The sequence below is a fragment of the Lycium ferocissimum genome, chromosome 10 (assembly GCF_029784015.1).
Source record: "Lycium ferocissimum isolate CSIRO_LF1 chromosome 10, AGI_CSIRO_Lferr_CH_V1, whole genome shotgun sequence".
NCBI classification, from domain to species: Eukaryota; Viridiplantae; Streptophyta; class Magnoliopsida; order Solanales; family Solanaceae; genus Lycium; species Lycium ferocissimum.
This window is the reverse complement of record NC_081351.1, coordinates 61,116,323-61,188,411: the sequence shown is the minus strand read 5'-3', so window position 1 is coordinate 61,188,411 and position 72,089 is coordinate 61,116,323. Positions and strand designations below refer to the sequence as shown.

The 72,089-nt window shown below is 39.7% G+C and overlaps 1 pseudogene; it reads right to left on the bottom strand.

The window, feature by feature from the left end:
• Positions 1-39,630: 39,630 nt before the first annotated feature.
• LOC132035691 (5S ribosomal RNA) lies at positions 39,631-39,750 on the bottom strand (annotated as a pseudogene).
• Positions 39,751-72,089: the final 32,339 nt, after the last annotated feature.

Sequence of the window (72,089 nt, the reverse complement as noted above, 5' to 3'; positions counted from 1 at the left end):
GTTAATGTGTGTGAGGGGACAAACCCACATTAAACCTAGATTGTAACAAACCTTATATATGTATAAGATATTATGAATGTTTTCTCAGAGATGCTTAATAATGATGGTTAAGAGTTGGTAATGACATTCTTATTGATGAATTGAGGCATGGAAATCTTTTGGTAAAGGAGTTATACGTTTTCAAAACATTGATTAGAATGACTTATTCTTTCGATATGGCATAATGAACTTTAATGTTATTGATGGTGTGACTACTTTGAGATAAATTGTGAATCGGCTTCTATGCCATGGACCTTGTTGTTGTATTTGCCTTGCTTATTCGGGAGGAAGAGTAGCCCTTTATGGATCCTAGTGTATTAATGCCTAGCCATTCGGGAGGAAGAGTGGCCACCGCTGGGTTCGCTACCCGGGGTGTGATTTATACCTAGTTATTCGGGAGGAAGGATAGCCACCGCGTACTACATAGTTCGGCGTGATTTATGCCTAGCTATTCGGGAGGAAGGATAGCCACCGAGAATTATATGTTCCGGTGTGGTGTGCTATGCGCGGTATGCTTGATTCTTGGGCCTGTATTGGCATGTGTGACATTCTTATTCTCTTATGGAATTGTTGATGACTATCTTAATTGATTTAAAAGGCATATTTGAAGGTGTAACTTGACAAGAGGCTTTATAATTGGTTTTGATACTTATTATTGAGATACGTAAAATTTGAATAACTATTCTTACATTGGGTTCACATCATTTTCGGGACTAATTTCTTATGTATTATGTATTCTATTTTTCTTATTACTTATTGTTCCCGAGGCACTCGAGCGAAGTACTCGATATATTGTTTTTTTGATGGTATGTTAGATAACGGAGAAGAACGAGGTTCTTAATACTCAGAGGCGTTTAGGAAGGACTTGTTGTTCTTTGATTTGGTGAGCCACACATTCATTCGTGGGACACTCTATTTATTTAATTCCCTTTATTTATTCTAGTTTTCGGCTGCGTCCCGATGGGTTAGACATTTATTCCTTATTCTTAGAAGCTCCTTAGTATACATTCGAATGTGGGTAAAAGAAGTGTTGTCGTTTAATTCTTTCGGGCACACTATCATGTTTCGGGTGAATTATTTAAATTATAAAGGCTTCCGCTGATTTGATTAATATATTCATGATTTGTTACATTTATTTTATAAACTGTTGGAGGCGAATATTGAACCTGGCGGGTTCAAGTATTATCATCGTGTTGTTTAGGTTCTCTCGATGTTGTTCATGACGTCGGATGCCGGTCACGTCTAGGGTGGGTTTTGGGGCCTGACAAGTGTAGTGATAAAAGGTATTTTAGATCATAAGTTCAAATAACAACTGCGACTTTTAGACTTTCGAATCCTGTCGTATAAGGCGGAAAGATTTCATCGGCCGTCATCAAAATAAAAGTAAAGTCACTATTCTAATTTTTGTCACTTAAACATCATCAAATTAAATCCGATTAGCTCATAAATTAATAGACCAAAATTTATATATTTTGTACCGATGTGGTTACAGGTATATTATCAGTGTCTTCTCATGATGTATATGCATTGATTGATCCGCGTTCTACATTATCGTATGTTACTCCTTTTATTGCTAGTTGGTTTGGGGTGAAATTCGAGTTGATTAAACCTTTTGAGGTGTCTACGCCCGTTGGTGATCCGGTGATAGCTAAATGGGTATATAGAAATTGTGTGGTTATAGTCTGTGATCGTTGATATGCTCAAATTACACTAGTTAATAGTATAAAGCGGACGCTGTCAAATATAGTAACCCAACTAGGTTGGGGTCGAATCCCACAGGGAATATGGTATGAAAAGTTTACTAAACGAGTATTATACTAATCTTGCGGTCTTGGTGTATTCCAGAAAAAGAGTTTTATAAGAGTTTTGGTTTGTGGACTAATTTATAGTGACTAGTAATTGAGTTGTAAATATATAGGTAAAAAGAATCAAGGTTGTGTCCCTGTCAGATAAAGTGTATGATCATGGGTCCTGATCTTGATATACTTCTAATGGATCGTTGTATGAATGCACTTAACCTCTATGTGAATCTACACTATTTCCCAATAAGAAAAGATTATTTCTTTCTATGCTTTTCCCAAAGATAAGAAAGTATGCATGAAGAAGTTAATTATGCCAAGTAAATTCCTCTTAGTCCTAAGTGAATTTAAGAAACAAGGGTTAAAGCCTTTAGTTCTTGTTATTTGTTCTTACCAAACCCTATTTTCCCAAATAAACCAAAGTTTATGGCGTTAGCTAATGTTTGCAACCACTAACTATATGATTTAAAACGAAGAACAAATAAACCCTAACAATCCATTATGCATATATCAATCACAATTCGCAATCACAAAACACCCATCTTTGGATTCATAACCTTAATAAAGGTGTTTAGCTACTCATGACAAAGAACAAGAAATAAAAGATGGAAGAATTCATAATTGCTTACTTTTGATGAAAAGAGAAATTAATAATACTTGAATTGATGTTTGAAAGCTCCAAAAATAAAGGAATATTCAATGCTCTAAGTCAAGAGTCAAAATATAATAGCTGATAATAAATAAAACCCTACATTGGACTATTTATAGGTTTCAAAAATGTAAAATTACAAAATTTGCACTTAAGTCCCAGGCGGCAACTTATACGGTCCGTATAACATTACACGGACCGTATAAAAATTATACGACCTTCAGTCTTCACTTCTTCAGAGAAAAACACGAACTGGTATTACATGGTTCGTATAAAATTACACGGCTCGTATAACTCGCTAGTGAAACTCCTTCTTCAAGCACAGCTTTCTCTCTCGTCTTAAATCCTTCAACACATGCAACTATACGGCCCGTATAATATTATATGGTCCGTGTAAGTTGCTCATATCTCAGCATCTTCCAACTTTGACATTCTGTTGCCTTGTCCTCTTTTATACCACCACAAACATGGTCCGTATAATATTATATGGATCGTGAAAGTCAATCTTCTGTGCAATTTTCTGCAACTTTTAGTTTCTGAACCTGAACTCTATGATTTACCTGAAACATAACAAAAACACATCAAAACAACATATACTTGCCTAAAAACAAGTAAAACTTCTCATAAAAAGGTATCGAATGTACCACAATTTCCCGGCACATCAACAACCCTAACTTAAAGTCTTTGCTTGTCCTCAAGCAAGCATTACAACACAACGATGACTCAACTATCACCTAGATATCACAAAGTAATAATGTCTACAATGGTTTTGACTCCGAACTATAGGCATGCATGTTTTACTATCAAGGACCACCTCACTTTCACTCTCAAAATAAGATGCACAACTCAAGAATGCTACGACTCACAATAAAGCTTCAATTTATGACATTACATTATCGAACATATCATGATGCACACAAACGTCACTTTAGGCGGTCACTTTCTTTTGCACCAATTTCCATCCTTATGTCGTCACATAGACCAAAGAACGTCCCCAAACACACATATATACAATGAAAAAGGGAAAAGAGAGTAAAGAGAAAAGAAGACACTTAAACTCACAAAGAATTTCATATCTACACATGCGAATACCATAGGCTTGCCCTTATTTTCTATGCTTTCATCCTTGGTCTGTTTAGTTGTGATCACGCTAGGACTTGTTTTGGCTTGTAATGTAGGCTTAGGGATGGATACTTTTTGGGTATTAGTGACTCACTCTCCTAGAACACTACATTTTTTTTGTCTTCACCTTTATTTACCTTTTCTTTTCTCCCTTTTGTTTTCTTTTCCAATCTTCGACCTCGATGTGGTTTATTTCTAATCCAACTTAAACTTATTTTTGCGTGATAATTTCCTGATTTTCTTTTTTTTTTTTAGATATGTACAGCCACCACATCGAGTCTCAACTAACACAACATACACCAACCCCAAAATAGGTTCTCAACCTCTACTCCACACTTATCCCACCCCCAACTTAGGCTTTTAGCCTCTTTTATCTCGTAGTATCAAGGAGGGAACAAGTACGAAGCTGGAATACTTTCACAAAGGGTACGGGTTTGTTAACGGCTAGCCAAGAAAAAGATCAAAGGCTCAAAGAGGGAAAACTAGGGATATTTACATCATATGGTCAGGCTTATTTAGGCAAAGTGACTATTCATACAAAGAAAGTCTAAGATCATCTCACAACCAAACCAACTGTCGAATTCAAACATGACTAATCGGGCAAGTTCTAGATTACACATGTATAGACTGAACAAAACTAACAACTCACTCACACATTGGCATAAGGATGATTATTTTTACAACTGTGACCTCCTAAGCAATCATTCATCACACACAATACCCCAATAACCATAATGTCATACAAAGAATCAATCACGTCAATCAGTAGCTATTTCTAAGTATGCATTTTTTGTTGTTTTCGAGGGGTCCACAATTTCCAACAAAATCACAAAATCACAAAACATGCCATAAGTTTTAGAACACTACCAAATAAGTCAAAACTACTCTATTCTATCTAAGCAACATGTTACACATGCCAGTTTCAACAGAATAAAACCCTTCGGGAAAAGAACTCTGGCAAAGAAAAAAGGTTCCTAAACACATATTTACACTATCAACATAATCAAGTACTCCCCGCCCCCAACTGAAAATCATGCAGTGTCCCCAATGCATCAAATGTAAGTACAAAAGGGTAAGGGATACTCGAGCGCCCTAGGCGCGGTGCTCATCAGCTCGGGACCATGCTGCCTCAGTCGCAGCAACATTAGAACTCTCCTCTCGGGGCTAGCTGCCTGACGCACCCATGGGATCTGGATAATTCTCACACAGAGAGTTCAGTGATGCAGCAACTTGAATCATCTCCGCCTCCTCACGTCGCAGCCTCTTGTTTCTCTCCCTTGGATCCTCAACTACGACATCTAGTGGCCGTTTTCCCCGAGCCTTCTCTCTTTCTTCCTCTTTCTCCTCAGAGTCGAGCAAGTTCTCAACAGGGATCTCAATATCCAAGTTGGCTTGTGGTGCCGAAACAGGTTCCTCCACTCACTCTTGCGCCTTCGGCGCTTCAAATTCAGCCTTCAACTTTGCAAATTTCATCAATGTTGCTAACCCACCACCGGGTGTTGTCTGCTCTAAAGCAACTAATCTCATCTCAAACCCATCTAATCGTGCCTGTAAGACCTGGTGAGACTACTGATATTCATCTCGAATCTCTCTTTTGGCCATGTTGATCTTCTTGGTTATCCGGGGCTTAAGTCGAGCCATGATCACCCGATTTTCTTCTCACCTTTAATGTTCTTTAATATTTTCGTAGCTTACTCTAGAGAGAAGGCTATTTCAACCGTAGCTTGTTGGTGGTGGAATGTAAAAGATCAACCCTGCATCGTGCTGTCGGTGGAAACGGATGAAGTCGTAGCACCCGCATAAGTAGCTGGCTTAGCAAAGAGGGTGGTGGCGGTGGTACAAAAAAAGAGCAAAGAATAGCAACAACAACAAGTCTTAGGTTAGTGGCAGTACGGCTCCGCTAAGCTATAGCATCAGTACTACCAGCTTCAGGAATAGCAGGATCAGTAGTAGTAGCATCTCCCGTTGCCCAAAAATTCGACTCGTGCTGAGTCTCCGCATCTCCAGTGGGTGGTGCCACAAATATCTCTCCCGAACCCTCATTCTTACCCTTTCACCAATCCCCAACTGAGTGGCCTTAGTGCAGTGGTCCCGATCTGGAATGTCAATGACCTGGTCTCTTCTACACAACTCCATGATAAGACACGGGAATGCCAACAAGGTCTGAGACTGGGGTGCTCTCTGTTGAATCTCATCAGCTATCAGTCGCCCCATATTCATTGGATACTGACTCATCATTGAGGCAAGAGCTATTGCCTGAGCAACCGTGATGGTGTTGTCATTCTGAGTCACCAGTAGCCTATATCTCATCAGGTGCCACCAGAATCGGGCCTCCCTATTGAGTGTATCCTTGACTATCTTTGGGTTTGGACTACTCGCCCATTCTACCTCTAGGTGGGCAAGTATCGCAGCTGCCCATCTAATCACCGTCCTCTGATTTCGGCGCTCCAATTTGTCTAAATACTCTTTCTTATTTTCTGGTGCCCGAAAATCATCCTCGAAATAAATTTTGTTGATAGCAGTGGCGGAGATGTCAACTTTTACATTCCTCACTTTGATTTCATCAAGTATCGGGAGTTGAGGATTTGTTTGGCTGGGCTTCTTCATTTTCAACAATTCGGCCCCATATTTGGCATAAAATTCCCGCACAATGACCGGGCAATACTCTCCAGGAGGCTTAGCGAACACCCCTAGCCTATAGAATCGGAGGGTCTCGACAGTGTTGGAAAAGCCTCGAAACCCTCAAACATAAGTCGCCGCTCTTCCCATATACTCTTTTTCAGCTTTCCTCCTTGCTTGGTGAGAGAAATTCCATCCTCATATAGCTTTTTGGACCATTCAACCCCAAACCGCAAAGCATCCTCCGGCCGTGTTTTACTCCTCAGAACCAACCTGCGCCTGCCTTGCATCGATTCCGGGGAAGCATCAGAATTTGGAGCCAGGGTATCCGTGGGCTCAGATGAGCTGCTCACATTCGTACCTGCCTCACTTATCGAGAGTTCTCTAACCGATCCGCTACTCATAGCCCTCCGAGGACTTTCCTTCTCCCTCTTCTCTCCAGAGGTGGCGAGTCAGGTCTCGGGTGGAGGTTTTGAATCCCCCCGGACCTTCTTTGTCGGCATAACCGCATCATCGGAGGTCTCATCCCTCAGCCCATGATCAATCTCTGGTTTATCTTAGGCTCGGCCTCGGCCCCTACCAACTCGGGTCCCCGCACCCCTTCGGACACTATGTTTTTGAACCTTATACCTGCAAAAGAGCTTTTGTTAGTAATGGGTCTTAGAAATGAAAGTTAAAAGAAAATAGAAAAATCTTTTTGGATTTTTTTTGGAGGTCGTATAAGTCTTTCACGGACCGTATAATATTATACAGTCCATATAAGTTGATGACTGTTGGAGACATAAACTTCAAAAGATATATGGCGAAATACGAACGATTTTCACGGACCGTATAATATTATATGGTCTATATAATAGCTTCTACTTATGAAATAGAACCTCTGCTATCTAGCCAATCTTATACGACCTTAAGTTTTATGAATTTGCTTCAGTAGCAGCCAATCATCACACACACATTTCTTCCATGGTTTCAATTCCTACCGGGGTTGGGGAGGACTTCACCCATTTTTCAAATTTTTACAGTTCATTAGCATTCAATTTTGAGCAATTTTTGCGGGCATAACAATATTGGAATCCAAAATTCAAATTCGTCAATTGAAATGCCCTCCAACCTATTAGGGTGTTGATTTCTCAATCCCATGAATTCACAATAGCCCATTATACTCATCCCCATGGAAATTTTCACTAAAACCCTAGGTAAATCAACACCCAACAATTAAATTACACCCATATGAGCAAAATTAAAGAGTGAAGCATCAACATACCTGTGTATTGATGATATTGAGAAGTATCCTTGAGGAAAAATTAGTGAAAACAAAGAAAAAAAACTAGTGAAATTTTGAACAGAGGGTTTTCGATTATGGTGAAGAATTGAAATGGGTTTTGGTGACAAACTTGGATGTATTTATGGAGATTTAAGGTGGAATTGTAGTGGGTTAATGATCTATGGTCGTGGGTAGTAATGGAGAGGAGTGGGAGTTAACGGAGGAAGTGGGGAGAAGAAAAGGCGGGCAGCGTTTTTATTTTAAAACCCTCTATTCGTCTCTTTTTTTTCTTTTAGAAGTTATACGGGCCGTATAAAATTACACGGTCCGTGTAACTTCAAGTTTTTCCACTAACTACTCTTACCTTCCACGATCAAATAACACAATCACTTATACGGTTGATATAAATTTATACGGTCCGTGAAAATGATTGTGTATGAATAATGTCTTCAAACAATGTTCGTATGATTCCCTACCTTCCACGAATGGATTATACGGTCCGTACGTATGTATAACCGTATAAGTCCAGTTTCCTCCAGTTTTTCTGCACTTTTCATCCTGCACCAAAACAAACGTTACCCTATACACACACTATCTAAGTTACAAAAAAACAAAAAACAAAAAGATCAAAACCAACGAAAATTAAACATGGGTTGCCTCCCAAGAAGCGCTTGATTTAACGTCGCTGCACGACGGTGGTACCCATTTTTACTCTGGGTCAGGAGTGTAGCCATGTTTCAGCCTGTGTCGGTCCACAATTCTATCACCATCAATGCAACCATGGTAATGCTTCACCCTCTGCCCGTTCACTTTAAATGTCCGAGTTCCATCTCCGGACTTCAACTCAATTGCACCATGGAGTGAAACACTCACCACTTCGAATGGACAGGACCACTTTGATTTCAACTTACCAGACAATAGCTTTCTCGAATTATACAGCAGCACCTGATCCCCTTTTTGAAAATCTCTCTTGAGGATCTTTTTATCATGGTAATGTTTCATCCTCTCTTTATACAGTGCTACACTTTCGTAGGCCTGGTATCAGAATTCATCCATCTCGTTGAGTTGAAACAACCTGAGTTTGGTCGCTTCTTCCCAATTCATGTTCAATTTCTTCAAGGCCCACATGGCCTTATGTTCAAGTTCAACTAGCAGGTGACATGCTTTACCAAAAACTAGCTTGAAAGGCGAAGTCCCAATCGGAGTCTTGAAAGCAGTCCGATAAGCCCATAGAGCATCATCGAGCTTGCGGGCCCAATCAGTTCTGTTTGCATTCACCGTTTTAGCCAAAATACTTTTTATCTCCCAATTAGTGACTTCAACTTGCCCACTTGTCTGAGGATGATAAGGGGTTGCCACCCCATGCTTAACTCCATATTTTTCCATCAATTCCACAAAGGCTTTATTGCAAAAGTGAGAACCACCATCACTAATTATCACCCTTGGGGCACCAAAACGAGTAAATATGTTATTTTTCAAGAATCCCATGACACTCTTAGCTTCGTTATTAGGAAAAGCCACTGCTTCTACCCATTTAGAAACATAGTCAACCACCAAGATGTATTTCATGCCACAAGAGCTCACAAAGGGCCCCATAAAATCAATCCCCCAGACATCGAACACCTCAACTTCCATCACAAAGTTCATAGGCATCTCTTGCCTCCTACCAATACTCCCTTGCCATTGGCACTGATCACAAGACCGCACCATCAAATTAGCATCATGAAAGAGAGTAGGCCAATAGTAACCACATTCGAGAACCTTTGCAGCAGTCCTCGTACCACTATGATGTCCCCCAACTGGAGAGTCATGGCAAGCCTTCAGAATCTCCAACACCTCACTCTCTGGAACACAACGCCGAATAATGTTATCAGCGCATGTTCTGAATAAGTATGGCTCATCCCAATAGTACTGACGAGAATCGCGCAAAAACTTTTTTTTCTAATAAGCTTTGATCTTGTCATGAATGATACCAGTCACCAAGTAATTAGCCAAATCCGCATACCAAGGTGCCACTTGCATAGACATCACCAAAACTTAATCATCCGAAAAAGCATCATCAATATCAAGTTACTCTGCTGGCACCCCAGTTTCCTCAAGCCTAGAGAGATGGTCAGCTACCTGATTTTCGGACCCCTTTCGATCTTTCATCTCAAAATCAAACTCTTTCACCAAAAAAGGACCTGCAACAAAATCTAATGAATTAGTGCGGCTTAGCTTCTTTCTTTGCCATAAGATACCTCAACGCAGCATGATCAGTGTACACCACAACCTTGGACCCCAACAAATAGGACCTAAACTTCTCAAAAGCATACACTATAGCAAGCAGCTCTTGCTCAGTCACCGTGTAGTTCATCTGCGCCACATTAATAGTACTACTAGTATAATAGATCGAGTGCGTAATTTTATTGTGCCTCTGGCCAAGCACAACACCAATCGCGAAACCACTCGCATCACACATCAACTCAAAAGGTAGGGACCAATCAGGAGTAACAATAACAGGAGCAGAAGTGAGACGCTCCTTCAATTCATTAAATGCCTTTTGGCACTTGTCATCAAACACAAACTTAGCCTCTTTTTCAAGAAGCTTGCACATCGAGTTAGCAATCTTGGAGAAATCTTTGATGAAGCGCCTGTAAAACCCAACATGTCCCAAGAAACTCCAGACACCTTTGACTGAGATGGGTGGAGGAAGCTTTGCAATCACATCTATCTTCGCTTGATCGACCTCAACCTCCTTTTTAGATATTTTGTGACCGAGGAAAATTCCTTCCTTTACCATAAAATGGCATTTCTCCTAATTCAACACAAGATTTGTCTCTTCACATCTCTTCAGTATTCAACCCAGATGGTCAAGTCTATCATCAAACGAATCGCCCACAATAGAAAAATCATCCATAAATAGCTTTAAGAAGTCTTCTACCATGTCAAAAAAAATTGACATCATGCACCTCTGAAAAGTTGATGGTGCATTACATAACCCAAAGGGCATTCTGTTGAACACAAACATCCCATAAGGACAGGTGAAAGTCGTCTTCTCTTGGTCTTTTAAGGCAATGTTGATCTGATTATAGCCCGAGTACCCATCGAAGAAAAAATAGTAAGACCTCCTAGCAACCCTATCAAGCATCTGATCAATGAAAGGCATGGGAAAATGGTCTTTACAAGTGGCTGAGTTCAGCTTCCTATAGTCCATGCAAACACGCCATCCAGTAACTGTACGAGTGGGAATCAGCTCATTCTTTGCATTAGGCACAATAGTGATACCTTCCTTCTCTGGAACACATTGAACCGGACTCACCCACTTGCTATCTGCAATCAGATACACTACCCCAGTATCTAACCACTTGATGATCTCCTTTTTTCAACCTTTTATATGTTTTAGTTCAATCTCCGTTGATGTTCAACACTGGCTTCTTTGTCCTCCTTTAGATGAATTTTATGCTCACAAATACCAGAAGGAATACCCCGAATGTCTGCTATGGTCCAACCAATAGCACATCTATACTCGCGCAAAATCTATAATAATTGCTCAATTTGTTCCTCAGTCAGTAATGCTCAAACAATCACCGGAAATGTCTTATTCAGACTAAGAAACTCATACCTCAAGTGTGACGGGGTCGATTAAGCTCAAGCTTTGGTGGCTCAATAATAGAAGGCTTAGCTGGTGGAGTGGTTCTATTTGCAAGGTCAAGATCAAGCTTTCTTGGGTGGTAAGTGTAAGAACCCAAACCCTCAAGCGCATTAACAGTTTCCACGTAGCCCTCCATATCATCAGCATCAAAGTTCACTAGAATAGCAGCAAGAGCTTCTCCCAAACTTTCTTCTTCCATTTTATGTTCGACAGCATCATCAATCCCATCAAACGAATCAATAACCAAGATATTCTCATAAGCACTTGGCAAATTCATCCCCTTACTTGCTTGGAAAGTCACCTCTTCATCATTCACTCAAAACTTGATTTCGTTCTTTTCAAAGTCCATAAGCACTCTGCCCGTAGTAAGGAAGGGTCTCCCCAAGATTATGGGAATATCTTTATCAACCGCACAATCCAGAATAACAAAATCACCAGGCAACATGAACTTACCCACTTGTACCAACACATCATCTACAACCCCAACTGGCCTCTTGATGGATCTGTCCGCCATTTGTAATCGCATAGAAGTCGGTCTAGGCATTCCCAATCCGGATTTCTTGTAAATAGCAAGAGGCATTAAATTGATACTCGCCCCATTATCACACAAAGCACGAGCGAAAGCATGATGCCCAATATTACACGGAATGGTAAAAGCCCTTGGATCTCCCTCTTTCTGAACCGTGGTGGAAGCAATAATCGAACTCACGCGGTGAGTCAAATTCATTGTCTCATGTTGAACATATCTCTTCTTCGTAAGCAGGTCTTTCATGAACTTAGCACATCCAGGCATCTCTTTCACAACATCTAAGAGTGGAAAATTTAGCACTAATTGCTGCAACTGATCATAGAACTTTTGACACTTAGCATCATCATTCTTCTTTGATAACATTTGAGGAAAGGGAGGTTTTCCTTGTACATCTAAGTCAATGGGCGAAGAGCCCTTTTTCTCGTATGTTTCTTAGTATCAGCAACAATATCCAGAATATCAACTACTTTTTCTTTAACATGGACCTCATAATCCATATTAGGCACATCAGACTGCACTACTTCTTCCTCATTAACCGGATCTAGATCAACCACCTTCTTGTCAGCACTTTGAAGTATTTTACCGCTTCTCGTGCTAATAGCAAAAGAATGCTCCAAACCACCACCTTCATTCTTAGGGTTTGGAATAGTATCACTAGGAAGTCCTCCCTTTTTAGCAATATGTTGCTCTCTAGAAAGATCACGCATCTGCTGTTCAAGGTTTTGAATAGCCGCTGAGTGAGAAACCACTGTCTTTGATAGCCTAGATAATGTCTTTTCAGTATTCGTCTGACTTGCCAACACTTTTTCAAGCATTGACTCCAACCTCGAACTACCTTGATCATTAGACTGCCCTTTTGGTGGAATGTAAGGGTTGGAACTTCTGTTTTCGAAGTTACCATTATTATTGTTGTATCTACCTTGGTTCGATCCACCATAGTTGTTATTGTAGTTCCCTTGGTTGTTGTTGTATGCACCTTGCCCTTGTTGAGGTCTCCAGTATCTTTGAATTGGCCCAGGAATATCCCCTTTTGCTATGTAGTCTGCATAATGAACATTTTCAACTGGCGGAGGGGGACCCTCTTGGACTTGGTTTCCTGAGATATCTTCACATATGTTTACCTTCTTCACCTCCCTCTCATTAAACCTCTTCGTTAGTAAAGAGATATTAGTGGCCAGTTATGCCAATGTCTGCTGCGTCTCCTGGCTATCCTTCACAATATTTTGGATCAATGGTGTCCCAAGTGATAAACCATCAGAATTACTCGAATGCCATGCTTGACTGTGTGTAGTCAATCGATCAAGTATATCAGTAATACTAGCATAGGACTTATTCATGAAACACCCACCAACAACATTATTGGTCATAAGATCCAACCCTCTCGTAGAACTTCTCCTTAGAATATGATCTGGGAGACCATGGTTGGGACTCCCATCCAAATATTCTTTGTACTTCTCCCAAGCTTCAAAAAGTTGCTCCCCATGACGTTATTTGAACTCATAAATTCGATCACGAATCTCAACTCTTTTACTCGGGGGATACCATTTCCTAAGAAACACCTTGACCATCTCTTCCCATGTAGCAATAGAGTTTCGGGGCAGCTTTGTGAACCATTTTCTCACATCTACGGCTAATGAATATTCGAAGAGTTTCAACCAAACAGCTTCTTGAGGCACACCCCTTTGGATATGATGAGAACATACCTCTAAAAGTTCATTATATGTTGGTGAGGATCATCATCGACTGCATTCCGAAAGTATCCCTCTTGTTTGAACATATGATAAAGAGACTGGTCAAACTTAATGGTAGCAGCAGTTACCCTAGGATGAACTATTGTAGAAGCAAAGTCTTCCTCTATATCTGACTCATCACCAAAAACGTTCTCGATAGGAAGTCCGTCGTCTGCCATGATCACCTGGTTTACAAGGTAACAAACAAGGTGTGTTGGAATGGGAAAAAGACTTTAAGAAGAGTAAACACTATTTAGTAATTTCAAAACCGTAATCCTCGACAACGTGCCAAAATTTGATACGCTCAAATTACACATTTTAATAGCGTAAAGCAGATGATGTCAAATATAGTAACCCAACAAGGTCAGGGTCGAATCCCACAGAGAATATGGTGTGAAAAGTTAACTAAACGAGTATTATACTAATCTTGCAGTCCTAGTGTATTCCAGAAAAAAAAAAACGTTTTATAAGAGTTTTAGTTTGTGGACTAATTTAGATTGACTAGTAATAAAGTTGTAAAAATATGGGAAAAAAGAATCAAGGTTGTGTCCTTGTTAGATAAAGTGTATGATCATGGGTCTTGATCTTGATATACTTCTAATGGATCATTGTATGAATGCACTTAACCTCTATGTGAATCTAGACTATTTCCCAATAAGAAAAGATTATCTCTTTCTATGCTTTTCCCAAAGATAAGAAAGTATGCATGAAGAACGATTTATTATTCCAAGTTAATTCCTCTTATTCCTAAGTGAATTTATTAAACAAGATTTAAAGCCTTGAGTTCTTGTTATTTGTTCTTACCAAACCCTAGTTATTTTCCCAAATAAATCAAAGTTTATGGTGTTAGCTAATGTTTGCAACCACTAACTATATGATTAAAACGAAGAACAAATAAACCCTAACAATCCGTTATACGTCTATCAATCATAATCCCCAATCACAAAACACCATCTTTGGGTTCACAACCTTAGTAAAGGTGTTTAGCTACTCATGACAAAGAAGAAGAAATAAAAGATGGAAGAATTCATAATTGCTTACTTTTGATGAAAAGAGAAATTAATAACACTCTAATTGATGTTTGAAAGCTCCAAAACTAAGGAATATTCAATGCTCTAAGTCAAGAGTCGAAATATAACAACTGATAATAAATAAAATCCTACATTGGACTATTTATAGGTTTCAAAAACGTAAAATTATAAAATTTGCACTTAAGTCCCAGGCAGCAACTTATACGGTCTATATAATATTACGCGGACCGTATAAAAATTATACGACCTTCAGTCTTCACTTCTTCAGAGAAAAACACGAACTGGTATTACACGGTTCGTATAAAATTACACTGCTTGTATAACTCACTCGTGAAACTCCATCTTCAAACGCAACTTTCTGTCTCATTTTAAATCCTTCAACACGTCCAACTATACGGCCCGTATAATATTATACGGTCCGTATAAGTTGCTTGTATGTCAGCATCTCTCAACTTTGACATTGTGTTGCCTTGTCCTCTTTATACGAATTACGTACACCGTCCGTATATTCAGACGTACCGTGAAAGTCAATCTTCAGGTGCAATTTTCTCGCAACTTTTAGTTTCTGAACTCTATGATTTACCTGAAACACAACAAAAACACACCAAAACACACAAACCTACACGAGTTACGTACGGGTATTGACTATGTGCACTCGAAAAAAGGTAACGATCAAGTATAAGTATCCTCTTCCGAGAATTAATGATTTATTTGATTAGTTGCAGGGTACTAAATGGTTCTCGAAGATAGATTTGAGGTCAGGCTATCATTAGGTGAGGGTTAGAGAGAAAGACATTCTAAAGGCGGCTTTCAGAACTAGATATGGTCACTTTGAGTTTGTGTAATGTCGTTTGGGTTGACTAATGCACCGGCGGTATTTATGGATAGTCTGAACAATGTATGTGCCCTTCCTAGATCTGTTCGTGATTGTGTTTATTGATGATATTCTTGTATACCCCTGATCAGAGGCAGAGCATGTGGATCATTTACGCGCTGTCCTTAAAGTTCTTATGGCTCGGAAGCTATATGCGAAGTTCTTTAAATATGAGTTCTAGTTGAATTCTGTGATTTTTCTAGGGCACATTATTTCAGCTGATGGTATTCAGGTGGATAATAGAAGATTGAAGCTGTGAAGACTTGGTCGAGACCCATAACACCCACGGAGGTTCGCAAATTTTGGGTTTGGCCGGCTATTACAGGAGATTCATAGATGGTTTTTCTTCTCTTTCTACACCGCTGATGAAGTCGACCTGTAAATCGCTAAGTTCTAGCGACAAAGTGCCAGAGCGTAGTTTTCGTGGAGTTGAAAAACAACTGACTTCTACCCAATTTTTGACACTTCCGTAAAGATCGTAGGGTTATGTTATTTATCGGATATCGAAGGCTGGCCGGGGTTGGGGATTGCTGCGTGTCGATGCGCATGGCAAAGAGTTGCTTACGCTTCAAGACAGTTGAGGAAGCATGAGAAGAACTATCCAATACATGATCTAGAGTTAGGTGCGGTGATTCATGTATTGAATATGTGAAGGCATTACTTGTATGGTGTTATAAGATGTATCATGATATTAAGGAAGTCTATTGGTGGGATGGAATGAAGAAAGACATAGTAGAGTTCATGGCCTAGTGTCCTAATTTCCAATTGGTGAAGATTGAACATCAGAAGCCCGGTGGGTTATTGTAAGCTATCAAAATTCCAATGTCGAAGTGGGAGGCAATTAATATGAATTTTATTACAGGCTTGACTCGTTCTCAGTGTAAGTTTGATTCCATATGGGTGATTGTTGATAGACTTACAAAATCAGCCTATTTCTGCAAGTCAGGACTACTTACTCAGCCGAGGATTATGCAAAGCTTTATATTAAGGAGATAGTCCGACTTCATGGTGTTCCGGTATCTATCATCTTTGACAGGGGTGTACAGTTTACAGCTAATTTTTGGAGGTCTTTCCAGAAGGGTTTGGGGACTCAGGTTAGTCTCAGCACAACATTTCACCCTTAGGCAGACGAATAGGTTGAGGGTACTATTCAGACCCTCGAGGATATGCTATGGGCATGTGTGTTAGACATCAGAGGTAGCTAGGATGATCATTTGATATTTATTGAGTTTGCATATAATAATAATAATGTGTGTATCCAGATAGCCCCGTATGAGGCTCTCTATGGGCGAAAGTGTAGGTCACTCATTGGATGGTTTGAAGTGTGGGAAACCAAGTTAGTAGGGCTAGATTTGATCCAGCAAGCAGTGGAGAAGGTCAAGCTTATACAAGATCGATTATTGGTAGCTCAGAGTCGTCAGAAGTCTTATGCAGACAACCGCCGATGAAATTTAGAATTTCAGGCTGATGATTGGATATTCCTAAGGGTATCACCAATGGAAGGTGTTATGAGATTAGGCAAGAAGGGTAAGCTCAGCCCTCAGTATATTGCCTTACAGTATTTTACGTAGAGTGGGCCAGGTGGCCTATGAGTTAGATTTTCCTCCAGATTTGGAATCCATCCATCCGGTCTTCCACTTATTGATGCTCCGTAAATGTATAGAAGACCCTTCGAGAGTCATGCCTGTTGATGATATTCAGGTTACCAAGCAACTATCGTATGAGGAGGTTCCCATTCTAGATAGACAGGTTCGGAGATTGAGGATTAAAGACGTAGCTTCAGTGAAAGTCCTTTGGAGGAATCGGAATGTCAAGGAGATGACTTGTTGAGGCTGAAGAAGATATGAGATCCAGATATCCGCACTTGTTTCCACTCCCGGAAGAGGTCCAGATAGAGACACACTTCCTTCAGGTACGTAATGTTTCATTCCTTATGATTACTGGCCGTGTGAGGCCATTACTGTTATTGCTTGTTGTAGCCCTATATGGCGTTGTATATTTTGAGTTACTGTTTCACAGGTTGGTAGTGATACAATTATAGGGGAGACTCTGCCAAAATTTTTGTAAGACCCCTAAGAGTCTTAACATTCGAGGATGAATGTTCCTAAGGGGGGGGGGGAGGGGGGAAGATGTTATACCCCGTACTTGATACGTTGAGTTTTGCCATGATTTAACCGACGTAGATTTAGAAAGTGAAGTTTTCATCAAGGTCATAAGATATTTTACATGTTTATTCTATGCGTATGAGAGTTTAAGTTATCTCTAACAAGTATCAGAAAGATTGGAGGTTGAATGAAGAGAGAGAAAGAGAGAGACGAGAGTGAGAGAGAGAGAGCGGTTCGACGCCCTATCTTGATGGACCGTAGAATGGTCAACGATCCATCAATATCCACCGTGGAACCACCATCAGAGAGTCAGCTCTGATGAGCACAGTTTGATGCTGCCACTCGACGGTCGTAGATTAGCTCAACGGTCCGTCGAGTTGACCGTCGAAGTTGGGGCGGTGGAAAAAATTTTCCCTTCTTATAAATAAAAGGCCACGACTTGGGGTTCATACTTTTCACCAAAATAGATTTCTCTAGACCCTCTAAGCTTTTCTAAACACCCATAAACATCTCATACTATTTCAAGAGGAGATCAAGCATTAAAAACCCTAAACTAATTCATAGAAAGTGGTTGTTCTTGCTTCTACTTAGAGTTGTGGTGAATTTGATCTTGAGAAAAGTTGTGTGTGGCTAAAATTCTTCAAGTATAAGGTATTTTATTCATCTTATTGCTTATGTTGAGTTGATTTGGAGGTTTAGTAAGTCTTAAAGTCAAGAAAATGATGGTAGAGAAGTCATGAGGTATTAAGTTGAAGTTGATGACTATGGGTTGATTTTGAAAGGGAGTTTTGGATTGATTTAAGTTTAATTTGAATGTAATCTCTTGGCTATGGTATTTTTGATATTGTTGTTGTTTGGCAGTTAATTTGAGATTTGGAGCAAGTAAGTGATACAGGAGAAATGCTGCCCGAATTTCGTTAGCTGATTTATTAGTCTAGTTTGACCTTATAAGCGTTTCAATGACTTAACCTTAGTATAAATAATTTTGAATGTAGATTTACGAACTCTGGAGGATAGGCGTTAAGTAGCTAAGGAGACGACAAACCTATACGAACGATACCCATAATGTCCTTATTCCTAGAAATTCTAGAAGCGTATGGTTCTCAATCTTCTTGTGTTATTGTTGATATTGTTTCATGATGATGGATCTTTTGTTGTGTTTATTGATCTTACTCATTGATGATATTCTCATCTTGTGGTTATTGTTCCTTCTAGGTGAGATATGATAATGATGATAGTTCCATAATGATAATCGGAGGTTTACCGACCTTACGTCACTCCGATAGAGTCATAGTTTTCTTTAGGCTCTCATGCATGAATATATATATATATTCTCACACCGAGCCGCGCTATAGTCGGCCGGGTACGACACCTATTGTGCACACCACTGTAGTTGGGTACGGATAACACCGAGCCTTGATATGGCCGGGTACGGTAATATGATATATGTATGAAAATGTGTTTTGAAAACAAAAAAAGAAAGCATGCATGTTATCCGCCTTAAGAGGCATTCAGATGTACTGGTTATTTCTTTTATCTCATATCTTTACTATGTTGTTATTCATGCTTTATGTACTCAGTAAATCATTCGTACTGACGCCCTTTTTGTTTATGGAAGCTGTGTTCATGCCCGCAGGTAGACAGGGAGATAGATCAGACCATTAGGCTGCTTCCTCAGCACTTGTACAGGAGTACTCCACTTGTTCCGAAGCTGCAGTTCAGTTGGTACGATTCTTTTGTGTATCTATGGACATGGCGGGGTCCTGTCCCATCCTTATTATGTTATGCACTCTATGTAGAGGGTCATAGACAAATTCTTACAGTTAGATGTCTTGTGACCTTCTCGGTCCATATTTTGTTACATCATTTTGACAGCCTTGTCGGCTTGTATACATGGGTACAGTTTGATGACGTATATATGTGTACATATCTCTTGGGCTCATGTCCCTCACAGTTTATGATATCTCTTAGTTAGCATTATGGCCCGCTCAAGTATGATTATATGATGAATGTATGTCATGAGGTGCTCGGTAGGTTAGCTTCGGGTGCCCGTCATGGCCCTCCGGTTGGGTCATGACAATTATGAACTTATGGGTTGTTTCATTTTAAAGTCCGCAATTAGCTTATGTTGTAAGATTTAGCTTGTATTTGGGATTTTGGGTCGTGAAAAATTTAGTATTAGAGCTCTGGGTTCAATGGTCTCATAAGTACAAGAGGAGTGACTAGTAGAGTCATGCAGATTAGCACGATGAAGTCTGTGCCTATCTTAGAGAGGCTACAGGGCATTTAGGACATTTCACTTCTTTCACTCTTATCGTGCGTTCTTGACTTCATTGAATTTTAAGTTTCTTGTTTCACTCTTTCTTATAGATGGTGAGGCTTAGATCGATCGCAGCTGGAGAGCAGAAGCCTACACCTACACTTGCACCTGGGCCTGCTACCAGGGCTACTGTATGGGGCAGGGGTGGTGGACGAGGAAGGCATAGAATTTGAGTTATAGGGCCTGCCCGAGGAAGAGCACCAGCATCTTCTCAAGGCCCTGCTAGGGCAGTATCTCCTGAGCTGGACATGATTGAGGAGGATGAGCTAGTTTAGACTGAGGAGGTTGGATCGGGACAGACACCCTCATGTTTCATTGCTACACTTGTGCTTCAAGACCCTAGCAGGGCCATGGTAGAGTATGGCGCAGGCAGGTATTTTACTGGCTACTTCTGATGGTTCTCAGACTAGAGTTGGAGGATAGAATCCCGATCATATGCTGTTGCTCCCAAATTTCAGATACTAGGGGCTAGGCTAGCACCTGTTATGGCTTCCCGTTTCTTGGGTGTTCCAGTGCCTGGCTTTGCTTCACCCCCAGCTACTCAGCCCATGATGACCGTAGAGAAACAGAAGATGTCTGACCGATTTGGGAAAATGGATCTTCCTAGATATGATGGAGATACTGAGCATAATACATATAAGTTCTTGATCAGCTATCACGAGAGGTTGCATAAGCTTGACTTAGTGGAGTCTCGTGGAGTGGACTACACCACTTTTCAGATTATTGGACCCGCCAGGCAGTGGTGGAGATCGTTTGTTGAGACCATACGAACAGGGTCCCCTCCTTTTACTTGGGCTTCATTTAATAAGGTATTCTTAGAGAAGCTTGTACCTCGTTGTGTGTGTGTGAGAGAGAGAGAGAGAGAGAGAGAAGGAGGAGGGCTTAGTTTGAGGGGCTAAGCTGGGGGCGTATGACTGTGACAGAGTACGTGGTCCATGGGGGACTGTGACATAGTCATGACCTATCGGAGACTCCCCCATTAGATTCAGTTCCTGTCACGACCCATTTTATGGATCATCATGGCACCTACACTATCCTCCCGATAGGCAGACCATCCCCAAATCCTTAATCATTTCAGAATAAGCGGAAGTAAACACGATAAAAGTACCACTTAACAATCTTTATACATATAATAAGTGCGAAAATATTTAGTCATCACAATCCCCAAAACTTGGTCTGACTTATACAAGAGCCTTTATTAGTTGTTACAAGACATAATACTGATAAGTAATATCTATCTGGAAAGGAAACAAAGACAGAAATAAAGATAGAGAGAGGTCCAGGTTGCTGATAGGACTGATGGTTCACCCTGAAATCTCCAATGGACTACCTCAGGAATCAGCCATGAGGCCTGGAACTAGAACAGGATCGATATCTGCATCCAAATAAAGATGCAGCAAGCCTAGTATGAGTACAACTACTAGTACTCGTAGGTATCATAGGCCGACAACGTAGGGAGCACAAATAAATAATATAATGATTGAAGTCATACACTCAATGCATCAGTTCAACTTAGCTTCACCACTATGCCCAATTGAATCACATACTGCACTAAAACAACCAAGCATGTATCATATAAGGAGAATAAGAGACAAATTGATATATTATTTAGAGCAGTTTAGTGATAAAGATTCAATCTTTCTTGATTAAGGCTCATATACTTATAAGAATTCAACCTTTCCATCTTTTAAGTCAAGGAAAGCCATACAGATTCTATCTTTCTTTCATCTCAAGTGAGTAAAACCATAGACATTCCTTCTTTATATCATGTAAGGCATATATGGCATGAAATTACATAAGAAGATAAGAGAATGATGGATGAATAAATGCATGAATTCAATGCATTGGCCAATACCAAACCTGGTACACATATGATACGGGCTTTGTCACATAGTCATGACCCATGGGGGACTCGCCAGGTCCATATACCCTGTTGCGGCGTGCAACCTGATCCCCGATTTTACTACATGTAACCCGATCCATAGATTATATATCTGTTGCGGTATGCAACCCGATCCGATGTTGTGGCTTGCAACCCGATCCTAAATAATCTTACCTCTTTCACCACTTATCCATCACTATGTATGAATGAATGCATGTATGTAACATTATCAAGTACCATATGCCATATTGTAAAAATGGATCAGCACAAGTGTATCATGGACTCTCAACTACTTCAACTCAAGCACCAACATAAATCATTCTTTCACGGTTCATACAAGTCATGGAGTGATGAGGTAAACGACATCAAATAATTACAAGTATTAATCAACGTGGCTCTCATGGCCTACATAAAAAGCAATCATACCAAACCAGGGGATTTAGCACCACAACCATGGCCGAAGGCCTTACTATGCATTTTCCCATCTAAAATTTCTATGTACAACAACAACAACCTATATAATTACACCGTACCACCCAAGTGCTCATCACAGTCGCTAAGGTGGGACCCCTTCACGCCTTAATACCTCTTCAATATTTATAAAGGATATATGCCTTCCAATCAGAGTCTAAGATAAACCGTAACCTACCTCGAGGCCGAATAGGTGCCACGAACCCTCACGCCAACTCCTTTCCTTTCTGGAGTGCTTCTGAACAATCGAAGTCTATCAAACATGAAATCTATGTTAAAATGTGATTTTGCCATAAAAGAATTTGCGTTTGAAAAAGTAAACCTAAAGCCCCGTTCCCAACCCCGAAGGTCAAAATGGTCACTTTATTGCAAAATCAAGGTCATCATAGTCAAATTAGTATTCTACAAGGTCATACAAACCCCACAACACCCATATTGCTGTAATTGCGGCGGAACCCCCAAATGGACCCAAAGTATTCAAACCCGAATCCCAAGCGCAAAACTGGAAATTGAATCTAGAAACATGTTACCTATAGTCTAGATAGTCACAGCCCTAAATTTCATGGAAAACTACGTACAATTTCGCCTTCAATTCCATTAATCTATCAAAACCCCAATTTATGGAAAACCATTATTTTCATAACTAGAATCATGGATTGAATTAGAAATCCTACGTTAGGAATAGTTTACCCATAGTCTAATTAGTAAGATTCTCGAAAATCTTTGAAATCCATTCACAAATCGATCTTCAATTCAATAAATTACTTGAAAACACATTTCCATGGAAAACCCCAATTTCTATGACCAAAATCATGATTTCTATGATGAAATTTAGTAATAAGCTATGGAAGAATTGTAGAAGGACCGTTAGAAGCTTACCCCATGAAGAATGTTGAAGAACCCTTCCAAAATCTCTCAATTCCGAGGTCTAGAACTCCAACAATGGTGAAAATGACCAAAAATCCTGATTTTACACGATTTTAATACCTGAAGCCTTATTAGAGCGATCACGATGGCCCAGTGTAATTGAGCTCAACCCGAAAAAATTAACCCGCACGATCGCACACCTTGAGCGTGATCGCGCTCACACCAGTTACCAGAAAAATCAGCTATGTTCAACTCTTCATTTTAGCACCCGAAACTCATCAGGAACCCCCCGGACACAAACCAAATGTGCAAACTGAGTATAAATGACTCTACGAACTTGCTCGCGCACTCGAATTTTCCAATAGAGGTCGTCTTGTCCTGGGGTTGACCACGGTCAACTCCAAAACATCCCAAAGCTTATAATTTCAACCAATGATCCAAATCACACACGAACGCCTCGGGACCTGAACCGAAAGCTCAACGAAGTCATAAATGACGTTCTGGACCTAATGGAATCAATAAAACTTCAAAAATGATAAGATTACCCCCGATGTTGATGTTGGTCAACTCTTTCCATTTCTTCAACTTAGAAATCTCTAAAATCATCAAAACCGATCAAAACTGGCCCGATTGCCCCAGGAACCGTGCCATCTATCCCCGCAAGTCATAAACTCTGAAATGAAACTACGGGAAGGATATTTTGGGGAAAGAAGTCTAAAAGCTCAAAATGACCTAACGTGTCGTTACATCAGATACCAATTAAACAATCGTTCGTCCTCGAACGATATGGAAAAGTATAGAAATCGATGAGCACTCAAGGAATCTCCATTATAAACATCATGCGAGCCTCCACCGACATGAATTTTGCTGATAGCACTGCTTATCCACCGTAGCAGTCAAAAATGCTCTTTAACTTAACTCAAAGACCCAAATTCCATTCCTCCATGCCAATTGTTTCTTTCATAGCTGATCCTCGTATATTTGAACTAACTCTGTTTGAATTCCTTGATTTGATATAACCACACCTCTATACGCAATCGATTGATTCCACGAATATCACCCTAATTACCACCATCATTTAGTTGTAGCCACAAACCATTGCCCAATCTGTACCGGTAAAATATTCTAATTCTACTAATCCTTCTTTCAAACCTTCCAAAGTCTTCTTTTGCATCAAGGTTCCTTAGAAACACATAGACACATGCCACAAGTACAAATCATGACTTACTCTATCCAGAAAAGAATCCTTGCTTTGTCTGAGCAAATTTTATGCATTTTCATCAAAACTGATCTTGTCCAAAGCTGATTGCACTAGTCCCAAATCTGTCAGTTTCGTTTCGTCGAGCCGAAGCTACTGATCCGACACTCGTCATCCAATCCCTCTTAAACCTTCAAAAAACATACTATGCACATCCCTCCCAGTGATTACCTTGCCGTGCCAAATCTGTACAGAATTAACTGATCTTCCCAAGTATATCCATAATCATTGTACCTCTTCAATACATCTCCAAATACCAGTGTAGACCATTTGAACTATCTGAATAGCGGCCGTCAGTAAAACATCACCAAGTCCACTTGCAAACTCTGATAAATCTCGGTAAACCTGTCATACCTCTATCCTGAATTGAAAAATCTATCGAATCCTCTAAAATGGATACTCGAACAGCCATACATTTCCTGTAACGTATTCATAGGCTACTCAGCATTATAGGAACAATTCTAACTAAGTGCAAAGTGTATAACCCCAGAATGTCACCAATAATCACCCGAACTGCTTCCGAAATTTACAACTGACAAGTAAGCTTCCATAAGCCTGTAGTGACCCCTTCCATCTCTTTTCTCGTGAATAATTGATCATGTGTTGTCACCCTCGACTCCAAAAGATGAATTTCACCCAACTAATCAACCTAATATTGAGAAGCTATACCTTGCGCAATTTCTCTGAAATTTTTAATATTTGAAATACTCCCTTATGCTATCTAGTCAGCAACGCTTCAACATAATTTACTATCACGAACACAACCTCACCTTAAAAAATATGACTTTAACTCTCAAACTGAAAAGATTTCCAAGATCCCCTCTTATTAATTGACTCTATCCCGTTCATCCAAGAATGCTATGAAATTACCCCTCTTGGTACAATGCAAGCCGCCTTTCTATCAATCTTGTCTCGTCAGTCACCTGTAATTTTGCACCTCACTCGTCGCCAATTGCAAAACCCCATGGAACTTCGTCCTAACACTTACTTTTCGTAGACTTCCTTCTTTAAGTGTACTTAACAATTACACCCTATCTGAAAGACGCCAAAACAACACCACCATCATCCTTACCTAATCCAAGTAATCCCGTTGCTTTGAATTCAAATCCTTTCCTTTTCCGAAAATGTAATTTACTCCTTCCGATTCTGGATCAACCATGTATTTATCTTAATTTCTCAATTTTTCGCATTCCACTTAAAATCACATCCACCGTTATTGACCAAACATCACTCAACCACACTCATGAGTGTACCGCAATAGCATAAGTATTGCAAAATAGTTGAGCCAACCCAGGAGATAATAGTATGCCACGTACTCAAACAACCGAGAGTTCCCTTTCCTCAATTGAACTTCAAAATTGAATACTCCTTTAAATTCGGCACATCACATGTACCATTCTTCATGTATTCTCTCCACTAGAAAATACCGATCAACTCTGGTTATTCCAACAACAATCAATTATCGTTGATGCGATACCACAAACCACCACTGAACTGGTCCAAGATCCGTAGAGCAATCCTTAGTTGCTGTACCCACAATCCTACTAATGTGCTCATCTAGCTCCATTGAAGTACTCTGGCCAAAATCCCTTAACGGAAGAATCCTTCTTCTATCTTGGCTAATGAGTTTACTGACGTGACATCGATACCCAAATGTTCTCTAGTGAACTCACCTTTCCTAGTTTCAACCGACATAGCTGATCCTCAACTCAATTCCCGGAATGCTCTTCAAAACCTGAATCAGTTTCAACCCATCATTGATCTACCACTAATCCTTATTTTCCAACACCTTACTTAAGGGTCCTTAATCGATGCCTTCCTGTGAGGAACCACCTCTTGCCATATTTTGCCAAACCGGGAAAACCTCCAACAAATTGTGCGACTATCCCTTTCATTTTTTGATTCCATAGAGTGACACTACCAGTAAGTGTAGAAATGTGCCAAGTATTAATAATCATATGCAATGCCCACATCCCTTGTCAGAACTTAGGTGCAACTGCCGACTCCTCCAGTAATAAAACCCACATTTATCCATCGCTAGAGTCATCCCCATTAACCAATCATTGCTCCCAGCAGCCTATGATGTAGTTAAGCACACCAACTAATTCTTGAACAGACCTCCACTATCTAAATAGAATAGTCTCATGCCATGACTACTTAAGGACTTATCCCACTTCTGACACTGTAACCTTGGAAGATTCCATGCTAGTATCACCTATCATCCTTTCCCATCCGACAACTGCAATATATCTCACCAAAATTGACAAAATCATAATCCAAAATATATCCTCCCTATCACTCCCCGAGACACCAAATGACCCTGCAAACACACCCTTTAATGAAGATTCTCAACCACCTATTCCCATAAAATTCACTCGTCACGAGTAACTTCCCCCACGTGATCCCAAGCAAATCGCCATTTCCTCTAGGAACCCCCAAACCACTAGTTCTTACTCCATCACCAAAATTCTATCATGCCAAAGCTCAACTTACCTTTCCATAACCTAATCCAAAAACCCCTTCACACATCTTGCAACCCTATCCTGATGAGCACGTCAGATACCAATTGTTCCCTTCATACAATAGAGATTGATCCATTACCAATTTTTATTCCTTACGTCTATGTCCCATAAGACAACATAAGACCCTTTACAATCATTCTTAAAGAAACTTTTACCCTCACACGGTATCACAAAAGGTTGCCTTTCATATCATCATCCTCAACTTCTTTTCGCTGTATTAACATGGTCATTTTTCTCTTGTCAAATCAAAAGATCCTCCCTAAGCTTACACTTGTCTTAAGATACCAATATCTATACTCTTTCATTCTTTGGATTGTTGACTTGCCATTGATACATTCGTGCCACACCCGATCATAATATCTTTGGGACGATCTTTGAAGCTTTCCCACTCTAATCATACCTCGAGCAAATCATCCTTGCTAAATCGTAATTTTTGTTCCTCAACTTTCGAGCAACCGTCAAAGAAATGGAGATCATGTAGTCCTCTGTATTATCACTCCACTTTCCCATACTAACTACAGAGTCTCAATCATAGTTGAAAACTGAACTTGCTCACGCGTCCGTATCAGGATGATATATCTTGTACCATACCACACCATATCATATCAAGCTATTTGAGTGCTAATTTAAGAATGTGTTCCCACTGTCGGTGAGAGAATAAGACAAAGAAGTTAAGATACAAATTTGGATAAACTCACAAGATGAGAATGAAAGAATGTATGTTTCCTAAATGTCCTATAGCCTCCCGAGGATGGGTACGGACGTCTACGTACCAATCTGCAAGACTTTAATAGACATTGCTCTTGTACTCGTGAGACTAGAACCTAGAGCTCTGATACTAACTTTTCACAACCCATTTCATGGATCATGATGGCACCTACACTATCCCCCCAGTGGGTGGACCATCCCCAAATCCTTAATCATTTTAATAATAAGCGGAAATAAACACGATAAAAGTACCACTCAATGATCTTTATACATATAATAAGTGCGAAAATATTTAATCATTAAAATTCCAAAACCTGACTTGATTTGTACAAGTGCCTCTAATAAGTGTTACAAAACATAATATTGATAAGTAACATCTTTCTGGAAAGGAAACAAAGACAAAAATAAATATAGAGAGAGGTCCAAGGTTGCTGATAGGACTGATGGTTCACCCTGATCTCCAATGGACTACCTTGGGAATCAACCACGAGGCCTAGAACTGGAACATGATCACTATCTGTATCCAAATAAAGATGCTCAAGAGTAGTATGAGTACAACCACTAGTACTCATTGGTATCATAGGTCGACAACAAAGGGAACACAAATACATAATATAATGATTGAAGTCATACACTCAATGCATCAGTTTAACTTAACTTCACCACTATGCACAATTGAATCATATGCTACACTAAAACAACCAAGCACGTATCATATAAGAAGAATAAGAGACAAATTGATATATTATTTAGAGCAGTTATAGTGATAAAGGTTTAATCTTTCCTTGATTAAGGCTCATATACTTATAAGAATTCAACCTTTCTATCTTTTAAGTCAAGGAAAGCCAACAGATTCTATCTTTCTTTCATCTCAAGCAAGTAAAACCATAGACATTCCTTCTTTATATCATGTAAGGCATATATGGCATGAAATCACATAAGAAGATAAGAGAATGATGGATGAATGGATGCAATGCATTGGCCAATATCAAACCCGGTACACATATCTACTGGCTTTGCCACTTAGTCATGACCCATGGGGGACTCGCTAGGTCCATTTACCTGTTGTGGCGTGCAACCCCATCCTATGTTGCGGCGTGCAACCCGATTCAAAATATCATCATGAGGTGTAAACCTCAATCTTACCTCTTTCAACACATCTATCAATATGTATGAATGGATGCATGTATGTAACAATATCAAGTACCATATGTCATATTGTAAAAATGGATCAACACAAGTGTATCATGGACTCTCAACTACTTCAACTCAAGTACCAAGATGGATCATTCTTTCACAGTTTATGCAAGTCATGGAGTGATGAGGTAAACAACTTCAAATAATTGTAAGTATTTATCAACATGGCTCTCATGACCCACATAAAAAATAATCATATCAAACCACTGGATTTAGCACCACAACCATGCCCGAAGGCCCTAATATGTATTGCGCCATCTCAAATTTCTATTACAACAAAAACCCACACAATTATATCGGTACCGACCCAAGTGCTCATCACAGTCACTAAGGTGGGACTCCCATCATGCCCAATACCCCTTCAATATTTATATGCCCTCCAATTGGAGTCTAAGATAAATCGTAACCAACCTCAAGGCCGAACAGGTGCCACAACCCTCACGCCAACGCCTTTCCTTTTCAAAGTGCTTTTGAATGATCAAAGTCTATCGAACATGAAATCTACATTAAAATGTGATTATATAGGTACCCATATTGCCATAAAATAATTTGGGTTCGAAAAAGTCAAACTAAAGCCCCGTTCCAAACCCCGAAGGTCAAAATGGTCAATTTATTATGAAATCAAGGTCATCATAGTCAAATTAGTATTCTACAAGGTCATACGAACCCAAAACACCCATATTGCTATATTGAGTTCGGAACCCCCAAATGGTCCAAAAATATTCAAACCCGAGCCCCAAGGGTAAAACTAGCAATTGAACTTAGAAACATGTTACCCATAGTCTAGTTAGTAAAAGCCCAAAATTTCATGGAAAAGTAATCACAATTTGGCCTTCAATTTCATTAAATTTATCTTAACCCCAATTTATGGATAACCACTTATTCTCATAATTAGAATCATGGATTGAATTGGAAATTCTACTTTAGGAATAGTTCACCCGTAGTCTAATTAGTAAGAATCTTAAAAATCTTTGAAATCCATTCACAAATCGATCTTCAATTCAATAAATTACTTGAAAACACATTTCCATCGAAAACCCCAATTTCTATGACCAAAAGCATGATTTCTATGATGAAATTCAGTAATGATCGAAGGTTGGATGGTAGAAGGATCATTAGAAACCAAATATGAAAACAGAGTATAAACGACGCTATAAACTTCGTCGCACACTCGGATTTACCAAAACAGGTCGTCTTGACCAGATGTTGACCACGGTGAACTCCAAAACATCCCAAAACTTATAATTTCAACCAAAGACCCAAATCGCACCGAATGCCTCGGGACCTAAACCAAAAGTTCAATTAAGTCATAAATGAAGTTCGCCACCTAATGGAATCGACGAAACTTCAAAAATGACCAGATTACCCCCGATGTTTACTTTGGTCAACTCTTTCCATTTCTTCAACTTAGAAATCTCTAAAATCATCAAAATCAACCAAAACCCACTCGATTGCCTCGCGAACCATATCACCCATCCTCGTTTGTCATAACTCTGAAATGAAACTAAGAAAGGGTATTTTGCAAAACAAAAAAAAGTCTAAAAGCTCAAACGACTAAACGGGTCGTTACAATTCCGGTGGTAAGAGAGTTTTCAGAAGTGTTTCCTGACGGATCTTCCAAGTGTTCCACCCAATTGCGACATCAATTTCTGTATTGACTTAGAGTTAGGCAATCAGCCCATTTCTCTCCTGCCATATTGGATAGTGTCAGCCGAGTGGAAGGAGTTGAAAGTAAAGGATTCATTTGACCAAGTGTTTCTCTTTGGGGTGCTCTCGTACTAATTGTGAAAAAGAAGGACTGATCTATACGAATGTGTATTGACTATCGATAGTTTAACGAGGTGACTACAACAAGTGTACGATACCATACATTGATGACTTGTTGGATCAGCTTAGGGCAAAGGATGTTCCTAAGACAGCTTTCCGGATGCGATAAGGGCATTATGAGGTCTTGGTGATGTCATTTAGGTTGACTAATACCCCCCACAGCCTTTATGGATTTGATGAACGGGTATTCAAACCCTACTTGGATTCCTTTGTTTCATGTTCATTGACGACATCTTAATATACTCCAGTTGTCGAGAGGAGCACGAGAAATATTTGATGATTGTTTGTTTGGGATTCTAAAGGAAAAGCAGCTTTATGCTAGGTTTTTGAAGTGTAATTTTTGGCTTAGTTCGGTGCAATTCTTGGGGCACGTGGTGACTAAGGATGGTATTATGATAGATCCCAAGAAGATTGAGGTGGTTCAAGATTAGAGTAGACCTGCTTCGGTAACTAAGGTTCGGAGTTTCATATGTCTCGCAGGCTACTATCGGCGTTTTGTGGAGGGATTTTCAACCATTGCATAATCGTTGACTATACTGACTCAGACGGAAGTGGCATTTCATTAGTCCGATGAGTGTGTGGCAAGCTTTCAAAGGCTCAAGACTTTGTTGAGTACCGCTCGATTTTGACCTTACCTATAGAAGGAGAGAGCTTTACGATTTATTGTGATGCTTCAGGAGTGGGCCTGGGTTGTGCGTTGATGCAAAAAGGAAAAGTGATGATCGATGCTTCGAGTCAATTGAAGATACATGAGAAGAACTGCCTCACTCATGACTTGGAGTTGGCGGCGGTAGTGTTCGCCTTGAAAATTTAGAGGTATTATTGGTACAGAGTGCATTGAGAGGTATTCACGAATCATTATAGTCTTCAGTACATATTCAATCAGAAGGACCCTAAGTTGATCTAACGTAGGTGGTTGGAGTTTCTCAAGAATTATGACATTACTATTCTTTACCACCCGGGCAAGGCCAATGTAGTGGCAGATGCCTTGAGTCGGAAGGCGGTGAGTATTGGTAGTCTAGCATTGTTTCATGTGGGGGAGGGCCTTTTTTATAGATGTTCGGTCTTTGGCTAATCCTTTCGTGAGACTTAACATTTCGGAGCTTGGTAGGATTCTAGCTTGTGTGGAGGCACGGTCTTCCTTATCGGAGCATATTAGGGAATAGCAGTTCGACGATGTGAAGTTGTGTAAGATTCATGACAATGTGGTACAAGGTTAGGCTAAGGAGGTGATTCTTGATGGTGATGGGGTTTTGAGGATCAAGGGTCGGATTGTGTTCCTAGAGTGGGTGACTTGACTCGATTGATCATGGAGGAGGGAGGATAGTTCAAAGTATTCCATTCACCTAGGGGCTACTGTTATGGTTCACTTTTACGCGAGGCATAAAAGCTACTTCATAATTGTGGATTCTTTTGGATTTACTTGTTTTTAAGAGTCGCCACCTAATTTATACATGGGAAGTTAGGAATCCAATTTTAAGGCATTTATTTAAGAAAACAAAGACCTTTTTTAGTACCAGAGTTGGGGTAAGGGTTAAGGTGATTTCCCGAGGAAGGTGTTAGGCACCCCAGTATTAAAAATCCGTAGAATGCAGTTGGCCTTTGAATTTCAAAGTTTGGTTTTAGTAATTATTTTCCTAAAATGGTTTAAAATTGTATATATGAAGTCATGGCATATCAAAATGATTTTCGTGAAAATGAAGTCCTTTTTATTTCTTTTCAAAGGGTTGAGTCTTTTAAAAAATACAAATAAGGTTTCAAATAGTTTACTTTACTTTCTGGACTAAAAACACACTTATGATTTCCCTTAAGTAAAGTTCGACTTTATTTTGGTCCAAAGTGTTGTAATTCGTTTGTCCTTATAAGTTTTAAGAGGTTTCAAGTGTATATCCCTTTAAATATTCCATAATATCGCATATCAAATTTATCCCTTTTGAAAAACGAATACCTTTGAAAGGAAAGTTGTATGTATTATTTTTTATTCTTTTCAAAGAATAGGTCAACCACATTCTTATTTGAATCCCTTTCCTTTACTTAAAACTTGAAGTAAAAATACCCTTTTTCGTTTATTCAACCTTAAGGTGGGCCAAGCCCAAAATATTTGTACTTTAGAAAAGAAAACCATCTAAACCAATTGTAATCTTCCTCCCAAATAAACTTTTTCTTGAAGCAAACTCTTTTTAAAAATCTCCAATTTGAACAAAGTTGATTTCCTAAAAAATATATACTACTGTTTTTCCATTTTTCATTCTATGTAAAAGAAAGAAGAAATTTATTTCATTTTTTATCTCACAAAGAAGTATCCTTCATTATATTTATCGTTGGGTCCAAATTAAAAGTGTTCCGGTTCCTATTCGTTCTAACGATATCAATATTGTTTGCCTATTTCAACTAAGTTCTAACTATGGGTTTCAATAATACAAGTAAGTTTTATACAATACGGGCTGGTGGGTTTAACAAAGCCCACCAGCTAAAATGTGGACCATTTTTACCCATGGTTGGGCCTTCACGTTATGTTTTGACTCGATGTGAGAGTTCTCATAAGTATACTACCTAACACATTTGGATAGTATTTATACATTAAATGTATACGAAAAACATTCATTACCCTCACAGCAGGCCCAAATACTATTTTGGATGGAGAACAAATAAAAGAAGAAACACTCCAGCCCAAACAAGCAATAACCCAACCCAATATATTTCTCATATACCATGGATATACATGATATACACTCTCGTATATCATAGCACACCTATGGGTGTATACCTCTGTATATCTTGTGGTATATTATAATATATCAGCCCCAGAAGAAAGAAAAAAGAAAGAAGATGTCCCGCCCCAAATCTGGAGTGGCGTGACCGGCACTCGATGCCTGCCTAGGCCCGAGCGAACCACTCTAAATCTGCAACTCTGGGAGTAACCCCCGACTTAAACCAATAAGGCCTACCTGCACATAAACATTACCAACAAGCCGGCGAGGCTGTAATCTTGGATATATATATATATATATATATACTGATCATCTTTTCTGAACTGGGCATACACCCAAATATAACTACACAATTGAGCAAGCCGACGAGGCTGCCATGAATGCTGCACAACAAAATGAGAGCCGACAAGGCTACATAACATCCCCAACAACGTACAACTGTCCACAGACCTCTAGGAAACATAAACTGTAGCAAGGACAGGACATGGCCCCATCATATCCGTCTATACATGTCAAAGTAGCACACCAAGAAGGGACTGCAGCTCGGGACCAAGTGGAGCGCACTGACCACGGTTGAGTGGAAGGCCTATTGAGCTGGATCGTTTGTCCGACTACCTGAAGCTGCGGGCATAAACGCAGCGCCCCCAAGCAAATGGGACGTCAGTACAAAATAATGTACCGAGTATGTAAGGCAAGACAACAACCGAAATGAAATAACAAACTGCACTCTGGATATCTCAAGAAAGCATCTGGAGGTACTCTACCTGCGTTGCCTCTCATCTGAGGCAAGATAACATAATTCTATAGATATAACTCCGTGACTTGAAGGTTAGGCATAGATAACTCCATGACTTATAGGCCAGGTATAATCAACTCCATGACCCGTAGGTCAGGTAATAACTCCATGACCCGTAGGCCAGGTAATAACTCCGTGGCTCATAGAACAGGCAATAATTCCGTGGCTCATAGGCCAGGCAATAACTCCGTGGCTCATAGGCCAGGTAATAACTCTGTGGATCATAGGCCAGGCGTATACAAACATATAATGATAACTTAAAGGCAACATAATAGCCTGTAAACAACATGTACACTAGTTATTCCTTTTGTCGTTCTATCATCTTATATAACCCAACTAAAAGCTACAACTCTATCGGAGTGACGTAAGGTCGGTAACCTCCGATTTATATTATGAAATAATCATCATCGCTATATCTCACCTCGAACGAACAATTCATTAGGTGAGATCAACAATAATGAGCAATTCAAGAAAATCATGAAATAAACTCAATAATCTCATCATAGCATTAAAATCATAAGCTTTGGAATTTCTAGAAATGGAACCATCATCATCATCATTATCATCATGGAACATACTTATCTTTAGCATCATAAGAAACTCTAAGAATCATGAACTTCTAACTTTTGGGAATAAGAATGTTATGGAACACATATGTAGGCTCATAGGGAAGGAATCATGCCTTTAGAAAGAAAAGGTTTAACCTTAACATACCTTTTTGGTCGCCTTAAATTTAACTACTCAACGCTTGTCCTCCCAGGCTTGTAAATCTATATTCAAGAAAATTTATACCACTGTTAGACTCACCTTTATACGCTTGTCTTAATCTTTCAAATAAATCTTTCTAGAATTGCCGAAATTCGGGTAGCATTTCCCCTGTTTATATGCCTAGCCCGAAATCATAATTCAACAAACAACAACAATACCAACATCCATAACATCATTTCTAACACCATTATGTATCATTAAACATTACTCACGACGTTTTCCAATTTCCACAACTAATCAACCCGCTATACGATTATTTAACGACTTTATCTTCGTGAATAAACCAAAAGTAATATTAATAAGGAGAGATTCATACCTTATTCTTGTTAAGACAGCAATATCTTCAATATCCACTTTGAATTCACGCCAAAATCCACCGCAAAACAATACTAGAACCATAACTATACGCTTCTCGAGCCTCGGTTCACCAAAATCACTTCAAACCCTCAACTTTTTATGACATAATTTCCCTTTGTGTGTGCTGAGCCTAAAATCTGATTTTTTACCCCCTTTTATAAGGTTCTAAATTCAGGTCGAGCGATTGTAGCAGACCTTGCAGCAAGTCGGATTCTTGTGGCGATTCTTGTAGCACGCGTTCTGCTCGTCGCCCTAACTTGTAACGTTCATAATTCTCTACTCCGATGTCGTATCGACGAGAGGTTTATTGTGTTGGAAACTAGACTCGACAAATTTCAATTTAGGCTTTTGAAACCCCTTAAAACTCCTAATATACTAGGAGATATACCCTCCAAAATTAACCCAAAAGTCTGCCAACTTTTTTTTCCAAATTTTCGCCAAACTTATTTTCTTCGATTTGCTTGATCCCGGAACCTTTAGATACTTGCTTAACACTTGGTAAGAGTATTCATTAGCCTTATAACGGTTCCATGACCTCTCTGAGCTTACGTTAGTTTACTTACAATGCAAACAACGTAATTTTTTTTTTTTTGAGGTGTAACATTCCTCCCCCCGTAGGAACATTCGTCCTCAAATGTTAAGCTCTTAGGGATTTCTACAAAAATTTTGCCAGAGTTTCCCTTGCAATTGTACCACTACCATCCTGTCACAACAAGCCAAAATATGCAATGTCTCACAGGGTTACAACATCAATACCCATGTTGGCCACACACGACCAAGAAATCATTCAAAGAAGCATCACATACCTGAGGATAATGGTGTCACTGGATGGAGCTCTTTTGTTCTCATGTACATAATCAAAAATCAACTAGTATCCCGATCTCGATATGTTCCCATTATAGTAATTTTGCCTTATTATTTCACGGCTACTCGCCATCCTGCGAATACTCTCTTTTTCTCGCTTTTTATTTCCCTATTAGTGGGCAACTCCCCTGTTTACTCCTTCGATGCTGCCTCGAGCTATCCCTTCTTATACTCATTGATTTTTTGTACGCACTATATTGTCTTCTTGTAATTCATTGGTTAGGCTCTCTGATCCCTTACAACTTCATCGTAATTCCACTTACACTGACTCCCCACAGTACTTTATTACTAATAAGTCCCTACTCTTAACGGTTATGTTTCTCAAGCTATCCATCCCAATTCTTTTCCAAGATCAGCTATAACAATATCCTCAACACAATCTCTTAAGTACGTACATACGTAACGCTTCCTCACCATCTTTATTATTCCTCGTAGTAGGGTTATGCTTATAATAAGCTAATAATCATAGTTCAACTAATTCATAACCCAGAACATCTTCGAGCTCCTATCAAAACTCTTCCTTTAATTTCCTTTCCTCAAATCCTACAGTATAAATTTATAATTATAGAGATAAGGCAAATTCTCACTTTACCAAAACTTCCTCCCAACATCAGTATACTTATCTTTGACTCCCTTATACTGGTGATTACTTAGCTAGTTGTTATTCTTCGTTAGCTTTCCATTGTTGCCTTTATACCATGTTGTTGGACATAACCTCATGTTGATGGTTCATATAGTTCCATAATATACACTCTTATATTCGGTATGGTTAGCGACTCGTGAGATACTTTCCAATCTCCTAATAATCGCTATCTTTCTATTATAAAACATCAGTCCCTCTCTCGTGGAGATCGCCAAGCCTCCTATCATTATTCCTTTTGTTGGATTTTTACTCCTTCCGATACTAAGATTCCTTTTTGTTGTAACCTAAAGTGTCCTTTATATTCATCATCCTTTTCACCATCCTCTCGGTAATTAACTTGGAGACCGTTCTTACTCTCCTTGTCGCTCTTTAGGACATGTCACCGCGTATCAGGGTGCGGTACAATTTCCCCGGTACGAGGGATTCGAATCACGGTCTAGAAACATCATATCTCACATCATTTTCTTTGACTCATTAATTCCCCTTATTTTCCTATCATACTTTCTTTCTCATACCTGCCCCATAATATACTTATTTTTCAATCCATTTTTGTTTTCTCCTGATACATTCTCGAACTTTGGCTTTTTCAAACTAACACATTTCTTTCTTTGGAATTTTTGGGAAGGTCATAATTCATTTCAAGACTAAATCTGCTCCACCCCCCCTCCCCCTCCCCTTTTAAGGATGTTCTTATGCATCAGTAACCTTTGAATATTAATCATTTTTTATAATCACCTGGCTGACCTTAACAATCCTTCTACCCCTCAGTTCCTTATAATGCCGGAGTTCCTTTCATCACACCGTTTGACTTATTTCCCTTTCTGCTAGTTGAAGCCTTGTATCAGATCAAAATGTTCATACATATCATATCCAATGCGGATTCCTCCCTTATCGCCTTTTCACTTCTATCTTTCGTGACTAATAATTCCCTGGGCTGATGAATTAATAGGGACAGCGAAATTCATTAAGCCCTCTGTAGAATGTCCGATGATACCTCGCTCCTTTAATCCCTAGCTATTTTTCCACGATTATCTTCGTAATACCTTCTAGATTCTTCTTGCCCTGGGTTCCCACTTCTGGTTTACATCTATATTATACCATTAAAGGCTAATATTCCATACCATCTATTCCTACGTGTCATCCTTTCATTCGCTTAGCTCATTTGTCCTGTAATTCTGCTTAACTACTTGTTTGCATTACAGCTATGCATCATAATTCTTCCAGTGTTCTGCCGCTTCTTGTTCTTATCATGAAATCCTTACAAAGTACACCCTTTTCTTTCTTCTTTCGTCGAGTCTTCATCTTCCTTTCTAACACTACAGCTGGTTCATATTTATGCATATCCCCCGTGTATCGTTCTATTTCCTTTATAATCGAATCTTTGTATTACTCATCAAGGTTCTTATCCTATGTTACTGATGTTTTGCCTTTTGGCCAGACTTGTTTACTTATTATTCTTTCTCCTGTCCTTGGTGATTGTTCGATTTTCTTTAATCAATCCATTAGTGTACTTTTCTTACTTTCATCCTCAGGACCTTCCTTGAGTCCCTTTCCTCTGAAGCACTCTTCTCCACTTGCAATTTTTATGGTATTGTCCCTGAAATTCATAAAATATCCTTTCCGAAATGCAAATCCGTTCTATTGCTAAATCATCTTTTAGAAAGGCTTTCCCGTTTCCGAGGTAATCATGTCAGTATGGTTGCACATTTATGTCTTCGACTGCCCCTCAAAAGCCGAAAATCCCTTGGCATTTTTTCACAAAACCTGCTTATTTCCTCCCAGTTCACATCCTTATTCGTTGTTACTGCCCTTTAGTCCCACTTATCAGAATCTGGTTTCGAACCCTTTACATTCGTCTTCCGTTCCATACTACATACTCCATTCTTTCCGTATACTTACTTTCGAGATTCATCCGAATGGTTCTTTGCCGTTGTACGTACCTTAAAGATTCCTATCTTGAAGCTTGAGTTAACCTTTTTTTTTTTTTTTGCAACATACCTCCGTTGCTTACACCTCTCCTCTCCTCAGGGCATCCTAATCTTCTTACCATTGTATACTCACTTTCTCCCTTTTCCCTGATGTGATTACATCAGGATTATCCAACTTTAATTTTAGAGAGACTAATGTCACCTCGCCCTGTAACACTTACCACTTGAACTTCAATACCCTGTTCAATTAGCACCATTAACACATCACAACATCGATTATCGGGGCACGCAAACTGATTGACGACACATAGAATATCGTATATACCTCTCCTAATTGAAAAAGGGCAAAAAAGGTACATTGAACAAAAGCACAAGATTCAAGCATACAAATCAAATATCAGTTGAGATGGGCCAAAATTACGAACAAAAAACATGGGAACCAGCGCAACAGCAGCAAAATTAAGTACAAACAACATCAACAGGAAAGAGCAAATCACAAAAATACACAAGCAGCAGCAGAATCATACCTCGGGGAAAGCAACAAATTCAACACAACCACCACAGATTTGTGAAAGAGAAGGACGAAACCCAACTGGAACAACCCCAAAAGCTCAGAACTGCTGAACGAGATTGGGCGAATGCCCAAATGAAGGAATCCAAAGCGGGGAACAAAAAATACCAAAGAATACTTACCTATGAGACATTTGGAGATGGAACAAAATCAAGATTGATGTGGGAGGAGAAGATTGCACAGAGAATGATCCACATCGCCATTATTAGGAACTATGCTTTCCTTTTCATTTCCTTTCTAGGACTTTCAGATAGTTTTTTGTTTTTTGGTTTTGTTTTACTTTTGAATTATTTGTCTTTTCCTACTAAAATAGTTAGTGGGCCCTGCTCACTGACCTTAATTTAAAAAAAAAAAAACTTACAAAATATTCCCAATACTATTTTAAACTCGTCCTAGTTCTGTAGCTATAATACGTCTTCTCTCTCTTTGCCAAGCCGGTCCGCCTTATCTCTCACAATCATTTGGGGTTTCCAACCGTGAGTTTCACACGCTTCTGATTTCCCTCAAGCTATTCTAGTCCCTCATCCTTCTCTTATGTCCGAATTGGTAGGACTCTTAGTACACTTCCCAGGGGGTCACCCATCCTAGTATTACTCTCACCCCGGCACGCTTAACTTTGGAGTCCTAATGGGATCCGGTGCGTTAATGCTGGTATGATGACATCCACCCTGCTGCGTGACCTTTATCGCATGACCTAGAACAAGTTAAACTTCTAACGGATCCCAATAAAATTCCTATAATGCATCTCCCTCCGGATTGGAAAGATCCCTTACTTTCCTGATCGAGCAAATGCTAGTTTAGCCTTCAAAACTCTTAATAATAACCATCGATCAACACACGACTGTCTTCCATTCCTAAATTTAAGATTCCTAGTAGGGCCAAAACATCTTAGTCGCAGTTATCCATAAGTATTTTGGTTATCGATTCCTCTAAAACTCCCATTTGTCACCTATTAATGATATCCTGCAATAATTGTACACACATAAGAAATTTCAATAAAAGACCCATATACCTGTAGCCAGCATGTCCTGCTCTTGGTCTAGAGGGCTGTAAAGTGAAGTGTCCTCTTCATTGTCCTCCCGCCATCTGCTAGTCTGGCCCTCCTCATCTCTCTCATCTGAGTCCGAGGGATACGGATATTCGGGCAGCTCCTGGTTTACTGACGGCCAAGATAATGGGCTAGAATAATCAGTAACACTCTCAGGCATAGCTGGCCTGACATAGTGCTCTGCCATAGGAGCAGCTGGGGGAGTCAACTCTAGTACAGTCTCGAAAATCTCCTCCTCTGGAGTCCCATATGAACCCTCAGACGGGTCCGTGTCATAGCAGTCCTCCGATGGATCCTCCTCCATAGAAGTCAAAAACTCTGGGGGAATTGTCGCAGGGTTCTCAGAGGGATCTGTCTCGAGGGAATAGCTAAGGCTCCCCCTGCTCGGACTCCTCCTGCTCGATCCCGGAATCTGTGGTCCTGAATCCACTCTAGGGGTCTTCTTGGCACCCCCACTGTCTGAGGCCGATCTCTTCATCTCTACCAATCTTTTCTCCCCTACAAGAAAAGAGTGTCAGAAGCGATCTTTCCTAGACGCTGGCTCTATCGCACGATCTAAGATAGAAAGGAAAGGTCAATGGTTCCTAAATGCCCTGCAGCCTCTTGTTTATAAGTGTGGCGCGCTTCACACCCATAAACAAGACTCTACTGGACACGGTCTGTAGACAACCCTAGGACAGAACTGCTCTGATACCAAGTTTGTCACGCCCCAAATCTGGAGTGGCGTGACTGGCACTCGATGCCCGTCTAGGCCCGAGCGAACCACTCTAAATCTGCAACTCTGGGAGTAACCCCCGACTTAAACCAATAAGGCCTACCTGCACACAAATATTACTAACAAGCCGGCGAGGTTGTAATCTGGATATATATATATATACACACACACAACTGAGCAAGCCGACGAGGCTGCCATGAATGCTGCACAACAGAATGACAACCAACAAGGCTACATAACATCCCCAACAACGTACAACTGTCCACAGACCTCTAGGAAACATGAGCTGTTGGAAGGACAGGACATAGCCCGTCATATCCGTATATACATGTCAAAATAGCATACCAAGAAGGGACTGCAGCTCCGGACCAAGTGGAGCGCACTGACCGCGACTGAGTGGAAGGCCTGCGAGCCGGATCGTCCGTCCGACTACCCGAACTCGCGGGCATGAACGCAAAGACCCCAAGCAAATGGGACGTCAGTACAAAATAATGTACCGAGTATGTAAGGCAAGACAACAACCAAAATGAAATAACAAACTGCACTCTGGATATCTCAAGAAAGCATCTGGAGGTACTCTACCTGCGTTGCCTCTCATCTGAAGCAAGATAACATAATTCTATAGATATAACTCCGTGACTCGAAAGTCAGGCATAGATAACTCCATGACTCGAAGGTCAGGCATAGATAACTCCATGACTCGTAGGCCAGGTATAATCAACTCCATGACCCGTAGGTTAGCTAATAACTCCATGACCTGTAGGTCAGGTAATAACTCCATGGCTCATAGGCCCGGTAATAACTCCGTGGCTCATAGGCCAAGCAATAACTCTGTGGCTCATAGGCCAGGTAGTAACTCCGTGGATCATAGGCCAGGCATATACAAACATATAATGATAACTTAAAGGCAACATAATATCCTGTAAACAACATGTACACTAGTTATTCATTTTGTCGTTCTATCATCTTATATAACCCAACTAAAAGCTACAACTCTATCGGAGTGACGTAAGGTCGGTAACTTCCGATTTATATTATGGAATAATCATCATCGCTATATCTCACCTCGAAGGAACAATTCATAAGGTGAGATCAACAACAATGAGCAATTCAAGAAAATCATGAAATAAACTCAATAATCTCATAATAGCATTAAAATCATAAGCTTTGGAATTTCTAGAAATGGAACCATCATCATCATCATCATCATTATCATCATGGAGCATATTTATCTTTAGCATCATAAGAAACTCTAAGAATTATGAACTTCTGACTTTTGGGAATAGGAATGTTATGGAAAACATATGTAGGCTCATAGGGAAGGAATCATGCCTTTAGAAAGAAAGGTTTAACCTTAACATACCTTTTTGGTCGCCTTAACTTTAACTACTCAACCCTTGTCCTCCCAGGCTAGTAAATCTATATTCAAGAAAATTTATACTATTGTTAGACTTACCTTTATATGTTTGTCTTAGTCCTTCAAATAAATCTTTCTAGAATTGCCAAAATTCGGGCAACATCTCCCCCCTGTTTATATGCCTAGCCCGAAATCATAATTCAACAAACAACAACAATACCAACATCCATAACATCATTTCTAACACCATTATGTATCATTAAACATTCCTCACGACGTTTTCCAATTTCCACAACTAACCAACCCGCTATACGGTTATTTAACAACTTTATCTTCGTGAATAAACCAAAAGTAATATTAATAAGGAGAGATTCATACCTTATTCTTGTTAAGACAGTAATATCTTCAATATCCATTTTGAATTCACGCCAAAATCCACCGCAAAACAATACTAGAACCATAACTATACGCTTCCCGAGCCTCGGTTAACCAAAATCACTTCAAACCCTCAACTTTTTATGACATAATTGCCCTTTGTGTGTGCTGGGCCTAAAATCTGATTTTTGGTTAAAAAAAATGGGGTTTTCCCCTTTTATAAGCTTCTAAATTCGGGTCGGGTCACTGTAGCAGCACTGTAGCAAGTCGGTTACTATTGCAGTAACTGTAGCACGCGTTTCTGCTCTATCAGCCTAACTTGTAACGTCCATAATTCTCTACTCTGATGTCGTATCGACGAGCGATTTGTTGCATTGGAAACTAGACTCGACGAAATTTTAGGCTTTTGAAACACCTTAAAACTCCTAATATACTAGGAGATATACCCCTCCAAAGTTGACCGAAAATTCTGTCAACTTTTTTTTTTCAAATTTTTGACAAACTTATTTTCTTCGATTTGCTTGATTCCGGAACCTTTAGATACTTGCTTAACACTTGGTAAGAGTATTCATTAGCCTTATAAGGTTTCCATGACCTCTCCGAGCTTACGTTAGTTTACTTACAACGCAAACGACGCAATTTTTTTTTTCGAGGTGTAACAGAAGAAGAGTTGATACATCATATAGTATGTCAAAGCTATAAAAGTTAGCCTTATATAAATTGAATATACCTTAATATTTAACAGGTATACATCCTATATACTCGAGGCATACGGAATACATGTATACCCTTGTCTATTTATCAGTATATTCAGGTTATATAGTCTCACATAAGGGAAATATATCACAAGAGGGCAGGGATGTATAACATGAATACACAGATGTCCAGTTAAGAAATTAAAATGTACATCATAATTTTGATTCTACATAACACCAAACAACAACTAAGCTACACATCACAATTTCATAGATATGATTGAAGCCAATTTATGCTCAAAAGAGGCGGGGAGGTCAAAAAATACAAGTAAGGAGACTAGATGAGTCAAGTTAAATCACCCATTGAGATATAGAAGATTCCTGCACATAAGTATGCTACTGAATGCCTTTCAATAAAGATGGGATAGTAAGTTCATATGAGAATTCTTTTCCAGAATCATTCAAATAATGTAAGGATGTGGTTTAAGTAATTGCCCTAAAGCTTATCTCACAGATAGAATAAGTTAGAACCAAACTTATGGCAATTCAGACACTGAATCCCATTTATCAAAGGAGCAACATGGTACCCATTCATAGATGACCTTCAAACCGACTTATAAACTGACATAATAGATAGCTGGACCTAAAATGTATAACTCAAATTTAACCAAATGCCTAGATCAGGACTATCAAGTATCAGTTCAACCCCACATTGCACAGACAGTATGACATAATAGGACTGACTTCCCATTTGTAAAGCAATCAGAAAACACAACAGGTTTGATTGAAATTCCCCAAGTTGTCCTTCTCATGCCATGGTTTGATTCAGGGAAAACAAAAAGGAAATTGAAATAAGCCAAGTTCATACTTTCGCAGACTCCTTTTATCCCTATGATGGACATAACTGGTTCATTTTAAACCTCGGTCATCTTATATTGCTGCCAAAAGATCAACAGATCACCTCTCACATTCCTTTTTTCCTTAAAACTAATTTTGGTTGGTGGTGTAAGCAGGAGTGGAACAAACCCCATCATTCAGACAACTTCCTAATATTCTCATCACAACCATTTCATAGATGCATACTTGATATCAAAGTTGATACTCATAATAAGTTAAAAACAAATAAGGCAGTTACCTAGAGTATGCAAAATGTGGTCATTTAGTCTACACTGATCACAAATAAGACATACAACATGCTATTTTTAACTTAGTTAAGCTGGTCATAACTTTAACTGGTTTTATTAATCAAGAACAAATCCTAACTGTAGGTTCTTTGTATGTCAATCATAGCATAAGAGAACACTAATCATATCTAGTTTATGCCAACAACACAATCACATTATTACCTATTTAAGCTAAATTATGGATTAAGCAGTTTCTATTATCATAAGATGTCTAAACTAGACTTGACTAAGTAACAAACTGAGCATATGATAAGCTGAGAACACACATATTTAAACATGCTCATTATACTTGAACTAGATCTAACAGACTTATACTCCTAAACTAATCCTAAGCAATGTAAATACACATGAACATATATAGCCAAGCTAAGGAGACACAAACACAGATGCGTTCCTAAATCACATACTAAACTATTAACCAGTTAATCCCTAAACAAATCATATATTAAACTACTAACGTTGAACAGACTACATAACTAAGCACTATAATAATCAACTCACATTTAAGTAAATGGAACCCATACTAAACACAACACATAAGCACATAAACACATAAACACAAAAATTGCAAAAAATTAAAATAAGAAGGATGAAGAATTACCTTTTTCGAGTGCAGCCCTTGTCGAGAATGGAATTGAGAATCTCTTCCAAGCCCCTCGAAACACTCAACCACAAAGAAAAAAGAAGAAAGTTTAAAACTCAAAAACCAAATTAGGCTAGGTAAAGGTTCCACTTAAAGTTGGATCCCTAATTAATCCATAACTAAGTTAGAAAACCTCTCAATCAAGAATTTCAGTATGCGAAAAGGTATATGAACACTGGGGAATGGAGTTCTTTATATAGAACCCCAAAAACCCTAGATTTGATGCCCATTTTTGGTGTGGGATGAGTAGAAATGGAGGGAAAAATCCCTCCAATGTTGAACAGCCAATCACAAACAAGTATTCAAACTAGCAAATGGACAAAACCCATTAAGGAATTTCAGATGAAAAGAAAAAGAGGGAAAATTCACCTCTTCAACGGTTGAAACATGGTGGAGGAAGGACGAGGCATTAATTCCCTTTCCCCAAACAACCACGCATAGTCTGTAAAAGCAAATGGCTTTTGCACTTTTACCATTTTCGTCTAGAGATGACGAAGAGAGAGAGAGAGGAGTGTGATCAGGCGGCTAGGGTTTCAATACCTAATTCAATGAAAAGAGATATGAGGGGCCGTTTGATATATTTGTTGAATATCGAAGAAAGTGGGCCGGGTTACCTTTTTTTTTTTTTTTTTTAAAAAAGGATTAGGCCGATGGCCCAAAGTTTTAATTGATTAAACTCAAAAGAAATGAGGGTCACATTTGTAAACTCAAAATTGAATCAAGCATTTCAATTGTGGCCGTATTCAAAATTTATAAATCAATTGATCATTTCAATTATGATCACAATTAACACATGAAAATTTGACATTTCAATTTTAACCGTTTTGAAAGTAATTGCAATTAATGCCAAATAAACTGAAAAATTGAGACGTGATTGATTATTATTCAAATAATCAAATTTCTTGATCTTAACGGAGTAAAATTATCAATTGAACATTAATAGTTTAAAAAATTAATTAAATAATTGTTCTTTCTACTTTGAATTTAAATTTTGATAAATATGTTTGAAAATCCTTAAAATATACAAAATATGAAAAATGATATATAATAATATACTTGATGATATTTTGTCAAATGAAATGGTAATGTTACCGAAATAATTTTGTAAAATCATTTTTGACTTGTAAAAATGCATATTTCACTATGTTTGCGACTCAGGAACTTTGAATAATTAGATAAAATTATTGGAGGGAAAAAATTAGGTGTCAACAGCTGCAAAGATGTATCATGACTTGAAGCAACATTATTGGTGGTGTCGGTTGCAGAGAGACATCATGGAGTTTGTGTCTCGGTATTTGAATTGTCAGTAAGTGAAGTATGAGCACCAAAAGCTTGGTGGTGTGATTTAGAGGATGCCCTCGAATGAAAGTGGGAGCGGTTATTTCCATGGACTTTGCGCAAATTTGATGCTATTTGGGTCATTGTGGACAGGTTGACCAAATCTGCACACTTCATTCTGGTTTAGACTACCAACAATTCAGAAAAGTTGGCCAAAATCTATATTGGGGAGATAATTCATTTGCATGGGGTGCCCATTTCTATCATTTCGAATGGAGGCACAAAGTTTACATCTTATTTCTGGCGGTCTATTCAGAAGAAGTTGGGTACTAGAGTGGAGCTTAGTACAACTTTTTACCCTCAGGCTGATGGCCAGTCCGAGCGGACTATTTAGGTTCTTGAGGATATGTTGCGAGCTTGTGTGATTGACTTTGGTGGTCATTGGGATTAGATCCTACCTTTGTCCGAGTTTGCTTACAATAATAGTTATCATTCGAGTATTGAGTTGGCACCATTTGAGGCACTATGTGGTAGCAGGTTCCGCTCTCCGAGTGGTTGGTTTGATGCTTTAAATGTTAGGCCTTGGGGTACAGAGTTATTGACAGATTTCTTGGATAAGGTTTAAGATGATTCAGGAAAGGTTCTTACGGCTCAGAGTAGGCAAAAGAGTTAACGCGAATCGGAAAGCTCGTAAGTTAGAGTTCATGGTTGGGGGGCGAGTTCTATTGAAGGTTTCACCCATGAAGGGCGTGATGAGGTTTGGGAAAAAGGGAAAATCGAACCAAGGTATATTGACCTGTTTTAGTTTGTTCACCGTATTGGTGAGGTAGCCTATGAGTTGTCTTACCTTCTAGTTTGTCGATTGTTCATAAAGTTTTTCATGTTTCAATGTTGAAGAAATACCATTCGAATGTGTCATGACCTAATTTGGGACCGTGCGGGTACCTACCTTTCCCACCTCGGCAGGCGAACCCTCTCATTCATTTTTCACATCAATAAAACAACAATCCATTTAACTAACAAATATTTAAGGATAACAGCGGAACTTCGTAATATATTCATTAACTCAAATGTTTCCATAATTTCAACAATACATATTTACAGACTCGATACAATTTCCCATGACCAGGTCTAGACTAATACAAGAGCAACTAAGTAAATTTCAGAATGACACTATGTTCTAAGAATCAACCTCCAATCTCGGAATGAAATGGGAAGAGGCCTTCCAGACAAGCACCGCGTAACTCCGCATATACTTCGATCTATCACCTGAAACAATCTACACCTAAAAAGAGTGTAGGAAGTGCAATATCAGTACAACCACGCGTAACGAGTAAGTATCATAGGCCGACAATGGTTAGTAACACATATTGGTAAGAGAATTCACGGATACGCTAATAATCACTTAAATCAATCAATACATCGCTGTGCTCTAGGCCACAACTATACACTAATGAAATTACAAGTCATAATCACTTCACACAGATTTCCAATATCTAAATTCCTGGTTGTTCATTTTAGATTTAGGGGTAGGCTTATCGTTATAACGTCCTCATTCTACCTCACTTAGAACAATTCACCACAGATTCTAGAGTAATCCAATAGGCACAAGTCAACAATATAGAGCACATGTAACCGGGTTCCATACACACCCTTGCTAAATAAAGCCTCTAATCCGCAACTTACCAAGTTTGACTACATTCAAATCCAATCTAATCATCACTCAATCAACCACCAGAATCTCAATCAAGTCATAATGCAATGCAGTGTAATGATGGGATGAATGAAATGTAGTGCCATGGAATGAAGTGTACACATGTACTTCGGACGAAAATATCGACGACTCGGTAGCACAACCCAGCGTGACTTGCAAAGTCTAAGTGCCACCTGGCCCAGATCTTTACCCAACAGACAGACGGGACCCTGGCTAATTGCTCACAGGGGGAGTCTCACCGGTAACACCCTGGGGGACCCGCGGATTCCATGCACTGGCAATCATTTCGGGATATCATCGGAATCGGTCATACCACAACGATGCCAGAATAGAACATCGGTCATCGGCCACCTCACAATCACTCAAGTAAAAGAGTCTGTCAAATATCAGTTTCATACAATCAATGATTCCGGAATTGAACCTCGGACATCGGCCTTCTCACAATCACTCAAGTAAAAGAGTTCATCACAATATCAGTTTCATATAATCAACGATTCCGAAATGGATCTTCGGACATCGGCCTTTTTACAATCACTCAGGTAAAAGAGTTTATCAAATATCAGTTTCATATAATCAACGATTTCGGAATGGATCTTCGAACATCGGACTTTTTACAATCACTCAGGTAAAAAAGTTTATCAAATATCAGTTTCGCTCAATCAACGATACCGGATCATCATCGAGTATCAGCCATGCATGAATATGAGAGAATGCGTGCAATGCATATGTAAATCGATCACGTTCAATATCACAAGTACCACAACGGGGTACACCAACAAGTATCACATCACAATACCAATAGTGGGTATACCAACATATATCAATAAATCAAGTCGACAAGATAGAACTCGATATCTACCAACTACACATGGCATCAACCATCAGAATGGAATAATCAAGCACACATAACGGGATGGCTAGTCCAAACACCAATAGATCATTCTATTAATATATATTATTACCACTTACCTAGCCCAGCCTATTTACTTAGAAAAAGTTTCTCACTTACACCCTAGTCATTTACCACCCCTGATTTGTGACTCATTCGCTATCGTAGTACATTTTATCATTTCATTAAGCATTTAAGTTCACTACGAGTAATCACGTGTTACAATAAGTTCTCATCGTTAGGCACAAAATAGATTTCATCCGCTACTCCCAAGTCACATAAATCCACCGATAATCGAGAAATAGACCATGTCAACACCTAATGAGTCTACAGGCCACATGCTCGAACAAACAAGTCACACACAATACGAACCTAGAATTCCATCTCAAATCTCTAATTTCCTACGCATATATTCTCCGATTATTCTATACAACAATACAAGAAACTAACCGGAGTCTACCGAAAGGAAGCCATAACCTACCTCATGGCCGAGCGGGTGCCACGAACATTCGTTGATTCTTCAATTTTACCACCATAGCGCAACCACACAAGAAGTTTGGAGACCCCTATGAGACTCAAGAGTAGTATTCACCATTTAGCGCGTTTATCGAGGACCCCAACATTGATAAGGCAGATATAGAGTCTATTCCGTCTTTAGGTTCACTTTCATTATGCTAGTTGATCAATCAACCTTTATTTAGGAAAAACATGGCTATACTCAAGTCACTAGTTTGGTCAATTCGCCATTTTAAGCTTATTCTCCAAGAAACCCATTTTCAAGATCCAAGGTAGAGACTCATTTGTGTTTTCAATGGGATAATAAGGATTAGATCCAGATCTAAGTTGGGATGATGAATAAGGAAAAGAATAATCCAAGGGTTTATATCAAGAAGACAAGGGATCCATCTTTTTGGGAACTTAAGTGATTTTGAGATACCCATTTGTAATTCTAGGCAATGACCTTTGATGAGAATCAATACTAGAAGAGTGATGGAAGAAGTTAGGGGGACAACCTTCAGCAAGAGGACATCATTTTTGGCTCCAAAATTGCCTCATGGGCGGCTGGACCCTTTAGGCTTTTGAAACATGAAGCCAAATCCCGAAATGTCACTTAAATAGGTGGAATCACTGTACGTGACCTCTGGGGCGGTCTCTCCACCGTTCAGCGTCAAAAGGACTACTGGGGCAGTCAACGAGGATTCTCTACTGCGCCGCTTTTACGGGTGCCAAGCCGCTGCTGCGGTCTGGATGGCGCTGAAGTGACAAAAACTGGGCTCGAGGCCCCAATCTAATTCTTCACGCGCAACTCGTATGATTTCCCGATCAAGTTAACAGTTCCCAAGTTGCAAGGGAAGGCTCAAGCATGTCTTCAAGAGTCGGTGTCATGAATATTTCAAAATTTACCGTAACGACGGACCAAGTCGTTACATCAGATACCAATTAAACAATCGTTCATCCCCGAACGGCTAGGGCATATCGATGGTAATGACCCGGGTAAGTTTAGAGAAATTTTACACATAGGCCCACAGGGGAATGCTTGGGTGAGACTTAATCACGGTCACAATCAGCAGACTTGTTGGATTGACCACTATTTATTGCTTCAAAAGATATGTCGCTTCGCCTCTTCTTGAAGCCGGCTAAGTCGCCGGGCCGGGCCGACGGTAATTCAGAAAAATAAAACTCCCTTCTTTTACCCACCTCTTCCTGTTCTACAAACACTCCCCCTTACCCATGACTATCCTCCCACTTCCAACCGATTATAAACTATTTATTTCCCTTCCCAACCCCATAAAATACCCTTTACTGCCCCCACTTCAACCCACACTTTAATCCCAGCCTTAAACTATAACTAATTTCTCTCCAAGAGGAAGGAAGAAGAAGGCTTTCAAATTCACAGCCATCACCAACCACACCTGAATCTATCCACTTCTCAGGTAAGAATGTTTCTCCTCTTTACTTGCAATAGAGTACTGAAACATGATTTCTATGTCCTTATGCTTTGATTGGTGGGTTTGTTAACCGCCAAAGTTGGGGTTTTTGGGTTTTTGGTTGATGGGTTCATGGGGTGTTGATAGACTGAATTTTACAACTAATTTAGTGTTAGGATCGTATAAACATCGAATGTTGCGTAGTTGATAAACAGATTTGGGCCTAAAAACTTCAACATAGTAAAGAAAATTCACTTAAAGGACTGATTTGAATGTCTACAAAATCTGTGTTGGTTTGTTGTTAGAACAGTCCCTTAATGGACTTAGACTTCATGCATACTGGTTTTTGGTTAGATCTATGCTGGAAAATGATGTTTGGGTTGTATTTTGGGGTTGTGGACTGAAATTGTTCGATGGGTTTTCTGGGGACGATACCGCTTCAGCGGTACCGCTGTAGTGGTCGTCCTACCTCTTCATCGGTAAAGAGGGAAATTGTACACGACCGCCATAGCGGCCAGATGATCATAACAGCGGCACCGTTGTAGCGATTTGCAGACCGCTTCAGTGGTGCCTACAGTTTCTGCAACTAGCAAATTCTGTGACGGGGAAGGATTTCGTTCGATTTTTCAAGTTGTCCTCTTCTAGACTGATACAAAGTTGCTAAGGTGTGAATCTAACACCTTCCGGAATTCCTTGCAGGTAAAATAGCTCAGAATCCCAAAAAAAATCAACAAGTTCAAGGCGAGGAGGAGGTTCCCACCTATGACAAATTCCCAACTCCCGAGAGCAACCAGTTGTACTTGCAGTAGCTGTCCATGTCCTTACTATTGGAGCGGGGCTTCGATATAACCAATGTGGAGAGACGGGCTTTAGATTTTCTTGGTCAGTTAAATCGAATCAAGTGGAACTGTTTGGTCGAGGATCCCGGGTTTTGCAACCAAAACTGGGTGAGGGAGTTTTACGTTATGTTGCCTACGGTAGATTGGGATTCTCTTAGCCCAGAGATTGTTATCCGGGGTACTAGAGTGAAGGTGGGGCCCAAGGCCATAAATAGGGTGTACAAACTTCACAATCATCTAGAGAAGCCCCTTGTCGCCATGGCCGCCGAGCAGGATTCAAGGCGGTTGGCTTCGGTGTTAGTTCATGAGAGTGAGATGAGGTATGCCATTTGGGCCGATGGTAAGGTTGCGATTTCTAGTGATTGTTTTACTGCGGAGGTAAAGCGGTGGTTGAACATTGTCTCTCGTAGGGTGCGGCCATCGAAGAATGTCCGAGATGTGACTTTCCCTCGTGCTTTGGTTGTTGCTTGTGTCCCTGCGGACATACCAATTAATGTAGGTTCTCAGGTGGTTGCGGAGTGGAAGGACTTCCTGAGGGAGGGAGGTGCGAGTCTGATGTTCCCATCCTTGATCACCTCGCTATGCAAGAGATTTAAGGTGCCCAGAGAGAATGCGACGGACGAGTGGGTTCCTAGTGATAATCTATTTCACCCACTTCTGGTGAAGGGTTGGGGTACTGCCGTTGTTAGCAGGGAGATGTTACACCTCGAAAAAAATTTCGTTGATGCACAGTGAATAGAATAACAAAGAGCACGAAGTATATGGTATTTCAATAAGTAAGGAATGACATTTGATGGCCCTAATTAAGATTTCAAAGACATTCGATGTTAGACGAGAAAGTTTGCCAAGAGAAGTCAAGGCATACGATATGTATCGGAAAGGATTTACGAGTAACAAGTTAATGATGATTTAATGATGCTTTGGAGAAGAGTTATAACTTCCCTTAGATTGCTAATGAGATGATAAAGAAGTGTCAAGATGGTTCCATAAGGATTGGAGATCAAACGAGTCGACGAGAATGAGTTCGAAATGATTGGGCATGATACGGCCAAACATACTGGCCGTATAAAACATACGGGCCGTATGTTCAGCCGTATAATTAGCCCAAATTATCACCCCTCTCTGGACCAAATCTACGGCCAGACATACGGTCAGTATAATTTATACGGACCGTATGTTGGTCCATAGAAACTGGTCGGGACAAATTTGTGTTATTAATAAGGGACCAAGTTTCATTTCATTTCATTTACCTTCCACACCCCTTCTCTCTAGAACATCTCTCTACACTTCTCCCATAAGAATTCAAGAGATATTAGTGATCAACTTCATCAAACCAAGTGAATCAAGTGTAAGAAATCCATTAAAGTTCATCCAAGACAAGAAATCCAAGTGAAGGTGAAACTAGAGTTTTGTTCAAGTGAAGTGTTTGCACCCAAGGCTCATTCCTACACCATCTAAGGTAAGTTTTATGGTATTTCCATGTTGTTTAAGGTATTGAAAGTTGAAACACTTGGATTGTAAAAGGAAATAGAAAATGGGTCATGAATGTGGGAATAGTGTCACTTTTGAGTAATAGTTGGATTGAGTCATGATTCTTGGTGTATTGTGATTATAATCATGTTATAAATGATATTGAGAACATGGGATAGACATTGTATATGAATGAACGTAATCATGTGTTATGACCGTGAATATGAATGATTGGAAGTGAATTGAGAAGTAAGGATAATGTAGGTGAATAAAGGCTATTGTTATGATGTTGTGAATGTTATTATTGATGTTGGGAGTTGATATATGATATGGAGGAAGTCGTATAAATAAAGGAGATGCTGCCCAACTTTCTCTAGCTTTAGTTTAGTATGCAAGCTATCGATTTTCTAATGTTAGTATGTACTCTAATGAAGGTAGAAACATGAGCATTGAAGGAGAACGTGCAAGTGATAGAATAGTTGAACGGAAAGGTATGTAAGGCTAACCCTTCTTTCATAAGGCATGGTTCTTTGACCAAAAATCTATTCTTCTATGAGCCTACGATATCCTCCAAATGATTCTATCTCTAAAAGCTACTAATCTCATGATCCTCGATATGTTACGATTGTACTAAGTTCCTTATATGATGAGTAACCCTCTAAGGATAGATGTAATGAACGACGATAGTAATGATGCTAAAGATGCTTATGAGCTTTTATGTATATGTGCCTATGTGTGGCTACTATGAAACCCCTATATATATATATATATATATATTGCGCACGCACCACTGCAGTTGGGTACGGATAACCTTGAGCCTTGGTAGGGCCAGGTATGTATGACCCTAAGCCTTGGTAGGGCCAGGTATGTGAAACACCGAACCTTTGTGGTCGGGTATGCTATGTATATGATATGATTATGAATATGAATATGTAAATGAATACAAGTATGAATGGAAATATGACTACGAATACGAACATGGATATGGAAAGTAAACGAGTGCGGATACGTATATGGATGTATATACACAATCACGCATTAGAAATGGAAAGTCCCTATAAAAAGCAAGTAAGTGTTTATGATGATGATACTACTATCTCCCATCCTATGCTATTTCTTATGTTGTCCATTATGCTTCTATAATGATGTTGATCATGCTTTACATACTCAGTACATTCTTCATACTGACGTCCTTTTGTTTGTGGACGCTGCGTCATGCCCGTAGGTGGCCAGGGAGACAGGCTTGATCCATAGCTTCATTACTCAGAGACTACATAGTGGAGCTCCATTTCATTCGGAGCTACAGCTTTTGGTATTGATTCTTTTGTGTACTTATTTATGGGCACGGCGGGATCCTGTCCCGCCTATATGATTCTTAGAGGCTCGTAGACATGTGTATATGGTTAGATGTCTTTGGCCTTGTCGGCCTATATTTTGGATATTATTTTGTTAGCCTCGTCGGCTTATGTACATTGATATGGGAATAGTTGCTAATGATGATATAAATGAATTGTCGCCCAATGGAATTAGTATGAATAACGGATGGAAAGTATGATTTAGCTATGTGGCTCACCTAGATGTAAATGAGAAAGTATGATAAGAGGTGCCCGGGTGGGTTAGCACCGGGTGCCCGTCGCGACCCTCCGGTTGGGTCGTGACAGGAGATAGGAAAAGGAGAAAGGTTAGTGATGCTCGAGAGGGAGGCAGTGGGGCTGGGGCTGATGATGAAGCCGATGATGAGGGCGATCAGGAGATCGGGGCTGGGGCCTCTCGCCCTCAGGGTCCCTTTGAGCGCATAGAGTGGTACTTTGATGAGATGGAGGCCATGTTCCGAGCAATGCCTATGCCAGCTGATGGTTCCAGTTCATCGGGTGATGCCGTCACCTTTGTCACCAGGGACGAGATGAAGGGTTATTTCAATACCCAGAAGACTATGGGAGAGTCTCTTGCCTCCATGTAGATAGTCTATTCTACCTTTGCCACAGACCACAGGAAACTTCGGGAGGATTTCGATGCAGAGGTTGCCAGGAGCAGATCCCGAGATAAGGTGTTCGTCTATAACTGGAGAGGGACTAAGGCCATATGGGACACTATGCGCCCTGGCGTGCCGATTCCCGTAGGCGACGAGGATGACTCTAACAGATATTCCTTCCTAGAGATGCCCCGTGAGGCTGGTGGTGCAGCTAGGCAGGTGGAGGTAGTTGGCAGTTTTGATGATGATGACGCCATGAGCAAGATAGAGGATTAGAGACCCTCCCCCCCCCCTTCCCTTTTTGTGATGTTATGGTTGCCCATGTCGGGTTCTATAGTTTCAGAAAATCTTTCTTTTTCTTTGGTTTGTTTTGCTTCTCCTGCTTGGATTTGTTTTTGGTTTTTGGTTAGCCTAGTTCATGGCTAATGTTTAGGTTGTTGTTTTGGATGTTGAACTGATTAGCTTCTTTGTTCCAGTAATGGTAATCGTTTCTTAGTAGTGACTTGAATGATTCTTGCCCTTTTCGGGACTGTTTGTGACATCACTGCTGTTTTGAAGTGTTGCTACTGTTTTTCTAGTCTGTTAATCGTTTCAAACAGGGAAAAACAGGTTGAGAGCAGGGAAAGGCTCAGGTTTCTAAATCTGGTATTACCGCTTCAGCGGTCTCTCAGACCGTTACAGCAGTCCTGCTTCGGCGGTGGTTGGGCAGCATAAGCGGCCGAGGAGTAAATGGAGGGGGCCGCTTCAGCGACGGCCTACCCGCTGCCGTTGTAACGCTGCAGCAGTATGCTGACCGCTGGGGCGTAATAACTGGCAGCAATATTATGCTAACTTGGATCGTTGCGCAACTAAAACTCTTACTCGACCACACTCAACGCATTTCAGATTTGACTACAAATGAAACTTGCTTTTCACGCGTAGATACTATTTGGAATCATCCAGATACCAATTGGATCTACCGAGATACCAATTCGACCGAAGTTGTACTATTCAAAAGAACGAAGGGAAATTTTTCTAGATGCCCTATAGGCTCCCGTGGACGGGTACGGACGTCTACGTAACATTCCACGAGACTCTACTAGATATTGCTCTTGTACCTGGTAGACCGGTAACCTAGGCTCTGATAACAACTTGTCACGACCCAATTTCGGACCGTGCGGGCACCTACCTTTCCCACCTCGGCAGGCGAACCCTCTCATTCATTTTTCACATCAATAAAACAACAATCCATTTAACTGACAAATATTTAAGGATAACAGCGGAACTTCGTAATATATTCATTAACTCAAATGTTTACATAATTTCAACAATACATATTTACAGACTCAATACAACTTCCCATGACCAGGTCTAGACTAATACAAGAGCGACTAAGTAAATTTCAGAATGACACTATGTTCTAAGACTCAACCTCCGATTCCGGAATGAATTGGGAAGAGGCCTTCTAGACAAGCACCGCGTAACTCCGCATATACTTCGATCAATCACCTGAAACAATCTACAACCAAAAAGAGTGTAGCAAGTGCAATATCAGTACAACCACGCGTACCGAGTAAGTATCATAGGCCGACAATAGTTAGTAACACATATTGGTAAGAGAATTCAAGGATAACACTAATAATTAGTTAAATTAATCAATACATCGCTATGCTCTAGGCCACAGCTATACGCTAATGAAATTTACAAGTCATAATCACTTCACAGAGATTTCCAATACCTAAATTCCTGGTTGTTCATTTTAGATTTAGGGGTAGGCTTATCGTTATCACGTCCTCATTCTACCTCACTTAGAACAATTCACCACAGATTCTAGAGTAATCCAATAGGCACAAGTCAACAATATATAGCACATGTAGCTGGGTTCCATACACACCCTTGCTAATTAAAGCCTCTAATCCATAACTTACCAAGTTTGAATACATTCAAATCCAATCTAATCATCACTCAATCAGTCACCAGAATCTCAATCAAGTCATAATGCAATGCAGTGCAATAATGGGATGAATGAAATGTAGTGCCATGCAATGAAGTGTACACACGTACTTCGGATGGAAATATCGACGTCTCGGTAGGACAACCCAGCGTGACTTGCGAAGTCTAAGTCCCACCCGTTTCGGATCTTTGCCCAACAGACAGACGGGACTCTGGCTAATTGCCCATGGGGGGAGTCTCATCGGCATCACCCTGGGAGACCCGCGGAGTCCATGCACTAACAACGATTTTGGCATATTATCAGAATCGGTCATGCAACAACGATACCAGAATAGATCATCGATCATCGGCCACCTCACAATCACTCAAGTAAAAGAGTCTCTCAAATATCAGTTTCATACAATCAATGATTGCAGAATTGAACCTCGGACATCGGCCTTCTCACAATCACTCAAGTAAAAGAGTTCATCACAATATCAGTTTCATATAATTAACGATTCCGAAATGGATCTTCGGACATCGGCCTTTTTACAATCACTCAGGTAAAAGAGTTTATCAAATATCAGTTTCATATAATCAACGATTCCAGAATGGATCTTCGACCATCGGACTTTTTACAATCACTCAGGTTAAAGAGTTTATCAAATATCAGTTTCGCTCAATCAACGATACCGGATCATCACCGAGTATCAGCCATGCATGAATATGAGAGAATGCGTGCAATGCATATGTAAATCGATCACGTTCAATATCACAAGTACCACAACGGGGTACACCAAAAAGTATCACATCACAATACCAATAGTGGGTATACCAACATATATCAATAAATCAAGTCGACAAGACAGAACTTGATATCTACCAACTACACATGGCATCAACCATCAAAATGGAACAATCAAGCACACATAACGGGATGGCTAGTCCAAACACCTATAGATCATTCAATTAATGTATATTATTACCACTTCCCTAGCCCAGACTATTTACTTAGAACAAGTTTCTCACTCACACCCTAGTCATTCACCACCACTGATTTGGGACTCATTCACGACCGTAGTATATTTTACCATTTCATTAAGCATCTAAGTTCACTACGAGTAATCACGTGTTATAATAAGTTCTTATCGTTAGGCACAAAATAGATTTCATCCGTTACTCCCAAGTCACATAAATCCACCAATAATCGAGAAATAAACCATGTCAACACCTAATGAGTCTACAGGCCACAAGCCCGAACAAACAAGTCACACATAATACCAACCTAGAATTCCATCCCAAATCTCCGATTTCCTATGCATGCATTCTCTGATTCTTCTATACAACAATATAGGAAACTAACCGGAGTCTACCGAAAGGAAGCCATAACCTACCTCATGGCCGAGTAGGTGCCATGAACATCCGTTGATTCTTCAATTTGACCGCCATAGCGCAACCACATAAGAAGTTTGGAGACCCCCATGAGACTCAAGAGTAGTATTCACCATTTAATGCATTTATTGAGGACCCCAACATTGATAAGGTGGATATAGAGTCTATTCCGTCTTTAGGTTCACTTTCACTACACTAGTTGATCAATCAATCTTTTTTTTAGGACAAACATGGCTATACTCAAGTCACTAGTTTGGTCAATTCGCCATTTTAAGCTTATTCTCCAAGAAACCCATTTTCAAGATCCAAGGTAGAGACTCATTTGTGTTTTTAATAGGATAATAAGGATTAGATCCAGATCTAAGTTGGGATGATGAATAAGGGAAATGATTATCCAAGGGTTTATATCAAGAAGACAAGGGATCCATCTTTCTGGGAACTTAAGTGATTTTGAGATAACCATTTATAATTCTAGGCAATGACCTTTGATGAGAATCAATACTAGAAGAGTGATGGAAGAAGTTAGGGGGATGACCTTCACCAAGAGGACATCATTTTTGGCTCCAAAATTGCCTCATGGACGGCTGGATCCTTTAGGGTTTTGAAACATGAAGCCAAATCCCAAAATGTCACTTAAATAGGTTGAATCACTGTACGTGACCGCTGGGGCGGTCTCTCCACCGCTTCAGCGGTACCGCTTCTGCATCAAAAGGACTGCAGGGGTGGTCAACTAGGATTCTCTACTATGCCGCTTTTGCGGGTGCCAACCCACTGCTACGGCACCACTGGGGCGGCCTGGATGGCACTGAAGCGACCAAAACTTGGCTCGAGGGCCCTGATCTAATTCTTCACGCTCAACTCGTACGATTTCCCGATCAAGTTAACAGTTCCCAAGTTGCAAGGGAAGGCTCAAGCATGTCTTCCGGAGCCGGTGTCATGAATATTTCAAAATTCACCATAACGACAGAACGGGTCGTTATAGAATGGTTCTCATGTGATTCAATGTGATTCGGTGTTGCCTGATTAGAATTTTGCTTTTGAGGAAGCGCTGGTAGCCATTATGGATATGTAGGTTCGGAAATTGAGATCAAATGAAATAGTTTCAGTGAAGGTGCAATGGAAGGATCATCCAATTTAAGAGGCTACTTGGGAGACCGAGTCGGATATGCGGATTGGATATCCCTCGCTTTTTGAGAGTTTCGGTATTATCTATCCTTAACCGCTTGAGGAAGAACACTTATTTAAGTGGTATCTAATGTAAGGACCTGATTAATTGTTGTGAGCATTTTGCCTTATTTTCTCCAAAATACCCTTCCCGTAGTATCATCTTGGTACTTATGACTTGCGAGGATGGTACCGCGGTTCCCGAAGCAATCGGGCGGGTTTTGGATTAAATTTAGTGAAATTGGAAGTTTCTTTAAGGAAAGAAGTTTCATCAAAGCCAACGTTGTGGGTAAATATGTCTCTTTTGAAGTTTCATCGGTTCCTTTAGGTCCGGAATATGATTTATGACTTAGTCGTACTATTGGTTTAGGCCCGGAGGCGTTCGGGTGTGATTTGGGTTGTTGGTTGAGAAACTAGCTAATTTGGAAATTGGAGTAGACCTCGGCCAACATCGGGTCAAGATGACCTCTTTGGGAAAATTTGAGTGTGCGAGGAGGTTTGTAGCATGTTTTATGACTGAAATGCGTACTTGGTTTGTGTTCGGGGGGTTCCGGATGAGGTTCAGGTGTTGGATTGTAAAATGGAAGAAACTAGATATTTGGTTTCCTCCATCGAGATCACGATTGGAGTGAACGCGATCGCGTAGGTCTGGGTCGGTTGGTTTGCGATCGCGGCCAGCTTGCTCGCGATCGCGTAGAGAGGGATCAAGGCCGGTTCAGGTTGTGCTTCGAGATCGCGACAGGTGGGTCTCGCGATCGCAAAGGGCAAAATTTATTTTACCAGGGCAGAACTTAAAATTTTAGTTCGAACCTTATTCTTTCTAAATCAATTTTGAGAGCTAGGGAGCTCGGATTTGGGTGATTTCAAGGGCAGTCTTCAAGATTCGACTTGGGGGTAAGATTATAAGCTTCATCCAAGTACTTCCCCATGTTTCCATCCATTATTTAGTGATTCCTTCCATGCTCGGAACATATAATTAAGGATTTTTGCATAGAAATAGGTTTAGTGTAAATTATCAAATTGAAGGTCCAATTGTGATTAGATTTCAATGATTTTCCAAATTCTTACTATTTAGACTATGTGTAAGATGAGTTTATGTTGAAATTACAGTTTTGACATTCAGAGCTTGAAATTTGGGTTGAGTTTTTGTTAAGCCCCATTTTCATGGAACGCGCGGGCACCCTCCAAATCCCACCATAGTAGGCAAACCCGTCTCAACTTAATCGATTATCTCGACCATTAAATCAATTTACAGAATTAACAATAACAGAAATAATACTAAGTCTGGAATTTCATATTATAAATAATAAGTGCGGAAGAACTACACTCCGAATCTCATGGTCTGAATCGTAAAAGAGCACTAATCATAAATACATGTCCAAAAGTCTGATAACATAAGTCTAAAACATAAATAAAATGTCTCATGGAAGAAGATAAGACAAAGCTAAAGAATAGCCAATCCGAGTAGCTGAGTCCCATATACTCGCCGGAAAGCTATCGAGTCGCGCTCGGGACCGCTAACGAGGGATCAATGTCTCACCTAATGCATACTCTGCACTCAAATAAAGAGTACAGGGAGGTAGGGTCAGTACACCACAACCGTACTGAGTAGATATCACCGGTCGACAACAATTAGATCACATATGCACATTAAAAGGGAAGGGAAGAAGGATCATACTCACCTAACAAGCAATTCAGTCCAACGCAATCAAGTAGCAAGTAGTTTAACCACGTATCTCAATTTAGCCAAATTGGAAACAACTCTCAAGAATCCGGTTCCAACATTTGAACAATACAGCATCAAGTCACACCATTCATAGTCAACATTCAAATGTAATGTATGAAATACAAATGTAATGCAGTGATACTCTTATACTCCGACGACGGAATTCCTCCACGCCTCGACAGCACAACCTATGGGGTACCCGCGAAGTCCAAGCACTGTCACTTCGCACGACTCAGAGAACCCAATTATCTATAAGTATCGCAATATCGGTGTTCCGTATCAGCCCCTCCGCACACAGCTCGGAGGTGACTTACTATGTTCCATAATCAGCCCCTCCACACACAGTTCAGAGGTGGACTTACCATGTTCCATAATCATCAATGTTCCTTCTCGTTTCCAATAATAGTTCCAGTCACACAACATAATAAAATGATATGAAAGGAATATGGAACGATGCAGGTACAAACAATGAATAAGATCAAGTTCAAGTTGTGCCACACACAGCGCATCAAATATGAAATGAATTAGGAACAATGCAAGTGAAACAATGAATAATATCAAGTTCAAGTTGTGCCACACATAGCTCAACCAAATCATCAACAAGTGAGCCACACAGTAATCAAAATGAATCTCCAATTTTCGTAACAATTAGAGCCAACTATCCCAAAATGGCTATACCAATAACGAGGGGTACACTAAGTACCAATATCAATATCATGTAATTTCATCTTTCTGATTTACTCCCAATTCAAAAACAATCCACCAATTTATACACAACATACCTAACATAGCACATAAGATCCTATGAGTTCTACAAGCCACGAACCCAATCAACAAGTCATGAGCAGATACCAAACCCTAAGTTCCAACCCAAACTTCATACCCGAAGGTTCACATGATGTCTCCAACACTTTCCGATTACTACATATGAGTCGCTAATTGAAGTCTAACCCAAAGTAAGCCTCAACCTACCCGGAATGCCCAAATAAGTAGTCACGAACCGTCGACTCCACACGCTTTCCTTTCCTTTGAGTCCCCAAATAATCAAAGTCTATTCATATATTCGAAATCTAGATTAGAAATCATGAAGATCGATACCTATATTGCTATCATTCTAATTGGGTCAAAAACCAACTCTAGAAATTGGGGAAACGGGGCCTACAAGGTCAAAACGGGAATTTCGGAGGTAAATTATCCAATTAAACACTAGGAGATCAAAACTCATCAACTTATTGCTAAATAAACTTAAGGATTCATCCACTTTCGAAATCCAAGCAAAACCCTCAATTTTGGGTATAAACTCTAACTCTTAAATTAAAAATTCATCACTAATAATGAAAGGTATATGATTAACAACCTTAGATACATCATAACCTAGCATAAACCCAAATAATTCATCATTTAAAATAACTTAGGAAGTCTACCAATTTTATGAAATTCTCAAAAAAGACCCATTAAACTCTCTTTCATGAAAAAACTCAATTTCCTACTTTAGAAATCATGGATTAAAGCTTAAACCAAGGGAATGAATCAAAGGGAAATACTTTGATTATGGTTTAGACCTGGAAGAAACTTGAAGAACATCTTTGAATTCTCCCCAACCCAAGATTTCAAGATGAGATAAACCCCAAACAACATTAATAACAAAAACGCCCAGCTGTTCCGCCTTGTTTCTAGTGCCAAATGATCCCAAAACCCGCTTTTGATTTGTCCAATGGATTCCTTGTGAAATTTCACTCCATTTGACCTTATAATGAATGAGATATGGTGGTTTCAATATTTCGAAGAATGCAGATTTTTAAATACGAATTCAGGGGCAGTTTTGTAATTAATCTGAAAAATCTGTCGACACAATTCTTAGTAAAATGACCATAATTCCCTCGTACAATGTCGAAACTCGATGATTTCAGTTGCTATGGTTCCGAAATTATGATACGGATTGAATGGTTCAGTCAAAACACGAATCAAAGGCCGTTTGCTCAATATGATACCCTTTATGCTCAAAACGACGTCGAAACCGAAAACAATCACCATACAACCCAAACTTATCCAAAACTCATCGGAATCTAACCAAACTTTGTGGACACGTCCCAAATCATCATACAAACTTATTGGAGCTTTCAAATCATTGACACGAGATCATATTGACCCGATGTTGACGGTGGTCAACTCCAAGTCTAACTTAACCCAACTCACACCCGAACCTTTCGGGAACCAAACCAATGACAGCACTAAGTCATAAATCACCCTCCGACCTGATGAAACTATTGGAATTTGATTACGGGCACGTTTACCCAAAAGTCAACTTCGAGTCAAATGATTTTCGCTTTAAGGCCTAATTTTCTAGAGGTCATTCCGAAACCCAAAACGATGCCTAGTGAATTGTGCCACCGGTCCCCGCGGGTCAAAATTGTACTAACAAGGCTCGGGGACAATTCAACGGGGACAACAATAACGACCAAACGGGTCCTTACATCAGATGCCAATTAAACAATCGCTCGTCCTCGAGTGACACGGGAATTAAACGAGGGAAGAGTACCTGACTCGGTAAATAACTGGGGATATCTCTCACGTATGTCAGACTCAGTCTCCCAAGTAGCCTCCTCACAAGACAAGTTCTCATCACGTAATCTTTGAATCCCAAAGAATAATGTAAGACCCATCAGAATGGTACTTCCTAATCATAGGCACATGGAAAATTGGAGGAAAACCCAACATCTCTAACTTTACGGAGAACCTCAAATGCATCAAATCAATCCCACGGGAGAACAACACCTCTTACTATATAAAGCCTCAAATGGCGCCACCTTAGTACTGGAATGGAAAATCATGCTCAAGTTCAACTGAGTACCCAACTCCTTATGCACGTCCTCCAGAAATGAGAAGTAAACACTGTACCCCGGAACGAGATGATAGAAATAGGAATCCCCTACGATCGCACAATCTCACGACTCAAATCCTGGCTAACTTCTTGGCAGTATAAGCAACCTGAACTGGAATAAGACGAGCGGACTTAGTCAGCCGATCAACAATAACCCAGACTGAATCATACTTGCTCAAATTCTTTGGAAGACCCACAATGAAATCCAAGGCAATCCTCTCCCAATTCCACTCGAAAATGGACATCCTCTGAAACACTCCACGCGGTCTCTGATGGTCATACTTAATTTGCTGACAATAACTACAGAATCTTTATCATAATCAACACGAAGCCTCCACAGCACAAGTAAACCCAAATCGCAACTCGCTCACCTTATCAGTCAACACTTCCTCTTACCTAGTCAAGGACCCAATTTCCATATAACTATACTCGAAATGCTCTCGCGACTGATTCCTGAATAAAAGAGCTGCTATTATCGGAACTCTCTTATTCGAAATGACCAAGCCTCTGAAACGATCAATAGGAATCACACATTTCTCGAAACAGCACAAACCTCTAGACATAAACACAATCATAGCCCACTCTGAACTGGTAACATACTGTTACACCTCAAAAAATCTTCACGTCGTTTGCGTTGTAGGTAAACTAAAGTAAGCCCGGAGAGGTCATGGAACCCTTATAAGGCTAATGACTACTCTTAACAAGTGTTAAGCAAGTGCCAAAAGGTTCCGGGACCAAGCAAATCGAAGAAAATAAATTTGTCAAATATTTGGAGAAAAAATAAAGTTGGCAGAATTTTGGGCAGATTTTTAGTCAACTTTGGAGGGGTATATCTCCTAGTATATAAAGATTTTTAACGTATTTCAAAAGCCTAAGGTGAAGTTCTTCGAGTCTATTTTCCAACTTAATAAACCGTTCATCAATGTGACATCGGAGCAGAGAGTTATGGATGCTACAAGTTAGGCGGACGGAGCAGAAAAATGCTGCTACAGTAACCGGGTGCTATAGTACCCAGTTGTTACAGTAACCCAACCCAACACACACTTATAAATACCCTTCTAACCCATTAATTTAAATCAATTTTCACCATTTTCTCATCCTCCACACTTCTTGAGAGTTCTATAATCTTCCATCATCTTCCATAACACTCCATAACTCTCCATAATTTTTCATAATCCTTCCATAATCTTCCATAAACTTTCCATATTATTAAGAGAGAATACCAACATCAAACCCCAAGGATAATCCATGGAAGGTAATTGTTCTTGTTTCTCTTCAAGATGGTGATGAACTTGGTCTTGGAAAGGGGTGAACGAAGTGAAGTTCTTCCACTATAAGGTATATTTTTCCTATTATTTACATGATTGAGATGATGTAAAGGTTTAGCAATTCTTAGAAAGGAAAGAATCATAGGAGAAAAATCATAAAGTGTTGAATTGAATTTGATGGCCATGAGGTGAATTTGAAAGAGAATTTTGGATTGATTTGTGACTAAATTGAATATCATTCTTTGATTATGGTATTATGGATGTTGTTATGATTGGTTTGAAAATTGGAGAAACATCGTGTGGGATGTTTTATGGAATATATTGGTATTGATATTGTTTTTGATGTTGTTGGTATTGTTTGGGAATTGTTTTGGTAGTTGAAGGAGGTAAAGAATATAGGGGAGATGCTGCCCGAATTTTGGCAGATTCTAAATGGAATTAAATTGAAAGCTTAAGATGAGTGTATGACATTAAGCCTAACCATAGTATGAATGATTTATATGTAGATTTACGAGCTTGGAAGAATAAACGTTGAGTGGCTAAGGAGACCAAAAGGTGTATTAAGGCTCGTCCCTTTCTTTCAAAGGCATGATTCCTATATTATGATTCCATAAATGTTTCCATAACCTCCTTGTTTCCAAAAGCTAGAAGCTCATGACTCTTAAAGCTCTTATGATGTTAAAGATGAGAACGTTTCTATGACGATTACGATGATAATGATTTTATGTTTAAACGTCTCAAGTTATGATTTCAATGATGATATGAGAATGTTGAGTTATTTCATGATTTCTCATTTTTATTCATTGTTGTTGGTCTCACCTTATGTTACTTGTTCCTTCAAGGTGAGATATAGCGATAATGATTGTTCCATAATATAAATCGTAGGTTACCGACCTTACGTCACTCCGATATAGAAGCAACATTTAATTGGGCTCTCGTGCATGTTATATGTATTTATATATGTGTAATTTAGATACTTACCGCGCCTTAATGGGTGGACAAGATACTATATATATTTCACCGGGCCTACATGGTCGGACAAGACCGCGCCTTAATGGCCGGACAAGACAATATATATATTCCACCGCGCCTTAATGGGCGGACAAGATACTATATATATTTCACCGCTCCTTAATGGCCGGACAACATACTATATATATTTTACCGCGCCTTAATGGCTGGACAAGACAATATATATGTTCCACCGTGCCTTAACGGCCGGACAAGATACTATATATGTATATATGGAAAAGTTTTTTTTTTTTTTTAAAAGCTAAGCATGCACGACATCCGCCTTAAGAGGCATTCAAAGTCACAAGCTGATCTCTTTTATATTACGCTATCTTCATACTTTTATTATGTTGTTAGTCATGCCTTACATACTCAGTACATTGCTCATACTCACGTCCATTATTGTGGACGCTGCGTTCATGCCCGCAAAAAAGTAGGGAGACAGATCATATCTTTAGGAGCTCTATCAGCAGAATCTCGGAGGCACTCCAGTTGTTCGGAGCTGCATTTGTTGGTACTACTCTTTTGTATACACACTTGGGCATGGCAGAGTCCTGCCCTGTCCTTCTGTATTCATGTATTCTATTTAGAGGCTCGTAGACAGATGTGTGTAGCAGGATGTTCCTTAACTGTATCAGTTCCTATTATTGTATAATATTTTGGTATCTTTTGTTGGCTTATGCATACGGGTTTAGCTGTTGATGATTGTACTAAGTGCGTGTGGTCCACCTAGAAATACTTAAGGAATGTTAGACCAGAGATGCTCAGTAGGCTAGTATCGGGTACCCGCCATGGCCCTCTAGCTGGGTCGTGACACATACTCTAATTTCGCTAACCTCTCTTTCACCCTTCTCAAGTCATTCTTCATACCACGCCTTCTTAGAAACACACGAAGACAAATCCGAAACCATAACTTACTCTTGCCAGGGAAGAATTCTTACTTTTTCAAAGCAACTCTAAGCAATCTCATCAACAGACCTTACTTATAGCCGACCCTGCTAGTTCTAAGTCTTCTTAATCCTTCGAATCACTTCCAGGAAACATACCACTAAATACCTTGTCAAACCAAGTTCGTTGAAAATCATCAAACACTTTAAGACCTATCGTAAACACGGTACCTCCTCACATCGTTATCAAATACCGACGCAAACCATCACAACCATATGAATAACTGGCCCCGGTAAAATTTATCAAGTCTACTCGCAACAAACTCCAAAACTAAACTGAAACTCATCGAATCCTCGAGGTGATCCACTGGGAACCCATAAGTTCTCCTGGAGATATGAAAATAACTTATCAAGTTCTACTCAACAACACTGACCCGAAATGGATGCCCAACTCTCTGAATTTCATCAATAAACACTAGAACTGGCACCAATAAACGAAAACAATCACAGCCTTACCACGCATAAGAAATCATGTCTATCACCCTCGTCTCCAAAAGATGAAACATATCTAAGCTGTCATTTGAGTACCAAGGAACTAAACCTTGTGAAAGTAACTTCAAGTTTCTCATCATTACCCAATACGCACATCTGGTACTACCCAAACTTTCCAACGCTAAGAACCTGATGTCTCATATAACAACCCTTTAACCATCAAACTTCCATCGTAATACCTCGATAACCCATAACATTTTCGAAAGCATCAATTCTCGCAACCTTTTGCGCCATCCTAGCACAACCATCTCAAGGCCTTTAATAGCCAAAGGTCTTTCTCCAAATATCAAGTCGATATTACTCATAGCATAAAACACTCACCACGAAAACGGTCCCATACCAAGACTACAATGCTAGCCCTCACACAAAAACAAATCCTGTCTCTTAAAACCATTCTAGCTCATCCACTAAAAAGTGTTACGAAACTGTCCAATGTTGTAACCCACAAGCCACTTCCTACAAAATTAACATGTCGGATACCTAAAATTTACTTCTCACTAATCGCTGATCTCAAGACCTCACGAAATTTCCTCGAATCACTTAGTTCGTTTTTGTAGACCTTTCTTTAGTGAGATTACGCACAATCAAAATCTAATCTAAAAGATTCAAGACAATGACACCACGATCCATTTAAACCCAAGTAATCCAGAGGATGCACCTCATTCTTACCACTCACGATCAACTATACCCTTTATTGACTTGTCAATTTCTCGATGTCTAATCGAATAACAATCATCGACACCCTAATCAGTTCTCGAATCAACTCAATCAAGTACCACATAATCATAAGTCTTGCAAACTAGCCGAACCAATCCTGGAGATAGAATCGTACCACGCACTCTACACACTAGAGTTCCCTTAACGCATCTGATTCTAAAACTGAATACTCTCTAAATCCAACGAACCTCATACTTGGTCCTATCAATGTCCCTACGTATCTCTACCAAGGGGCCCTTGCTCAAATTTTCTTAACTCAAATCCTCACAATCAAATCCGAAATCTACTCTCATACCGATCGCAACTTCATTAGAACCAGCATGGTAGATACCAATTGCTTCCTTCCCAGTTACGGAAATCAATCTACTCGAATCCTTTTCCTCGCACAGCCGTACTATTACCACGAAAAGTACTCGTACCAATAATACCCGAAGAAGTCTTACTTCACTACCCGCATTTACACAAAATGTCATCCTTTACGTCTTTATTCTCAACTTCTTTTCTTTATTACATGCAGTCACTATACTTTGCCGAATCCAATAATCTTTATCGAACTCACACTCATCTTCGCATATCGATCTCCAACACTCATCCACTGATGAACCGTTAACCGCCATAGGTACACCCATGCCACGCACACTATCACAAGCCTTGTCGAAGTTGAAACCTTTCCCTAAAACCCATCGTATCCTCGAACAAATATCTCTAGATAAGCTGCAAATGCACTTGCCACTTTCGAGCAACTAACGTTGAAAACACGGAGATATTCGACTATTTGTACCAACTTTCCCATTTCTAAAGAGACCACACAATGACCCAAGCATAACCATAATTCCACTCAACTGAAATCCCAATCCATAACTAGGAATTGAACTTGGTCAAACATCTGAATCAGGACGACACATCTCGTACCACACCACAACACGTCATACGAAACCGATGGCATAAGAATCTAAGAACGATTTTCCCACCATTCGGGGAAGAATAAGACATTGACATTCAAATACTAATTGGGATTGACCAGATACCAATTGGAATAAAGTGGCACAAAAGAATGAAAGAGGGAAGTTTCCTAAACCCCTATAGCCTCTCACAGATATGTACGGAGCTCTTTGTACCGATCCGCAAGATTCTACTAGACTTGCTCTTGTACTTATAGATCGGGTAACCTAAGGCTCTGATACCAAGTTGTCACACCCCATTTGCATGGAACACGCGAGCACCTACCAAATCCCACCATAGTAGGCGAACTCGTCTCAACTTAATTGATTATCTCGACCGTTAAATCAATTTACAGAATTAACAAAAGCAGAAATAATACTAATTCTGGAATTTCATATTATAAATAATAAGTGTGGAAGACCTACACCCCGAATCTCATGGTTTGAATCGTACAAGAGCACTAATCATAAACACATGTCCGAAAGTCTGATAACATAAGTCTAAAACATAAATAAAATGTCTCATGGAAGAAGATAAGACAAAGATGAAGATTAGCCAATCCGAGTAGCTGAGTTCCATATGCTCACCCTGGAAAGCTATCGAGTCTGCCTCGAGACCGCTAACGAGGGATCAATGTCTCACCCAATGCATACTTTGCACATAAAGAGTATAGGGAGGTAGGGTCAGTACACCACAATGGTACTGAGTAGATATCATCGGCCGACAACAATTAGATCACATATGCACAGTAAAAGGGAAGGGAAGAAGGATCACACTCACCTAATAAGTAATTCAGTCCAACACAATCCAGTAGCAAGTAGTTTAATCACGTATCTCAATTTAGCCAAATAGGAAACAACTCTCAAGAATCCGGTTCAGACATTTGAATAATACAGCATCAAGTCACACCATTCATAGTCAATAAGGTGATAGCAACAAACATCAACGAAGTAAAACAATCCATCAACATTCAAATGTAATGTATGAAATGCAAATGCAATGCAGTAATACTCTTGTACTCCGACGACGGAATTCCTCCACCCCTCGACAACACAACCCATGAGGGACCCGTGAAGTCCAAGAACCGTCACTCCGCACACAGCTCAGAGGACCCAATTATCGACAAGTATCACAATATTGGTGTTCCATATCAGCCCCTCCACACACAGCTCAGAGGTGACATACCATGTTCCATAATCAGCCCCTTCACACACAGTTCAGAGGTGACTTACGATGTTCCATAATCATTAATGTTCCTTCTCAGTTCCATCAATAGTGCCAGTCACACAGCATAATAAAATGATATGAAATGAATATGGAACAATGCAAGTACAAACAATGAATTATATCAAGTTCAAGTTGTACCACATACAGCGCATCAAATATGAAATGAATATGGAACGATGTAAGTACAACAATGAATAATATCAAGCTCAAGTTGAGCCACACACAGCGCACCCAAATCATCAACAAGTGATCCACACAGTAATCAGAATGAATCTCCAATTTCCATAACAATAAGAGCTAACTATCCCAAAATGGCTATACCAATAACGAGGCGTACACTAAGTACCAATATCAATATCAAATAATTTCATCTTTCTGATTTACTCCCAATTCACAAACAATCCACTAATTTATACACAACGTACCAAACATAGCAAATAAGATTCTATGAGTTCTACAGGCCACGAGCCCGATCAACAAGTCATAAGGAGATACCAAAACCTAAGTTCCAACCCAAACTTCATACCCGAAGGTTCATATGATGTCTCCAACAATTTCCAATTTCTACATATGAGTCGCTAATCGAAGTCTAACCCAAAGTAAGCCTCAACCTACCTGGAATGCCGAAATAAGTAGTCACGAACCATCAGCCACACGCTTGCCCTTCCTTTGAGTCTCCAAATAATCAAAGTCTATTCATATTTAAAATTTAGATTAGAAATCATGAAGATCGATACCTATATTGCTATCATTCTAATTGGGTCAAAAACCAACTCTAGAATTTGAGAAAAGGGGGCCCACATGGGCAAAACCGGAAATTCGGGGGTAAATTATCCAATTAAATACTAGGTGATCAAAATCCATCAACTAATTGCTAATTTAACTCAAGGTTTCATCCACTTTCAAAATCCAAGAAAAACCCCCAATTTTGGGTATAAACCCTAACTTTTAAATTCAGAATTCATCACTAATAATGGAAGGTATATGATTAATAATGGAAGGTATATGATTAACAACCTTAGATACATCATAATCAAGCATAAACCCAAACAATTTCATCATTTAAAGTAACTTAGGAAGTCTAACCAAATTTATGAACTTCTCAAGAAAGACCCATTGAACCCTCTTTCATGAAAAACCCCAATTTTCTACTTTAGAAATCATGGATTAAAGCTTAAACCAAGGGAATCAATCAAAGGAAAATACGTAGATTATGATT